The 72,089-nt window shown below is 36.5% G+C and overlaps 1 long non-coding RNA gene across 1 annotated transcript; it reads left to right on the top strand.

Moving 5' to 3' along the window:
• The first annotated feature begins 17,041 nt into the window (after positions 1-17,041).
• Positions 17,042-61,491, top strand: LOC141499924 (uncharacterized). Its single transcript, XR_012471800.1, has 3 exons — positions 17,042-18,157; positions 58,709-58,907; positions 60,978-61,491. It is a non-coding gene; the product is annotated as an uncharacterized LOC141499924 (long non-coding RNA).
• The last annotated feature ends 10,598 nt before the right edge of the window (positions 61,492-72,089 follow it).

Here is a 72,089-nt window from a genome sequence, read left to right as displayed (position 1 = left end):
TGACTGAAACAAGCTCACACAGATAGCAAATAACAGAGTCAGTATTTGCATACTCAAAACATGTTTTCACTCTTATGTAAGGAATATAGTTGTGGATTTACTAGTCAAGTCTTGAAACTTCTCTTAGCCCCAGTTTTCTTAGCTTTAAAAATGGAGAACATAATAGATATTAATAACCTCACAGTGTTACTGTGCTAGTCAAATCAGAGGAAATGAGTACTTTGCAGTGGAAAGAACTTTGCAAATATTAAAGCACTATATGTGTTGTTGTTATTGAATTCTCTAGGCTATTGTTACAGAGTAGTGGCAATTCTGGGGTTATGCTGCTTTTCCAGAGACCAACTATGCCAGGGACTTTCTTGGAGTCTTCTGAAATTTCCCAGAATGCTGATCCATGAAATAACACAGACCTCTTAGCTCTCCCTCAGCTTTCTTCTGCTACAGTGAGTCAGAAGAGGTCCACTATTTTATTTTTCTTGACTCAAGTTGAACTCTTGAGTTCTCCAAATGATCTTTCTCCCACAGTTGTCATATATGTTCCCTTCTAAGGAAATTGAAATTCAATTTTTGACAACAGCCTTGAATTCTCCCTATTCATAGGATACAAGGATATACAGGCAAATTGATTTCCTGATTTCCATAATTCTGACAGAAACATGTGAGCAATAGTGTGGAATAATAGAGAGTCACGAAATAAGAAAGAGCCAGTTTCTAATCCCACCTCTGATATATTAGTAGTGTTACCCATTGGTAATAAGTCATTTAACCTCTCTATGCCTCTTATGCATTTTAAGACTATAAATCACAGAGAATTGTTAAAGGGAGTTTTCTTACTGGGAAAGCCCTAAACTAAAAAAAAGGCAGGTCTTATAAAAGAAAAGCAAACTATACTTAATAAGAATGCAGGGATACATTGAGATTCTATTATTATAATGACAGATGCACAGGTAGGTTTTCTATGGAAGATTTATGGGGGGGAAAGAATGTGAACCATGCAGGCCATGCTCTATATAGGTAAGAGGGGGGGCCCCCACATTGACAAGAATACCATTCTTCAATGTATCCAGGTATAAATGAAGCTGCCCATGAGTGGTCACCCAGAATGGAGAAGAGAAGGTACGCTATTGCAGCATGAGCCCAGGAAAGGAAAAGTGCAGTGACATTTCTAAGATTTATCGCTATTGTCCAGTTTTATGGTACATTAGCATTTAAATAGATTTTTCAATATTTTCTCTTGAATGTCACAAAAACACAAATCCTCATGTTTGATTTACATAGCAGTTTGTTGCTTAATTTCTTCTTAATTTCTAATCTGATGTTATACTGTTTTGTGGTCAGGATTTCTTTAAAAAAAATAAGACTTGAAACTACAAGCCTTGTAATTGTTCTCTCATTTTCTTCAGTAAAAATAAACATCTCCCTCTTTTACCCTGCCCCATAACAGAGAAGTGGTGGAAAATTATATAGCAACTCAGCAGGGACACCTTGTTCTTTCTCTCACAAGTGCCCATGTTACAATGGGAAGTTTCCCAAGTAGCCCAGCCCTTGAGCAAAGAAGAAAATGAAAAGTGTAAATAAGAGGACAGCAGAAGGATGCTGTCCCACCCAAGCCTTTCACTCCCAAAGCTCTGTGAGGGGTCCAAGATTTTTCCAGTTTCCCAGATGAGAAACCTTGGAATACTCTTTGATGCCTTCTTTTACCTCATTATCTATAAATAGTCTATTACCAAAAATGATATAGTTCAAAAATAATCCTCTGATTCTGCTGCACCCATCATATGATTTCCCTTGCCTCTGCTCTGGACCTGCCCTCTCCTTTTGCCTGGTACCCCTAATCTCACACATTCCTTGAAGCTTCCAGATGCTTTGCTGGAAACATCCATTCTCCTTACTTGGGGATGTTTCCACTCTGAATAGGGAAACATGTTCAGTATTAGCACAAAATTCCCTTCTTTGGATGTGGGCAATGCCCACACAACTATAAGGTGAAATATCAAAGGCGATAGGTGGTCCCTGGGCAGTGAAGTGACACAAGTAATTAGACCACTGGATCTGGAGTCAGGAAGACATGGGTTCAAATCTGGTCTCAGACAATTGCTAGTTGTGTGATCCTGGGCAAGTCACCTAACCCTGTTTGTCTCAGTTTCTGCATCTGTAAAATAAGCTGGAAAAGGAAATGGCAAACTACTCAGGTATTTTTCCAAGAAAATTCCAAAAGGGATCATGAAGAGTCAGACATGACTTAAAACAACTGAAAAGCAATAACAAAGGCACTCATCAACAGTATGTGTCCCTGTCATATGAGATGAGCCTAGCAAGGAGAGAATCCAGTGCAAAGGAAAAAATGGAGAGGGTAAAAGACTTCTGTTCAAGGTGGAGGAGAGAAGCCAGGAGGAACTTTCATAAGTTCTCATGGTTTTTTCTCAGAAACTATACTAATGAAGCCTGTAAATTTATTTTTGTGTCAGATCTCACAAAACAATAAAGTGAGGCATCTTCCAGCAAGGTGTGTCATGGGAGAAGTGTGAGTGTACCCAAGGCAGAGAACAGAAACTCAGCACCTTGGTAGCAGGGCAAAGCAAGGAATAATGTGAGGTTCTCAATGTGGGAGAGATCTCCAGCTGTGGAAGTTCTTGGAGTTCAAATTTGGCTTCTTTGAGCCAAGTCTGATGAGAGTAAGATTCAGGCATTTCTCACCCCCTTTCATGTTTCCCTCCATTGTAAAGGGTCCTTTGTAACAAAAAGTGACAGAAGAAAACAAATCTTGTAAAAACACAATTGGGCAAATGAAAAATAAAATGGATCAAATGGAAAAGGAGATGTAAAACCTCACTGAAGAAAATAACTCCTTAAAGAATAGACTGAAGCTAGTAGAAGCTAATGACTATGAGTCACCAAGAATCAGTTAAACAAAATAAAAAATATGAAAAAGTAGAAGAAAATTCAATATACATCATTGGTAAAGCAATTGACCTAGAAAATAGATCCAGGAGAGATAATTTAAGAATTATTAGACTATCTGAAATCCATGATCAAAAAAAGAGCCTGGAAAATATTTTTTTTTTCAGGAAATTGTCAAGGAAAATTGCCCTGACATCCTGGATCCAGAGAGCAAAATAGTCATCAAAAGAATTCACTGATTACCTCCTGAAAGGAACCCAAAAATTAAAACTCCAAGAAATATTGTAACCAAATTCCAGAATTATCAGATTAAGGAGAAAATTATGCAAGTAGTCAGAAAGAAGCATTTCAAATACAAAGGAGCCATAGTCAGGATTACACAGGACCTGGCAGCCTTAACATTAAAGGATTGAAGGGCAAGGGAACTTGCATTATAACCAAAAATCAACTTCCCAGCAAAATTGATCATTCTATTTCAAGGGAAAAGATAAATATTTAAATAAATAGATGACTTTCAAACTTTCCTAATAAAAAGTACAGAGTTGAACAGAAAATTTGATTTTCAAACAGGAGACTCAAGAAATACATGAAAAGGTTAATGGGAAAAAAGAAAAAAGATTGCTGTTGAATAGGATTAAAGTGGTTATCCCTACATGGGAGGAAGATTCTCACAACTCTTGAGAATTATAATTCTATTAGAGAGAGTATCTTAGGCTGAAGGTATGGACATAAGTTGATTTTGATGGAATGATATTTTAAAAAAATTAAGACATTAAAAAGGGGGAAACAGAATGGGGTAAAGTACATCATATGAAGGAGCACAAAGGACCTATTATGGGGCAGAGCCAAGATGGCGGCATGAAGGCAGTATTTCAAAGAAACTCCTTCTCCCCTAAAACTCCAAAAGCCAACAAATTATGAGTCTAGTCAAACTTTGGAGGGGCAGAACCCACAGAAAGACTGAATGATAAATTTTTCCAGTTCAAGATAACTCAGAGGTTCTACGAGAAAGTTATGTTTCACCAGGACTGAAGGTTGGAAAAAAGTTGCAGCCACAACACAGCCCAGCCCAACCCAGCCCAGGGACCACTGGCAACAGCTTGAAGGGGCTGTGAGAGAACTCTGCTACACCAAATTGAGTGGGGAGTGAGGAGCATGGCCACAGAACCTGCAGCGAGAATGGGGGAATCCAGCCTGCACCTCCAGAGCATAGCCTACAGACAGTAAGGGAGTTAGGAGAGACTGCAGAAATCTCTCTGCTCTCCCTGAAGCAGGACTCAGATGTTTACCCACACTCAGATCCAGGTTGCAGTTTGACCTTCCAGACTAAGATAGCAGGGTTCCATGTCACAGCTCCAGGGCAGAGGGGAGTGCCTGTGGTCATCTACATATCAAAGCACAGGCAAGAGAGCATATGCCCTTGGAGGAATAAAGGTCCCAGTGGGGTGTACCAAAAAAAAGCCTGAAGTGGATGTCCCAATAATACTTAAAAGCTCAGAAAGCACCCCAAAACCAGGCACAGGCTGGAAAAATGAGTAAACAGAGAAAAAAGAGGAGCACCATTGAGAAATACATTGTCTATGATCACAAGAACCTTCCTCAATCTGAAGATGAGGAAATACAAGCTCCTGCATATAAAGACTCCATGAAAAATGGAAGTTGGCCTCAGGCTATAACAGAGCTCAAAAAAGGTTTTGAAAATCAAGTAAGGGAGATAGAAGAAAAATTGGGAAAAGAAATGAGAGAGATGCAGGAAAAACATGAAAACGAAGTCAGCAGCTTAGTCAAGGAGATCCAACAAAAAATGCTGAAGAAAATAAAATGTTAAAAACCAGCATAGTTCAAATGGATAAAACAATTCAAAAAGTTATTGAGGAGAAGAATGTTTTAAAAAGCAGAATTGGCCATATGGAAAAGGAGATAAGAAAGCTCTCTGAGGAAAATACATCCTTGAGATGTAGATTGGAGCTAAAGGAAGCTGGTGATTTTGTGAGAAGTCAAGACATAGTACTTCAACATCAAAAGAATGAAAAATTGGAAGAAAATGTGAAACATCTCACTGAAAAAATAACTCATCTGGAAAACAGATTCAGGAAAGATAATTTTTTTAAAGATTTTTCAAGGCAATGGGGTTAAGTGGCTTGCAAGGCCACATGGCTAGGTAATTATTAAGTGTCTGAGGTCGGATCTGAACCCAGGTACTCCTGACTCCAAGGCCGGTGCTCTATTCACTGCACCACCTAGCCGCCCTGGGGAAAGATAATTTTAAAATTATTGGGATACCTGAAAGTAATGATCAGGAAAAGACCCTTGACCTCATTTTTAAAGAAATCCTTCAGGAAAATTACCCTGATATCCTAGAAACAGAGGGCAAAATAGAAATTGAGAGAATCCATCAATCTCCCCCCCACCAGAAAGATTTCCACAAAAAACCATCCCCCAGGAATATTATATCCAAGTTCCAGAACTCCCAAGTCAAAGAGAAAATATTACAGGCATCCAGAAGGACACAATTCAAATATTGGGGAGCTGCAGTCAGGATCACACAGGACTTAGCGGCAACTACATTAAGGGCTCATAGGGCTTGAAATATAATATTCTGGAAGGCAAAAGAGCTTGGAATGCAACCAAGAATCAACTACCCAACAAAACTGAACATCCTCTTCCAGGGGAAAATATGGGCTTTCAATGAACCAGGGGAATTTCAAATGTTCCTGTTGAAACAACCAGAGCTGAACAGAAAGTTTGACCTTCAAATACAGGACTCAGATGAAGAATAGAGAGTGGAGGAGAAGGGCAAAATATGAGGGACTTAATGATGATGAACTACATGTATTCCTGCATAGAAAAATGATACTGATAATACTCATATGAAACTTCTTATTTAATAGAGCAGGTAGAAGGGGCTTTTATAGATGAAGCACAGGAGAGAACTGAATCTGAATATATAATATATTGTAAAAATGGAGTTAGTGGCTAAAAGGAAAGTGCACTGGGAGTAAGAGAAAGGAGAGGTAGAATAAGCTATTTCATATAAAAGATATTTTTTTCTTCTTTTTACAATAAGCTTTTGCAATGATATGGGAAGGGGAAGGTGAAGGGTAATGAGGGAACCTTCACTCTCATCAGAAATAGCTCAAAGAGGAAACAGCATATTACACTCAATAGGGTATAGATATCTAGAGTAAAAAGTAGAGAAGGGGGAAAGGGAAGGGAGGATGTAGGTGATAGAGGAGAGGGTAGATTCTTTTTTACTTCTTGCAAGGTGCTGGGATTGGGTGGCCTGTCCAGGACCACAGGGCTGGGTGGTTGCTGGGTCTCAGGGGTGGTATGTGGGCTTGAGGCCTCTTGACCCCAGGGCTGGTGATCAGTCCACTGCACTACTCAGCCACTCTACAGCACATTTTAGAAGAGGGACAGAGTGAAAGGAGAGAGAAAATATAATAGATGAAAGCGGGGAGGAATGGATGGAGGGATTTACAATCAGCAACAGCAACAGTGCAAAAATATGGAAATAACTTTTATGATGGACTTATGTTAAAGGATGTGATCCACCCAAGACGGAGCTGATGGTATCAGAACACAGACTAAAACACATTGTTTTTTCCTCTTTCCTTTACTTTATTTCTCACGAGGGTCTATATTTTTTGGGGGAGGGGGTATTATGTTTACCTTTCAGAATATCTTAGTAATGGATTAAAAAACATCACTTTTACAAAAATATTCATAGCAGCTCTGTTTGTGGTGGCAAAGAACTGGAAATTAATGTACATGTCCTTCCATTGGAGAATATACCACAAAATGCGGTATATGTTTGTGATGGAAGACTATTGTTCTATTAGAAGCCAGGAGGTATGGGAATTCAGGGAAGCCCAGAAAGATTTACATGGACTGATACTGAGTGAGATGAGAAGAACCAGAGGAACATTGTGCACTCTAGCAGCAACATGGGGATGATGACCAACCTTGATGGACTTGCTCATTCCATTAGTGCAACAATCAGACACAATATTTTATTTTTCTTCCTTAGGGATATGACTTCTCTCTCATCACATTCAATTTAGATCAATATATACCATGGAAACAAAGTAAAGACTAATAAACTGCCTTCTGTGTGGGGATGGGGGGAGGGAGTCAAGATTAGGGAAAGAATTGTAAAAAAATTCAAAATAAAATAAAAAAAACTTTTTAAAAAGAAAAGAAAAATATCCTCCAAAGAAACTTTTTTTTTAAAAAAAGACCTATTATAATTGAAGGAAACAAGGGAAGGAGTGAAAAATACTTGAATCTTAATCTCTTTGGACTTGGCTCAAAGAGGAAATAATATATATACCCTTCAGGTATTAAGAGGGGAAAGGAGGGAAAGAAAAAAATGACTATTAGAAGAGAGGGAAGGAACAAGGGGAAAAGGGAAAGGGGGAAGAAAAGGGAGTGCAACTGATAGATGGGTTGAGAGAGGCAATATTCAGAAACAAAACAGTGGTGAAGAGGGATAGGTGAAAGAAGATAGAAAAGTACAAATGGAGGAGAGAAAGGATGGAGGGTAATAAAGAGTTAGTAATTATATCTGTGAATGTGAATGGAATGAATTCTCCTGTAATCCAGAAAGCAGATTGGATTAAAAACCAGAATCCTACAAATACTTTGGTTACAAGAAACACATTTGAAGTAGAGAGATACACACAAAATAAATGTAAAAAGGCTGGAGCAGAATATATTATAATACAGCTGAAGTGAAAAAAACAGGGGTAGCAATCCTTATCTCAGACAAATCAGTGGGAAAAATTAGATCTCATTAAAAGAGATAAGGAAGGAAACTATATCCTCTTAAAAGGTACCACAGACAAAGAAGTAATTTTAATAGTAAACAAATCTGCACCAAGTGGTATATCATCCAGAATCTTAGAGCAGAAACTAAATGAGTTACAGGAAGACAAAACTATATTGATGGGGGAACCTCAACCTCCCTCTCTCATAATTAGATGAATTTAACCACAAAATAAACAAGAAAGAAGTTAAGGAGGTGAAAAGAATGTTAGAAAAGTTAGATATAATAGATCTCTGGAGAAAACTGAATGATAATAGAAAGGAATATACCTTTTTTCCTATGGTACATAGCACCTACTCAAAAACTGACCAGGTATTAGGGCATAAAAACCTTAATCAAATGCAGAAAGATAGAAATATTAAATGCACCTTTTACAGATCATGATGCAATAAAAATAATTCAATAAAGGGTCATGGAGAGACAGATCTAAAATTAATTGAAAACTAAGTAACCTAATTCTAAAGAATGAGTAGGTCAAACAACAAATCACAGAAATAATTAATAATTTCATTCAAGACAATGACAATAAAATAACATATCAAAACTTGTGGGATACAGCCAAAATAGCTATTAGGGGAAATTTTATATCTCTAAGTGCTTACATGAATAAAATTGAGAAAGAGGAGGTCAATGAATCAGGCATACAACTAAAAAAGCTAGGGAAAGAACAATTTAAAAATCCCCAATTTAATACCAAATTAGAAATATCTAAAAGGAAAAAGCAAAAAAAGTATTAAACTTACAAAAAACTGAGTTAGTTTTATGAAAAGTCAATAAAATAGTTAAATCTTTGATTAATTGAATTAAAGAAAGAAAAAAAGAAAACCAAATTACCAGTACCAAAAATAAAAATGGTGTATTCACCACCAATGAGGAAGAAATTCAAGTAATAATTTAGGACTATTTTACCCAACTGTATGACAATAAATTTGACAATCTAATTGAACTGGATGAATATTTATATGAAATTAATACTTAACTCCATTTCAGAAAAAGAAATTGAATAGCCATCAATGAACTCTCTAAGGAAAAAAATCTCTAGGCTCAGATGGATTCACAAGTGAATTCTACCAAACATGTGAAGAATAATTAATCCCAATTCTATAAACTATTTGAAAAAATAGGTGAGGAAGGAGTTCTGCAAATAGTGCTGATGATCTTTATCCTTCATTCTCAAGGAAGACCACAAAAAGAGGGAGATAATGCCATGAAAAGTACATGAATTGGATTTGAATGAGGAGGTACTGTGATGTCACTAGCCTCACTTTCCCCTTCAGAGTCATCTAAGTCCATTGGCCAAATATGAATTAGGATGACTGGAGATGGCCCTGAATTGGAGGCAAACAGGGTTAAGTGACTTGACCATGATCACACAGCTAGTAAATGTCAAGTGTCTGAAGCCAGATTCAAACTCTCATCCTCCTCACTCCAAGGCCAGTTCTCTATCCATTGCATCACTAATATTGATAACTAAATCAGGAAGAGTCAAAACTAGGAAAGAAAATTAAAGACCAATTTCCCTAATGATGTGAATGCAAAAATTTTAAATAAAATGTTAGCAAAACAACTATAGCAGGTTATCTCTAGAGTTATCACTATGATCAAGTAGGATTTATTCCAGGAATGCAGGGTTAATTCAATATTAGGAAAACTATCAGCATAACTGACCATAACAATAACAAATCTAATAGAAATCACATAATTATTTTAATAGATGTTAAAAAAAACTTTTGAAAAAATACAGCACCCTTTCCCATTAAAAACATTAGAGACCATAGGAATAAATAGAATGATCCTTAAAATGATAAGCAGTATCTATCTGAAATCATCAACAAGCAGTTTATGTAATGGTGATAAGCTAGAAGCATTACCAATAAGATCAGGGGTGAAATAAGGATGCTTGTTATCACCACAATTATTCAATATTGTATTAGAAATACAGTAAGAGAAGAAAAAGAAGTTGAAGGAATTTGAATAGGTACTGAAGAAAACTCACACTTTGCAGATGACCTGTTACTATACTTGGATAATCATAGATAATCATCTTAAAAATTACTTGAAACAATTAGCAACTTTAGCAAAGTTGCAGGATATAAAATAAACCCACATAAATCATTAGCATTTTTTTTATATTATCAACAAGACAGCAACAAGAGACAGAAAGAGAAATTCCATTTAAAGTAACTGTAGATAATTTAAAATACTTGGAAATTTACCTGCTAAGGCAAACTCAGAAACTATATGAAAATAATTATAAAACTTTTCACACAAATAAAATAAGGCCTAAATAACTGAACCAAGTCAATTGTTCACAGGTATGTCAAGTTAATATAATAAAAATGACAATTCTACCTAAATTAAATTATTTATCCAGTGCCATACAAATCAAACTACCAAAAGTTACTTTGTTGAACTAGAAAAAAAAATGGTCCTTGGCCAATTGTGGGATTCAGCCAGTTTTCACTAGTTCACTAGAACTGACATCTAGTTTTATGTTGAGTTTGGCAGACCAGTTATTAATTTATTTGAATCCTACCACCGAGAACAAGGAATAGTGTATCAGTCAGATACATAAAAGAGGAGCAATTTATGACCAAAGAAGAATTGTAGAGAATATTATAAAATGCAAAATGAATAATTTTGATTATATTAAACTGAAAAGATTTTGCACAAATAAAACCAAGACAATCAAGATTAAAAGGAAGGGGGGGGGGAGTGGCTAGGTGGTACAGTGGATACTGCACAGGTCCTGGAGTCAGGAGTACCTGAGTTCAAATCCAGCCTCAGACACTTAATAATTACTTAGCTGTGTGACCTTGGGCAAGTCACTTAAACCCATTACCTTGCAAAAATAAAAAAAAAATTAAAGGAAGGTAGTAATTTGGGAAACAATTTTTATAATTAATGTTTCTCATAAAGGACTCATTTCTAAAAATATAGAGAGAACTGGGTCAAATTTATAAGAATACAAGTCATTCTCCAGTTGATAAAGTGTCAAAAGATAGGAAAAGACAATTTTGATGAAGAAATTAAAGCTATCTATAGTCATATAAAAGTATTCGAAATAATTACTGATTAGAGAAATGCAAATTAAAACAACTCTGAGGTACCACCTCACACCTATTGAATTGGTCAATATGGCTTAAAAAAGGAATGATCAATGTGGGAAAACTGGGACATTGATGCATTGTTGGTGGAGTTGTGAACTGATTCAACCCTCTGGAGAGCAAAGAATTATACTCAAAGGGCAATAAAATTGAAAATATTAATAAAATTGAAAAGCATGTCCTGGAAAATTTCAAAGTCTCCTAAATAAGGTCCATAATCACTCAAAGGGATCTGCCCATGCAGTTAGATGGACAACCCATTGAGCTGGTCCATAGGTACATACATCTTGGAAAGTAAGTACACATAGACAATGAGTTAGACCCACAATTGAATAGGAGAAGGAATAATGATCTGAAATTTTTGAATACCAACATTCTTGTGGAAATGCTATTTGGATGCACAAAGCATGAAATTTCACACTATCTATGGAATTAAAGTTCTGGGTTACTCAAAGTGTCATGGCAAAAAACATGATGAGCAAGCTGCACCACATCACCAAGAATTATATAGGGGAAATAATATTATCATAGAAATGTATGAATGGAAAAAAGAGATTGACCAGTCATGTATTGAGAACAAGGAATGAAAGATGAAAAGCTCTTATGAGCATACTGGTGCTCCCAGATCAAGAGCTCTAGATAGGTTTTTCATTTGTAGAAAAGAATTAAAAGTAATGAAAATATCCTGATATGTTTGGACTTTATAACATTAGGAGGGGTGTCAAAATCAGTGAAGTTAAAGTATTTAAGTAATGGAGGAAATATTGAAGATTTTTATAAAAAGGAATGATATGATAGAAACAGTCTTTTAAGTCTTCCTGAAAAGTTGCATTGGAAATTGAATGTTTAAAAACTTTATTTTCATTTAAGATTGTGTGGGAGTACTATTGTGCTCTATGAAATAATAAAGGAGATGATTTCAGAAAAATCTCAGAAATTTTATATGAACTGATGCAAAGTGAAGTGAGCAGAACCAGGAGACTATTATACATGGTAAAAGCAATATTGCATGATGATTGACTGTAAAAGACTTAGCTACTCTAATCAATACAAAGATAGATGACAATTCCAAAGGACTGAAAATGAAAAATGCTCTCAAGAGAGAGAAATTTAAACATATATTAACACATATTTCTTCACTTTATTTTTCTCGCTTTTTTGTAACATGATTAATATGGAAATATGTTTTGAATGAGTTAACATGGATAATTAATATCATATTGCTTGCCTTCTCAATGGAGGTGGGGATAGGAGAAGGGAGAGGGAAAATTTGGAACTCAAATTTTTTTTAAATGTAAAAAAAATCAACTTTCAATGTGCTATGGAAAAATATTGGCCAGGTAATAGGACCTCACATGAATAAAGAATTGTTCTCTAATTTGAATAGTCAGAGGATTGAGAAACAAAAGGAGGTTAGAAAGTACTTAAAATCATCTTATTTTACAAGGAAACTGATGTCTAGAAAGTCAAGTCACTCCTAGGATTCTTAGATCACATCAAAACCCAGCTTCAGTTGCACCTCCAATGCAAGGCCTCATCTGGAACCCAAGTTGTTAATATCTTTCTTGAAATGATTCTAATATACATTAATTATATATTTTTTTTACTTCTCTGCACATGAGTTAAATCCTTCAATAAGAATGTAAACTCCTTGAAGGCAGGAACTGTTTCACTTTTTTGTTCTGTATCATCCTAGCTGCTAGCACAGTGACTTGCATTTAGCAGATGCTTAATAAAGATTTGCTGAATTAAATTACTCAAATTCTCACAAATAGTATTAGCTGTAATAAGATTAAAACCCAGGTTCCTAGCAAATCTACTGTTCCTTCCATTACTCAAAGGTTATTTTCTATAATTTATTGACTTATTATAATTTTAGAATTTTGATTTTCATACATAACTAAACTTAGGCAATAAGCATAGTTACAGCACAGAGCAGTCTGGTCATGTTAGTATTAATTTATTCATACAGTGAAACTACCCAGAGTAAGGAAGTCCTGGAGAAGGTGTACCAACCTGCCTCTGGATCTCCCACCTAGGGGTCCCATTGTACAGGCAGGTCCATCAGTGGTATATTTTTAGAAACACATTGCACCACCAGTCTTCAATCTGGTAACCAGACCATCAATCATTGTCAGTGTAGTTGAAGAAAGCCTTCAGTAAATTCAAAAGTCAAGGTTGTTTCTGAGAACTTAAACCAAATCGGAAAAAATGAAACAGAAAAGTAAACTCTTTCCTTCATATTTCATAGGGGAAGAAGGTAGAACTCGATACACTTCACGGAAAGATGATACCAAATGTGATTCTGAAAAGCAATAAGACAACTGGAGAGCCTTTGTTATAGAAATTATAACTGGTACATATGCAGCCTTCTATTCATTTGAATTATTATTATTTCTCTCTCCTCTCCTCCCAGGAAGGAGGATAATGATAATTTAAGGAGAGCTGAAAGGTAATATGACTTCTGGAACTGATCCTCCTCTCTCTCCCCAGGAATTTTCCAATGAGGAAAACAGATTTAATGGTAGAATTTGAGAATGGACCCAAAGGCTCTGAGGAGTCTCCATTTTTTCTTTCATTGCCTTTTGGAGAGATTTCCTGTCACATTTTACTTTTGCTACTGGTAGTGGAAAGAAAAGCTGTTGGACTCCCCCCCCCCCCCCCCCCCCCCCCCGCATTGGTCCTTAAAACCCAGAACTTGGTGGGGAGGGGGATGTCAAATGCTGGCAGGGCTAATCTAGTCTGCCCCGGGCGCCATGACCAAGATGTTGACTGGGACTAGAGCAACCAATCAGGAATGAACACGAGAAGAGGTTGAGTTCAGGGAAGGAGACAGGAAAAACAGCTTCTAAAATGTCAAAATCTCTTGGGAAGAGCAGGGGAACAACCCATTTCTCAGTCTTGCCCTAGATTTCTCTTGTGTTGCTGAGTCCACCTATTCAGATGTGCAAACACTTCATGGGATTTTCCCCAGCCTTAGGAATTTCCTCCAAAATCATGATAAGGAATCTAATGAGGTTTGGTGCGAGATGAGTGGGAGAAATGTTCTGAGAGGATAACAAAGAGTATTTTTCTTTGCATTTTTATATGTTAATAGAAACAGTTGGAGAAATGTGGTTGATTTTTAAATTATAAATACAGAAAATTTGACTGAATTTGAAAACTTCCCTGGTACAGGGATGGAGAGTCTAAATTGTCTCTTTTTATGCTCCTGAGAAATAATGGTGTATCACCCTTAGGTTGGAGTTCAGAGCCCAGTCGGCAAGGATTTCTTCATGGTAGGAAAATTACATATGTGCAAAGAGAGAATGTTTTGCTTATGTGTCAAAAACACCTTGATGGACCCAATGATCTGCTGACTTGAGTACAGGGTGCTACCTGCTTGAAGAATATATATCACCTCCTTTGCTTTAATTAATTAGAAAATGATACATTATCTTCGATTTAAAGAAGGATGGATAAGAACCTACGCGAACTGCTACTGTTTTTGCAACAATTCACACATCATGTGAGATATCCACCGTACTCACAGCACGCACCAATATCACAGAATCACTGTCAAAAATGGAAATCTTGAGGTATATTGGGACTCAATTTGACAAATTAAACAAGATGCAAGGGAGAATGTGGCAGGTAGGTGCCACAGTGCCTCTTCCTATCCTCAAAGTTTATATTCATTTGGCAATCTCTCCCCAACCTTCACCTTAAGATTTCTTTGTTTCTTTCCTCCTCTTTTCCCTCCTTGTTCATCCCTCAAAGCCAAGCTACCCTTTCCTGTCAATAGGACCTTCAAGTTAATTTGATAAACCCATTCAGTGTATGAATATGCTAATGGGAGAAAAAATTGCTAGGACTTCCTCAAGGCCCTCCCTCCAGTTTCCACAAATGTATTCTCTGCAAACAATAATTATCAAGGAGTCTTTATTTCATATTCTGTATATTCCAATAAATTATGTTCCCATAATTTCTTTTTTATACTAGGTGATTTTTTTCCCATGTCCTCCTGTGAAATGAGTCAATTCAATACTCTTATAGCCTTCATCTAGGACTCTTAATATTGCATGGATAATAAAAGAGCATGAATCTTGCTCATACATTAAATCTTTTCTCTAATGAATTCCATTTATGCAACCAGTTACATCTGCTTTCTAAGGACAAGTTTAACTAAGAATGAAGAGACATCACCAGTGGGGTAACTGGTGGTGATACATTCTTTGATCATGGGTACTCAGGAATCAAAGAAAATACAGTTCAAACAGAATGTATTTAGTCTACCAAATATAAGGCAGTGTGTCTGACACAGGGGGCAATGAGACAAAAACAAAAAACAAACAAACAAAAAAAACCCATTCCCTACCCTTAATGAATTTATCAAAAAATAGCCTCAGACCTGTATAGTCCAATTCTACTTTTTCAGAAACAGAGGCAAAGTGACAAAAAGGGGACAAAGGTACTAAGAATTTTGCACTATATTCAGAAAGTTAAATTCCAGGAATAGTACGAAAGAGTGTAAGGCAAAGTCCCTTCCAGACATGGTCCTCAGCAGAACCTAAACGACAAATTTATTCAAAGATTTGTAAAGGGAGTGAAAACATTCAGAAGGTCTAAAAGCCTGAACTTTGGCAAAGGCAATGAGCTTGCTCAAGATCTTTTCTCAGTCCATTCATTGATGTGGGCTCATGGGAGAGACTTGGAGATTAAAAGCTGAGGAGTAGACTCTGCTAGGAGTACAGTTAGAGAGCCTAAGAGTCAAGAGGCTCCTACAGAAATTCCTGCAATCTCGAGGGCAAGGGTTCAAGTGCTTTCCAAAAAAAGCACATAGCAGTGCCTTGGGCCAGAATGCCAGCTGAACCCAAAGCTGGAGGCAATGGTGATTATAGACAAGTAATTAAACAGCATCCATTAAAGCAGCATCTGGTAGCATCCAATGGAAGAGTGCCTCTTGGAGACCAAATCCACTCAGGGTTAAATAGTAAAGCTAGGAGTGGTCCTGAAGTCCTGCAGCATCAGAGGTAGATGAGTTGCTCTCTTGCCATGGGCCTTGGATACATGTGATTCTTATATGTCTGCCTTTTTCCCTTGTAAACTTTATGAATCTCCACTCTTCCAGCTGGCACTATCTGTGTTTGTGTTTTTGAGGAAGAGTGTGTGCCAGATATGTGGGGGAGAGGAGTTGTCACTCTTCTGTTCCAATAAAATGCCTTTGATTTGAGCTAATTGTATTCTCATGGACTAGAGACAAAATAAATACACCAGTGGGGGCTCGTAAACAATAGTTTGGGGAGTGCCAACCATTTCCCTCCACTTAATACTTGAATCAAGGGTAGTTGTCATTAAGAGAGACAATTTGTAATTATGACTTGGAGATAGGATAATCCAGAGGAGCACAATGATATAAAAACAATTGCTTTTCCTTTAAAACATTCCCAGATTCAGTATAGTTTCCCCTCTTTTATTTTCTAGGTGCTACTAAAGATGCGAATGTGGGCAAAACATAAGTTCTGCTGCCTTCCAGAAATTTATAATCTAGCAGAAAAGATAAGTATACAAGTAGCTACAGCACAAGGCAGTTAGGGGGGTGCAGTGGATGGAGTACTGGGTCTGAAGTCAGGAAGACTCATCCTCCTGAGTTCAAATCTGATCTCAGTCACTTACTAGCTGTGTGACCCTGAGCAAGTCATTTAACCCTATTTGTCTCAGTTCTTCGTGTATAAAATGAGCTGGAAAAGAAAACGGCAACTCATTTTAGGATTTATGCCAAGCAAAACCCCAAATAGGATCACGAAAATTCAGATACAACTGAAAAAAATGACTGAATAACCACAACTATAGTATAAATTGGAGGATATCACAAAGTCATAGATGACTGAAACAACTCAACAACAATAAATAGAATAAGGGATATTGTGTTAAATACCATAAGAGTTATAAACAAAATGTTATGGAGGAAGAATAAGTGATAGATTTATAGCTTGATAGAACCATAGAAAGCATTTAGGTTAATCCCATATTTTATAGACATTAAACTGAAACTCAGAGAAGGAAAGTAGTTTGCCCAGAGTCATATAGCTAGTGAGCATAAAAGCCAGTGTTTGAACATAGGTTCTCTCAGATTCAGTGTTCATTCTATCATACCAAACAATTGCCTCAGGTCCTGTTGGGAAGATCAAAGAAGACTTAATGAAGGAACTGAAATTCAAAATGAACCTTGAAATACAAATGCACTCAAAATCTTCCAAAAATAAATGTTGAAAACTACCTTTAAATGTAATTGGGGAAAAAGTAAAATACTATTAAGACAAAGAAAAAGCAAAAAGAAATACAGGCAGAATTTCAATAGGTATAAATGCAAAGAGTTGGAGAGAGGGAGAGAAGGCATGCCCTAAGGATGCTATTTGACTTGAAAGCACAGGAAGAATAGAAAATATGGTTGGAAATGTAAATTTGTGGGTAAATTACATAAGGCCTTGAATGCCAAGGTAGAGACCTTGAGCCTAATTAAGTAAATTATGTGGAGTTACCAAAAGCAGAATGAGTGTAGAGTTATTTTTTTTTTGCTTCCTGAAAAAGCAAAACTATAGTGATAAATGGTAGAAAGCTTCAGATATTCTTGGAAAATGAGAGTTATCCTGGTTAAATTAAATTTCACCCCTATGTCATAGTTCTGTTGAATTTTCTCTGTGCTTGCTAGAACTTCAGGTAGTAGGTTTCCCCTAGTTAATATTTCAAAATATCAGAAAGGTTTAACTGTCTAAAAATTTGTCCACCCTACATAGCTGTCAATTGTGTCTGAAATTCCATAATTAGAAAATTATTCCTTTGGATTCATCCACCTCTAAACTTTCTCTTTCAAAATACCAATATTCCTGAGGTGGGTGAGGTGACTGGTGAAACATTATAATGTTCTTGATTTTTTAAATGTTTTTCTTCCAAAAAATTAAGTTTGTTGGTTAAAAAGCATTTATTAAACAAGTTCTGGGGATACATGAAAGGCAAAAATTTGGTCCCTGCCCTTTGAAAAGAGCTGCAGTTGAAAGTTGGAGGGAAAAAAAAGAAAGAATTAAAGAATACTGAAAACAACCTTCTCAATTTCATCATGTCACCTAAGGCTATTCTGGTCCTCACTCTGGCTCATCTTGTTCTTTGGCTGCAATCAGACCTATAAAATCTTTCCAAGTGGCTTATAAAAGTCTTACCTCTTTTGTCCTCAGGCTTCCAGCAGCAAGTCTTGGAGGAAGAGATCTTCTAAATGTGACCTTTTTCTTTCTTGGGTCCAAAGTTTACCAAAATATCAGAGCTATCTAATGGAGGACTTATACCGGTGAGTCTACTGAGATTGTATGTGTTATCAACATACCAAAGATCATTAGATATTATGGGATAATATTCACAGCACATAAAAGTCAAAAAAGATGAATCGCAGTGTTAATATTACAGCACTTTGTAGGTAGTTACAAAGTGTTTTCCATAAATTACTTCATGATGTAGTACTATCACATAATTCATTAAAAATCAATCAGCAAGCATTTATTAAGCACCTTCTATATATCAGGCACTGCATGTAAAAAATATGATTCCACTTCACACAGTATTTTTCACTGTAAAAAAAAAAGGATTTGTTCTGACAGAGAAAAAGCTAGCTCATAGTCACCCTTCCTTCAGATGTCTCCCATGAATATGTCAAAATCATTAAGGTCTCTTGAAATACATAATAATGGAGATTACCTTGCTTGAAGACTTTAAGATTAATCTCAGTACAAGAATAACACAAGAAGAATTGTGCTCGCCAAAGGCAGTCATTACTTATATGGAAATCCAACAGTCTAAATGGAAACTTATTATTCAGTCATTTTTTTTCAGTTGTATCTGACTATCCTTCAACTCCTTTGGGGTTTTCTTGGCAAAGATACCAGTGTGGTTTGCCATTCCCTTCTCCAGCTCATTTTACAAATGAGGAAACTGAGGCCAACAGGGTTAAGTAACTGGCCCAAGGTCACACAGCTAGCAAGTATCTGAGGCTGAATTGGAACTCAATTCTATCTACTTCACTATCTAGTTAAGGGTTGCCTTATTGCTGTCAATGTCTTCCCAATGCTTCTTTTTGCAGATGACTTGCTGGTTTCATCAAACCCTAGAATAATCCTTCAACAAGCATTTTTAAAAACCTAATGTGTGTGTGGCGGGGGGGGGGGGGGGGGGGGGGGCAGGTGGGAAAGGGGGAGGGGGAAGAGAGTTTACAAGGAAAAAACAGTCATTGTTCTCAGACTAATCAAACTAATTGAACTAATAGAACTCTAAAAAAGAGTTCTATACCCTTGCAAAAGGTTTTGTACTAACCATTTCACAAAGGAAAAAGCCAAGTTGATGAAGAATATCTATTGCCTAAATTATGGCATACTATTAAATAGCTTTCAGTTTACCTGTCAACATCTATATCTTTAACAGACATTGAAAATGGACAATTTGGAACAAGATGTAGCATATTATTGTGTTATAAGAAATGTTGAGGGAGATGGTTTCAGAAAACATGGAAAGACCTAATAAGAACTGATGCAAAGGGAAATAAAGGAGAACACTGTACACAGTAACCATAATAATGTAAAGATCATCAATGGTGAAGTGTGTAGCAATACTGATAAGATTTATCAAAGACTGATCAATACAATAGTATAAGACAATTCCAACCGACTCATGATGAAAATATGTTATTCACCCCCAGAGAGAGAAGTGATGAACTCTAAGTACAAATTGAAGTATAATTTTTCACTTTATTTTTCTTGGGGTTTTTTGTGATTTGGCTAATATGGAATTATGTTTCACATGATTCACATTTCTTACCTTCTCAGTGAGTGAGGATAAGGTATTAAGGAGGGAGAGAATTTGGAGTTCAATTTTTAAGAGAAATGATAAAAATAAATAGTAAATTCATTTTTAAAAAGAAAAGAAAAAAAAGAAAGAATATGGACAAGTTGGATCCAGAATTGAACAGAAGGAGGAAAATAGACTGGATTATTATTGGACAGCCTCAAAATTTCTTTAGTCCCAAGATCCTCCATGAAATAAAAGTCTATTTTTAATACAAATATTCTATTAGTTACTTTAATTTATCATGAGGATAAACAGGAATGTGCTAGAGTAAGGTCAAAATGTTTGGAGTCTATACTTAAATCCTTAAGTATTTATACTTCAGAGATCAGCAAATTCTAAAAATTAGGACTTTATTCATTGTTTTGTTGAATGTTAAGACTTAAAATGATGAAAATAATGTTAAGAATGCTCATTAAAGGGTCAGCTAGGTGGCACAGTGGATAGAGCACCAGCCCTGGAGCCAGGAGTACCTGAGTTCAAATCCGGCCTCAGACACTTAATAATTACCTAGCTGTGTGGCCTTGGGCAAGCCACTTAGCCCCATTGCCTTGCAAAAAACCTAAAAATAAAATTAAAAAAAGAATGCCCAATAAACTTAAAGATGTATTAGTTATACTTTTTTCCAAGAGCAAATTGTCAAACATTTATAAGTACAGTCTTGAAGATGCAGTTTGCACAGTTCTATGACCCAGACTGTGGTGAATCCCTTTGTTAATACTTTCAAGAAATCAGTTCATATTAGAAAAATAAACCGATAACTACCTGTATTTTTTCCTTTCTCTCCTTCTGTATAGCTTCTCAAGGTATGTCCTGGATAGAAGGACTTTGTTTCCTTCTTTCCATATGATTGTTTCTTTTTAGTTTTTCAAAATTATTTTCTTAAAGTTTCAGGCAAGATCCCCATCCCAGCACACTGGGCAGTCTGGCATTCTGACCAGGAATTCTTGACAGGGATACATATTATGCAAAGAGCTAATGCCAGTAAGATCAGCAATGGACAAGGGACCTCATTGTGAAATGATCAGGTGCTGGGAATGCGGTCAGTTTGGAATAAATGGTCATAATGAGTCATTGGTTAGGGTTACCTCCTCTTCTTGAAGATTTTGGATCTCAGTGTCTTCATTTTAATATGAAGTGTAACATAAATTCCAATAACCTCTCCTACAAAGACTATAAATGCTGTTACCACAGGGTTAAGGAAAGGCAGTGTGCCAGAAAGACCAGGGTTCCAATCCTATCTTTAAAAGACAGGCTGTGTGATTGTGGGCAAGTCATTTCATCTTTTCTTGCTCTATACAACTAAGACTGTAAATTGCAAAGATGTATTTGCAATGCAAATTGCATCTACATTGAGACATTTTCCTCAAATCATAAGCTCTATCCCTGGTTCTGTCTTAAAACAAAACAAAACAAAAAACAACCTAGTGCCTTGAGGAATTATCAGTATAAATGTTTTCTGGAAAGCCTAGTTTTGTATTATGGAAGAAGAGATGTTGAGAGGTAAAGGGAAAAAAAGAGGCTGAAGACAATTTATTTCCTTAAAATACTGCTTTAACTTTTATTTTGCCAAAAAATATTATGAAGAGAATTCTTGAAAAACTTTGGCTAACTATCCTGAGAAAATTGAAATGATGGCATTACATTTCCAAAATTGATAAGTCAACAGGTTTTCTTTTAGGTTTGTGTGTGTGTGTGTGTCTTTTTTTTTTTTGCAAGGCAAATAGGGTTAAATGGCTTGTCGAAGGCCTCACAGTTAGGTAATTATTAAGTATCTGAGGCCAGATTTGAACTCAGGTACTCCTGACTTCAGGGCTGGTGCTCTATCTACTGGGACACCTAGCCACTCCAAGTCAACAGTTTTTAATAATGGTTAGAGGTGATTTTTGACTTTGGCCTTTCTCACAGCTGCTATAAGTACTTATTTATGCCTTTGATTTTTAATAACACTTTTAATAAATAGGATAGTGAGCAACCTTTATTAAAATCTAGAAAATTCAGAGGATTGATATATACAGAAGTTCCTCTGGCTTATAAAATAAATAAATAAGAGGGTGATAATACACAGAAATTATATAACAGAAATAACATAAAGTTTGTAGTCAGAGGACCTAAGATGAACTATAAATTCTACTATTTATTACAAAAATGACCTTGCTCATTTAATCTTTCTAGTCTTGTTTTCTTATCTGTAAAATGAGAGCAAGACTTAGCAACAGACACAAACATAAATATATATATATATATATATATATATACACATACATATGTGTAAAATATGATTCAATAACTTCTAACAACCCTCCATTCCCTAAATATATAAGCACACAAACTTAAAATATTTAATAAACTGGGGTAGGGTATCATAGTTAATTATTTAATTAATGAAAGAAATGTTGTACATATTGTAATTAATGTAGAAATATCATTGATTACCTTAGAACTGTGGATGGGAATGAAAAAGGTTGATGGACAATAGCAGGCAGAGAGAAAGATAGCTAAGTGAAGTGGTCTACTTTAAACCTTGATAATGATAGTTTTAGACTAGATCTTTCTTAAAATGATACTTCTGGGTTGAAAATTCTATGACTTGTGATGTAGTGGAAAAAGCACTGCTGTAATCAGAGAATCAGTTCTCAGTCACTTAACCTTATGAGCCTCAACTTCCTCATCTATAGAATGTGGGGACTGGACTACATGACCTCTGGGGTTTTTTCCAGCTCTGAATTTAAGATCCTATTATCTTCCTAGCAATGTGACCTAAAGCAAATCATTTACCTCTGAGCTTGTGTTTACTCCTTATATAATCAGGACAGAACAATAAAACTCCTGTTACCTACTACAATGGGCTACTGTGAAGACCAAATGAAATAAATTATATAAAAAAGTATTGCACAGATCAAAAATCAAATAAATATGAGTTACAATTACAAATATGAGCTACAATTTAGATTGTAAAGAAAAGTTGGAGCTGTGTGAAGCAAATGGGGAACTCATGGGCACAATGAGATCTTATTTATTATTTATACTTCCAATTATATGTAAAGATAGTTTTCAACATTTATTTTTGTAAAATTTTCTCTCTCTTTCCCTTCCTTTTCCCTCCCCCTAGACAGCAAGTAATCTGATTTAGGTTTCACATGCACAATCATGTCACACAAATTTCCATATGCTGTGAAAGAAGTAACAGCATAAAAGGAAAGAATCTCAAGCAAGAAAAAAACAGAAAACAAATTTTAAAAAGTAAAAATAGTCTACTTGGAGCTTCATTCATGATCCATATTCTTTCTCTGGATATGGATGGAATTTTCCCTTAATCTTTTTTTTTAAATTTTTTCAAGGCAATAGGGTTAAGTGACTTGCCCAAGGCCACACAGCTAGTGTGACTGATAGCTAAGTGATTGAAGTCAGATTTGAACTCAGGTCCTCCTGACTCCACTGAGCCACCTAGCCATCCCCCTGAATGGCATTTTCCATCACTCATCTTTTAGAATTGTCTTTGATCATTGTATTGCTAAGAGCTGTGTCTATCATAATTGATCACCAACATGTTGTTGTTGCTATATACAATGTTCTCTTTGGGTTTTGTTTTACTGTTTCTTGATTTCTCACAAAGTCATCAGCTTCCTTTAGTTCCATTCTACATTTGAAGGAATTATTTTCTTCAGAAAACTTTTTTATCTCCTTTTCCATCTGGACAATTCTGCTTTTTAAGGCATTTTTCTCCCCATTGACCTTTTGGTCAATTCCACTTGACCTAAACTGCTTTTTAACATGTTACCTGCTTTGGTATTTTTTTGTATCTCCTTCACCAAGCTACTGATTTGGTTTCATGATATTCCTGCATTGCTCTCATTTCTCTTTCCAATTTTTCCTCTACCTCCCTCACCTGATTTTCAAAATCTTTTTTGAGCTCTTCCATAGCCTGAGACCAATTTCTATTTTTCTTGGAGGTTTTAGATTCATTCAGAAGCTTTAACTCTGTTGTCTTCTGAGTGTGTATTTTGATCCTTCATGGGACTAAAGTAATCTTTTTCTTCTGTTGTTTACTCATTTTCCCAGCCTATGATCTGATTTTAATGAGCTTCCCAAGCTTTTTAGTATTTTTGGGACCCCCCCCCCCCAGGGAACTTAATTCCCTGGGGTTTTACGAGAAGCTTTGAAAACTCTCCTGGCCTGTGCTCTAGTCTGTGGATGACCACAACCACTCTCCTCTGCCATGGAGCTGTGAGGAGGGTCCCTGTTCTGTTATGGCAATATGGGGCTCCAGACTTCGACCTTGATCTGAGTTTGGGCAGAGTAACAGAGTCCTGTCCCAGGGATAGCTGAGAAACCTCAACGATATCCCCCAACCCCCTTATCATCTGTGGGCTAAGAGCTCTGGAAACAGCTGCTAGGTGGCTACCCAGGTCTGCTTCTGGTTCCTGGGGCAGGATTGTACTGAGGATTCTGCTGTACTGGGCTCTGCGCCCACTCTGGTATGGCAAAGTTTTTCCACTGACCTTCCAAGTTGTCCTTGGTGATCCCTGGGCTGAGAGTCTGGAAACCATTCCTTGCTGCCATGCCCCCCCAGGGACCCAGGCACCCACAGGCTGTTCCTTAGAAGGCTGGAACTGGTTCCTATATAAATGTTCTATTGGTTCTACACACTTCACTCAGTATCAATTTAATGTAAGTTTTTCCCAGGTATTTCTGAAATCCTCCTGCTCAACATTTCTTATCTAGATATACTATTCCATCACATTCACATTCCACAATTTATTCAACCACTCCCCAATTGATGGGTATTCCTTCAATTTTTAGTTCTTTGCACCAGAAGAGGAGTTACGTTTAATATTTTTGTAAATGTGGGACTTTCCCCCTTTTGTATAATCTCTTTGAGATACAGACCTAACAACAGTTTTTCTTATCAAAGGATATGCAGTTTGTTAGACCTTTTGGCATAGTTCCAAATTGCTCTCCAGAAAAGTTGGATCAGTTCACAAGCCCACCAGCAATGCATTGTCCCAGTTTTCTCACATCCCCTCCAACTTTTATCATTTCCTTTTTTTGTCATATTAGTCAATCAGATGGGTGTGAAGTGGTATCTCAGAGCATATTGAGATTTTTTGTTTGTTTTGCAAAGCAATGGGTTAAGTGGCTTGCCCAAGGCCACATGGCTAGGTAATTATTAAGTGTATGAGGTCATATTTGAACTCAGGTCCTCCTGACTCCAGAGTCAGTGCTCTATCTACTTTGCACCTAGCTGCCCAAGATTTTTTTTAAAAAAGACACATACTAAGAATTCAAAACAACATTGGTCTTCATCTTTTGAGGACTGGCTAAACAACTTGTGGTATGTAACCATGAAAAATTATTTTGAGATAAGAAATAACAAATATGAGGAATATACAGAGAAGCACTGACAGATTTTTATGAATCAATACAAACAAAGTCAGCAGAACTAATAAAAAAAAGATATGTACCTGCTTTGGCCAGATATTTGGGGATATAAAAAAGAGCAAAAAAACAGTCCCTGACCTCCAGGACTTACAGTCTAATCAGGAAGAAAACATACAAAAAAATATAAACAAAGCAAGTTATATACAGAATGAGTAGAAAATAATTAAGAAGGAAAAACACTGGAATTAAAATGAATTGAAGAAAGCTTCCTGTAGAAAATGCAATATTAACTGATACTTCAAGGAAGCCAGGGAGGTCAGTAGTCTGAATGTAGGAAGGAAGTTATTCTAGGCAAGAGGGATAGACTGAGATATGGGGCATCTTATTCATGGAATAGACAGGAGGCTAAAGTCACTAGAGCCAAGATTACCTGTTGGAGAATAAGGTGTAAAAAGACTGGAAATGTAGGAGATGGTTAGGTTATGAGAGTCTTTGAATGTCAAACAAAGCATTTTGTGTTTGTTCCTGGAAGCAATAGGCAGCCTCTGGAGTTTACTTGGGGAGGGGTGGCAAAAGGGAAGAGTGACATGATCTGACTTGTGCTTCAGGAAAATCACAGTTAGTGATTGAATGGAGGGTAGATTGGAGTGGTGAGAGGCTTGAGGTCTACGAGGCTATTGCAGTAATCCAGGAGATGCTGCAAAAATGAACTTGACAGTACTTAGCAACAGCTTGGATATGGTGAGTGATAGTGGGAAATTCAGGATGACTCTTGGGTTGTGAGTCCCAGCATAGGAGAATGGTGCTGCCCTCATTCAGTAATGGAGAAGGTAAGAGGTGGGGAGGATTTAGAAAGAAGGATAATGAGGCCTGTTTTAGAAATGTTGATTTTAAAATGCTTACTGAACATGTTATCTCATTTTAGATTACTCCCTTTCTTCATGATGTTCCTTCCACTCAATAATCCATCCTCCTTGCTTTTCTTTGGGCAGCCCCATCTACTTCACTACCACCTCCCACCCCCACAAGAACTGGAATGTATATATTTCTCATCTCCACAATCATAAAATCTAGTTGACTTCAAGTCCAATTCAAATACAACCTTTTCCAAGCAGTCTCCCTTAAAACCCCCAGTTTTTATGTCCCTAAATTACTAAGTATTTAGCATACTCTATATACATATGTACTTTCTCATATCCCTCCCACCACTCCCAATAGATAGTAAGCTCCCTGAAGTCAGGAACTATTTAATTTTATCTTTGTCTTCACAAAGCCCAGGGCTTGATATATTTAATAGTAGCAACTTAAAAGATGCTTGACTGGATAAATAAAAGAAGATTAAAACAAAGCCAAAGGCTATGTAATTATTACTATTAATCTTGCCCCAGAAGAATAAGGAAATGTAACTTTTTTTATTGGAGAGGTGGGAGAAACAATGAGTGTGTATAATGTTCCATGTGATATTAGATTCTGTGGCTATGTCTCTTGATTTTGCTCGCTTGTTTTACTTTGTTACAAGAGAAGGCTCATGGGGTTATGGAAAGAGGAAAATGTAGAAATGACCTTGATATAAAAACAAAAGGCATCAATAAAACAATAAAAAGAAATGAGTTGCTTTAGGGCAGATGCATGAAGACCCTGAAAGCAAGGTCAGAATTTGGGGACCCTGAGTCAGTGACCAAAATAGTTTTTAAAAACCTTGTACTAAATACAAATATTCATCAAGAATATAAGTTAATAGATGCAGTTCTCCAGATCCCCAACTACCAGAATGTACACAGATCAATAACAAAAATCCACAGAGAATAAAGAGTCCATCAGGTTGAAAGAGCTTCCTCTCCTCCCTCCTCAGTTTATAATGTATTGTATTCGCTATAACAGAATGGACCTGAGTACATTTTACCTATGGTGCTTTAAGAAATCAACTTGTAATGGAAAGAACTCTGGATTTAGAACCAGTGGACATATATATATATATATATATATATATATATATATATATATATATATATATATACACACACACATACATATATATATATATATATATATATATATACATATATGTATATTCAAAGTCCAGGCAGTTACCACTTATGTAACCTTGAGCAAATCACTTGACTACTCTGAGACTCAGTTTCCTCATCTGAAAAATGGATAGGGTTAGATTGGACAATTTCCAGGAGTTCTATTAGCTTCATGTCAGAATAAGGTCAGAAATACCAAACTCAGGATGAACTAAATCTCCTAATGAATGCCAAGAACAACAACAAGCCTTCTTAGCTATAGAAACAAGAATAAAAAATAGTATCACCTTTCAGAAAGAAAGATGATCACTTACATATGACAGGTTCTCCATAAATGTTGGATGGAATTGTTGGATGAGTCAGGAGATGGTAACAGAGCATTTCATGATCATTCTTGTAATAAGTGCTTAGGTTTCATTTCTACATTAGTTATAGGAAACTGAGAAAAGTTGTTTATATCTTACAGAGAAATAGTTAGGGAAGATGAGGAAAGAAGCCAGAGTGGTGGAATCTGAGGAATGTTGATTTAAGTTAATTTACATCTCACTAGGAACTAGGGGACTTTCTCTCTTCATAGAGAGGAAAGAGATGGATTGGCACAAAAAAAAAAGGGACCACAGAATTAACAGGTCAGATGAATTAGTGAAAGGACTGATTCCTGCAGTCAGATTCACACATTTGTATTATTCCTTTTATTTTTTAGGTTTTTGCAAGGCAAATAGGGTTAAGTGGCTTGCCCAAGGCCACACAGCTAGGTAATTATTAAACATCTGAGGCCAGATTTGAACTCAGGTACTCCTGACCCCAGGGCCTTTGCTCTATCCACTGTGTCACCTAGCCGCACCTGTGTTATTATTCCTTTTAAAAGGCCTGAATACCAGGTTGTGGGGAAGGGGAAGGTTGATAAGGAATTTGAGCCCACATGGTGAGAGAATGAGGTACATCAGATAAGTCTTTGACCTTGGCAATAAACAGTTAATTGGGGACAAGGAAGGGACTTGTGTTTTTGGACAGGAGATAAAAGGCTCTGATTTCATGTGACATGTGCTCATTTCTATTAGGGACACCCATTCTTAAAATGTCCACTAACGGTGGTTCTGAGTTCTTGGTAAGTTGCTTGTTTCTTAAATGTTCTTCCTGCTCATAGTCAATTCTTGTCATGATGAACAGACATATCAGGACAATGGTCTTATGGACTGACTTCAAGGGGTATGTGATCATCCAGTCAAAGGCCAGGAAGATGGGACATATCCTACCCTACCTGAAATAGTCATTCTTGAAGTTTGTCTCCAAATAAGACCATCTATCCTGATCTCCCACTCTGCCTTCCCTTTGCATGCAAGCCTTCTAGAGGCAATAACCTAACATGGCACCCACAGCAGCAGTCAATGAAGAAACCACTCCCTGCAACTAAGCATACCCATTCTCCATGACCTCACAACTCTACCCACAGAGGTTCCCAACCCTCAGAGACCAGGATCTGTCCTCCATAGCAGTGAAGTGTAGGAGGCCCAACCCATCTTCTTGTTTTTAGTGAGTCAGAGTGAGTTGCACAGGATGAAAAGGCATGGAATTTTTGCAGTATTTATTGTTAATTTCATTTTCCCAACTTCCTTTCCACAAACTCAACCTTTTTCAAAATTCTCTTCTTACTATTAAGTGCACCTGTATTCTATTTACGAGGTTTGCAACCTTAATAACATCCTCAAACCCTCACTCTACCTTATTCATTATGTTCCATTACTCCCTGTACAACATCTCTTGCATTTATCTCCTCCCTATTCACACAGTGAATATTCCAGTACATCTACATCACCACTCTTTTGGACTAAAGCAATTGTCTCCTAATTGGTCTCTCTGTCTTAAATCACTCCCTTCTCTTATCCACCATTTGCACAGCTCAAAAGTTTTTCTTTTTTTAATTTATTTTTATTAAAGATATTATTTGAGTTTTACGATTTTCCCCCCAATCTTACTTCCCTCCCCCAAGCCCCCCATGGAAAGCAATCTGTCAGTCTTTACTTTGTTTCCATGTTGTACATTGATCCAAACTGAGTGTTATGAGAGAGAAATCATATCCTTAAGGAAGAAACAAGAAGTCTAAGAGGTAACAAGATCAGACAATAAGATATCTGTTTTTTCTTCCTAAATTAAAGGGAATAGTCCTTGAACTTTGTTCAAACTTCACGGCTCTTTATCTGGATACAGATGGCACTCTCTTTTGCAGACAGCCCAAAATTGTTCCCAATTGTTGCACTGATGGAATGAGTGAGTCCTTCCAGGTTGAACATCACTCCCATGTTGCTGTTAGGGTATACAGTTTCTGGTTCTGCTCATCTCACTCAGCATCAGTTCATGCAAATCCCTCCAGGCTTCCCTGAAATCACATCCCTTCTGGTTTCTAATAGAACAATAGTGTTCCATGACATATATACAAACATATATATATATATATATATATATATATATATATATATATATATATATATGTATATATATATCACAGTTTGCTAAACCATTCCCCAATTGAAGGACATTTACTTGATTTCCAATTCTTTGCCATCACAAACAGGGCTGCTATAAATATTTTTGTACAAGTGATGTTTTTACCCTTTTTCATCATCTCTTCAGGGTATAGACCCAGTAGTGGTATTACTGGGTCAAAGGGTATGCACATTTTTGTTGCCCTTTGGGCATAGTTCCAAATAGTTCTCCAGAAAGGTTGGATGAGTTCACAGCTCCACCAACAGTGTAATAGTGTCCCAGATTTCCCACAACCTTTCCAACAATGATCATCATCCTTTCTGGTCATACTGGTCAATCTGAGAGGTGTGAGGTGGTACCTCAGAGAATCTTTAGTTTGCATTTCTCTAATAATTAATGATTTAGAGCAATTTTTTCATATGGCTATGGATTGCTTTGATCTCGTCATCTGTAAATTGCTTTTGCATATCCTTTGACCATTTGTCAATTGGGGAATGGCTTTTTGTTTTAAAAATATGACTCAGTTCTCTGTATATTTTAGAAATGAGTCCTTTGTCAGAATCATTAGTTGTAAAGATTGTTTCCCAGTTTACTACATTTCTTTTAATCTTGGTTACAATGGTTTTATCTGTGCAAAAGCTTTTTAATTTAATGTAATCAAAATCATCTAGTTGGATTTTGGTGATGTTCTCCAACTTTTCCTTAGTCATAAACTGCTCCCATTTCCATAGATCTGACAGGTAAACTAGTCCTTGAGCTTCTAATTTGCTTATAATATTGTTTTTTATGTCTAAGTCCTGTAACCATTTGGATCTTATCTTGGTAAAGAGTGTTAGGTGTTGGTCTAATCTAAGTTTCTTCCATACTAACTTCCAATTATCCCAGCAATTTTTATCAAAGAGGGAGTTTTTATACCAATAGCTGAACATTTTGGGTTTATTAAACAGCAGATTACTATAAATGTCTCCTGCTTTTGCACCTAGTCTATTCCACTGGTCCACCACTCTATTTCTTAGCCAATACCAAACAGTTTTGATGACTGATGCTTTATGATATAATTTTAGATCAGGTAAGGCTAAGCCACCTTCTTTTGCACTTTTTTTTTCATTAAGCTCCTGGAAATTCTTGACTTTTTATTTTTCCATATGAATTTACTTACAATTTTTTCTAACTCATTAAAGTAGTATTTTGGAATTTTGATTGATAGGGCACTAAACAGGTAGTTTAGTTTTGGTAGAATTGTCATTTTTATTATATTAGCTCCACCTATCCATGAGCAGTTGATATTTGCCCAGTTATTTAAATTTGATTTAATTTGTGTGAGAAGTGTTTTATAATTGTTTTCAAAAAGTTTCTGAGTCTGTCTTGGCAAATAGATTCCCAGGTATTTTATATTGTCTGAGGTTACTTTGAATGGGATTTCTCTTTCTAGCTCTTCCTGTTGTATCTTGCTAGACATATATAGAAATGTTGAGAATTTATGAGAGTTTATTTTATAATCTGCAATTTTGCTAAAATTGCTAATTGTTTCAAGTAGTTTTTTGGATGATTTCTTGGCATTTTTAGGTAGACCATCCTGTCATCTTCAAAGAGTGAGAGTTTTGTCTCTTCCTTCCCAATTCTAATTCCTTCAATTTCTTTTTCTTCTCTAATTGCTGAAGCTAACATTTCTCAAACAATATTGAATAGTAGCGGTGATAATGGACACCCTTGTTTCACCCCTGATCTTATTGGGAATGCCTCTAGCCTCTCCCCATTGCATATAATGATTGTTGATGGTTTCAGATAGATACTGCTCATTATTCTAAGGAACAGTCCATTTATTCCTACACTCTCTAGTGTTTTTAGTAGGAATGGGTGTTGTATTTTGTCAATAGCTTTTTCAGCATCTATTGATATGATCATATAATTTTTGATATGTTTGTTGTTGATATAATTGAGTATACTAACAGTTTTCCTAATATTGAACCAACCCTGCATTCCTGGGATAAATCCTACTTGATCATAATGTATTATCCTAGTGATAACTTATTGTAATCGTTTTGCTAAGATTTTATTTAAGATTTTTGCATCTATATTCATCAGGGAGATAGGTCTATAATTTTCTTTCTCTGTTTTAACTCTTCCTGATTTAGGTAACAGCACCATATTGGTTTCATAGAAAGAGGCAGAGTTCCATCTTTCCCTATTTTTCCAAAGAGTTTATATAGAATTGGAACCAATTGTTCCTTAAATGTTTGGTAGAATTCACTTGTGAATCCATCAGGCCCTGGAGATTTTTTTTTAGGGGGTTCAATGATGGCTTTTTGAATTTCTTTTTCTGAGATAGGGTTGTTTAGGTATTTAATGTCTTCTCCATTTAACCTGGGCAACTTATATTTTTGTAAATATTCATCTATTTCACTTAGATTATCAAATTTTTTGGCATAGAGTTGGGCAAAATAATTTCAAATTATTACTTTAATTTCCTCCTCATTGATGGTGAGTTCACCTTTTTCATTTATGATACAAGCAGTTTGGTTTTCTTCTTTCTTTTTTTAATCAAATTGACCAGAGGTTTATCAATTGTATTGGTTTTTTTCATAATACCAACTTTTGGTTTTATTTGTTAATTCAATAGTTTTTTTTTGCTTTTGATTTTATTAATTTCTCCTTTAATTTTTAGAATTTCTAATTTGGTATTTAATTGGGGATTTTTGATTTGTTCTTTCTCTAATTTTTTTAGTTGCATATTTAGTTCATTGATTTCTTCTTTCTCCAATTTATTCATGTAAGCATTTAAAGCTATAATATATCTCCTGAGAGTCTATTTGAATGAATCCCATAGGTTTTGGTACATTGTTTCATTATTGTCATTATCTAGGATAAAATGGTTAATTCTTTCTATAATTTGTTTTTTAGTCCACTCATTTTTTAAAATGAGGTTATTCAGTTTCCAATTTGTCCTGGGTCTATATCTCCTTGGCCCAATATTACATCTGACTTTCATTGCATTGTGATGTGAGAAAGATGTATTCACTATTTCTGCCTTTCTGCAGCTGATCATTAGGTGTTTATGTCCTAGTACATGGTCAATTTTTGTATAAGTTCCATGTACTGCAGAGAAAAGGGTATATTCTTTTCTATCTCCATTAAATTTCCTCCCTAAGTCTACCATATCTAGTTTTTGTAACAATCTATTTACCTCCTTAACTTCTTTCTTGTTTATTTTATGATTCAATTTATCTAGATCTGAGAGCAGGAGGCTGAGGTCTCCCACTAGTAGAGTTTTGGGGTCTATGTCTTCCTGTAGTTCTTTCAGCTTCTCCTCTAAGAATTTGGATGCTATCCTACTGGGTGCATATATGTATTCAGTATTGAAATAACTTTATTGTCTGTGGTACCTTTTAGGAGGATAAAGTTTCCTTCCTTATCTCTTTGAACACTTATCTATTTTTGCTTCTGCTTTGTCTGAGATAAGGATTGCTACCCCTGATTTTTTTACTTTGGCTGAAGCAAAATATATTTTGCTCCAACCTTTTACCTTTATTCTATATGTATCTCTCTGCTTCAAATGAGTTTCTTGTAAGCAGCATATTGTAGGATTCTGGTTTTTAATCCACTCTGCTATTTGCTTACATTTTAAGGGAGAGTTCATCCCATTCACTTTCAAAGTTATGATTACTAATTCTCTATTGCCCTCCATGCTCTCTTCCCTCTGTTTGTATTTTCCCCCTTTCCCCCATCCATATTCCCCAGTATTATGTTTCTGAATACCACCCCCTTCACTGTGTTTGCCCTCCTATATCACCCCTCCCCTTTCTTTCACCTTTCCCTTTTCCCCCTTATCTCTTCCCTTCCTTTTGGTAGTTCCCCCTTTTCCCCCACTCCCCTTCCTTTTCTCTGTTCCCCCCTCCCCTTTTCCCCTTTTAATACTTGTAAGGTTAGATGTTTTATAAATTACCTAAGTATGTGTAGGTTGACTTTAAGCCAAGTCTGATGAGAAGAAGATTCAGGTGTTTCTTACCTCCTCCCTTCTTCTCCTCTATCACCATAGGTATTTTGTACCTATTAATGTAATGAGATTTACCCCATTCAATCCCCTCCCTGTTCCCATCTCTTTCCTATCCCCCTTTTTAAGGAGGTAGTGTTTTTTAGATCATTCTGTCTGAGTCATAGAAAATTCTGAGTATCTGTCACTTCTGGTTAAATACATTCTATCTAATAGAGTTAAAATCTTGAGAGTTATTAGAGTCTGTGTGGTTAAAGCCAATTACATCCCATTAGATAGCAGTCTCATGGATAGATCATGAATGTCCATCATTTCTGTCTAGGTATATTCTCTCTGCTGGAGTTACAATTCTCAAGATTTATGAGAATCTTTTCCCCCATGCTGGGATATAGCCAGTTTCAACTTATTGGATAGCAGTTTTTTTTCTTTTACCACCCCCTTTTTTTAAAATTTCTTTTTTTACTTTTTCATGTGTCTCTTGGACCTCCTGTTTGATGTCTATTTAGCTCTGGGATTTTCATCAGGAATTTTTGGAATTCTTCCATTTTGTTAAATGTCCATCTTTTTCCCTGAAAGAGAAGGCTCAGCTTTGTGGGATAGTGGATTCTTGGCTGCATTCCAGGCTCCCTTGCTCTTTGAAATATCTTGTTCCAGGCCCTTCAATCCCTTAATGTTGATGCAGCCAGGTCCTGTCTAATCCTTATCGTGGCTCCCTGATATTTAAATTGTTTCTTTCTGGCTGCTTGCAGGATTTTCTCTTTTATCTGATAGTTCTGGAATTTGGCCACAACATTCCTTGGTGTTTTCATTTTAGGATCTTTTTCTGGAGGGGATCTATGTATTCTTTCAATAACTACTTTGCCCTCTGGTTCCATGATATCAGGGCAGTTTTCCATCACAAGATCGTGTAATATTAAGTCCAGGCTTTTTTCCCCCGCTTCAATGTTTTCAGAAAGTCCAATAATTCTCAGGTTGCCCCTCCTTGATCTATTCTTGAGGTCAGTGGTTTTGTTGATGAGGTATTTTACATTTTCTTCTATTTTTTCTATTTTTTTAAATTTTGTTTAACTGGCTCTTGCTGTCTCATGGAATCATTAGTTTCTGCAGACTCCATTATTTTTTTTAGGGAGGAGTTTTCTTCATTAACCTTTTGCAACTCCTTTTCCAATTGGTCAATTCTACTTTTGAAAGAGCTTTCCATTTGACCTAGTGAGGTTTTGAAAGAATTATTTTCTTTTTGCATTTGTCCAATTGAAGAACTGAGAGAATTATTCTCATTTTGTATTTGTCCAATTCATGATGTGACAGATTTATTCTCACTTTGTATTTGTCCAATTGATGATGTGAGAGTTTTATTCTCATTTTGTATTTGTCCAATTGAGGATCTGAGAGATTTATTCTCCTTTTGTATTTGTCCAATTGTATTTTCTAAGGATTTGTTTTCTTGTTGCAAGGTATTAATTGTCTCTCCCAAATTTTCCAGTTGATTTTTAAACTCCTTTCTTATTTCTTCAAAGAAGTCTTTCTGTGCTGAAGACCAGATTGTATTCTCCCCAGAGGTTCTAGGTTTCTCTGAGTTAGGGTCTTTTCCTTCCAAGAATTTTTCTATGTATCCATCTTTCCACTGACCCTTCTTCATTTTGCTAAGACCTTGAGTTGGGGAGGGGCTGTTCACAGGGGCTTGGGATCACTGAAGGCTTTACTCACTGAATGCAACTTCTCTGACTGGCCAGTAGGAGGTGCTGGTTGCTTTCTCTGGAGTGTCTATGACCTTGATTGAGGCCTTCTCCCTTTGCTTGAAGGGAGGAGTTGCAGCTATTGAATTCTTTTACCTTCAATCAATGATGCTCTTTACCCTGGCCTGTTGGTTGGGCTGGGTCTTCTGCTCACACACCTGGGCCTGAGGCAGAAGTAGTCTGCAATTGTTTGTTCTGGGAACAGGCCTCAGCTGTAATGGAGGCATGAACTCAGAGTTCCTCAGACCAGAGGAGCCCAGGAATGGTGTCCATAGCTTTCCTGCACCAGAACTCTCCACCCCAGCCCTGTCGGCAAGCTCCAGAGGGTCAGCACCAACACCAGTGCCTCTGCTCCCTAGTTGATTCAAGCCCCCACTGAAAAGCCCCCTGCTGATCCAGCAGGTCCGGCTCTAGGCCCCTCAGACTCCCTGGCTCCAATTCAGCTGCTAATCTGGTTGATCCGGGGCTGATCTGCCCTCTGAGCCCAGACTCACCCACCCAAATTGGTCCAATGCTGCTGTGGGAGACAAATCCTGAGGTTGATGTTCTTTCTCCTGGCTTTTCTTTCTGGGTTTTGTGGGTTGGATTTCTGTTAAGATGTTTGTTTCATGGGATAGATGGGAAAAGATCAGGAGACTTTAGAACTGTGCCTGTCTTCTCTCCCTGCCATCTTGGCTGGGAGTCTCTCAAAAGTTTTTCTAAAGAAAAGGTCTGACCATGTCCCCTCACAATAATAGACTCCCCACCTATTTATCCAATAAACTCAACTGCTTCCCTATTACTTCTAGGGTCAAATTCATTTAGTTACTATCTCATCTTTTTTTTAGATTTATGTTTTAATGCATTTTATAATGTATACAATTGTTAGCAAACTAGTCTTTAAATATATTCATATACAAAAATGTATAAATTAGAAAAAATTTACATTTTCCATGCACTTATGTATACTCAAATATTTTTTACTGAATAGGGTATGCAGTCAAGGTTTTCTTCTCGTCTTCATTTATTTTTTAATATTTTATTTGTTTTTCCAACTATATATACAACAGTTTTTACCAATAATTTTTGCAAGGTTTTGAGTTTTAAATTTTTTTTCTCCCTCTCTCCCTTCCCTCCCCCCTCCCTCTGACAGAAGGCAATCTGATATAGGCTCTAAATTTATCACCATGCTAAATACAGATCAAATCGCACATGTTGTGAGAAAAGAATCAGATCAAAACAGAATAAAGAAAACATTAGAGAGAGAAAAAAAGACATAATACATAAGACAACTTTTAAAAATTGAAGATAATAAGCTTTGGTCTTCATTTAAACTCCATAGTTCCTTCTCTGGACATGGATATTTTCCATCACAAGTCTTTTAAAATTATCTTTGATTAATGGTCAAAGGATATGCAAAGGCAATTTACAGATGAGGAGATCGAAGCAATCCATAGCCATATGAAAAATTGCTCTAAATCATTAATTATTAAAGAAATGCAAATTAAAGCTTCTCTGAGGTACCACCTCACACCTCTCAGATTGACCAGTATGACCAGAAAGGATAATGATTATTGTTGGAAGGGTTGTGGGAAATCTGGGACACTATTACACTGTTGGTGGAGCTGTGAACTCATCCAACCCTTCTGGAGAACTATTTGGAACTATGCCCAAAGGGCAACAAAAATGAGCATACCTTTTGACCCAGCAATACCACTACTGGATCTATACTCTGAAGAGATGATGAAAAAGGGTAAAAATTCACTTGTACAAAAATATTTATAGCAGCCCTGTTTGTGGTGGCAAAGAATTGGAAATCAAATAAATGTTCTTCAACTGGGGAATGGCTTAGCAAACTGTGCTATATGTATGTCATAGAACACTATTGTTCTATGAGAAACCAGAAAGGATGGGATTTCAGGGAAACCTGGAGGGATCTGCATGAACTGATGCTAAGTGAGATGAGCAGAACCAGAAAAACATCCTAACAGCAACATGGGGGTGACATTCAACCTTAAGGACTTTGCTCATTCCATCAGTGCAACAATCAGGAACAATTTGGGGCTGTCTGCATAGGAGAGTGCCATCTGTATCCAGATAAAGAGCCATGAAGTTTGAAAAAAGTTCAAGGACTATTCCTTTTAATTTAGAAAAAAATCCAAATATCTTATTGTCTTATCTTGTTATCTCTTTGACTTTTTGTCTCTTCCTTAAGGATATGATTTCTCTCACCTCACACTTAATTTGGATCAATGTACAACATGGAAACAAAGTAAAGCCTGACAGATTGCTTTCCATGGGGAGGTGGAGAAAATTGTAAAACTCAAATGATGTCTGTAATAAAAAAAATTATCTTTGATTATTGTACTGCTGAAATGAATAAGTCCATCAAGGTTCATCATCACCCCATGTTGTTGTTAATGTGTATAATGTTCTTCTGGTTCTGCTCATCTCACTCAGTATCAATTCATGTAAGCCTTTCCAGGCTTTTTTCTGAAATCCTGTCCCTCATGATTTCTTATAGAACAATAGTGTTCTATCATATTCATATACCACAATTTGCTCAGTCATTCCTCAGTTGATGAGCATCCCCTCAATTTCCAATTCTTTGAAACTATTAAAAAAGATCTGCTATGAATATTTTTGTACATGTGGAATTTTTACCTTTTTAAATGATCTCTTCAGGATATATTCCCAATAGTCCTAGTGCTGCAGAGGGTATGCACATTTCTATTGCCCTTTGGGCATAATTTCAAACTGCTTTCCAGAAAAGTTGAATGAGTTCACAACTCCACCAACAGTGCATTAGAGTCCAGTTTTCCCATATGCCTTCCAACATTGATCATTTTCCTTTCTAGTCATATTGGTCAATCTGATAGTTGTGAGTTGTACCTCAAAGAGGCATTTTTCTAATCAATAATGATTTAGAGGAATTTTTCATATGACTATGAATAACTTTTATTTCTTCATCTGCAAATTGCCTTTCCATATCTTTGACCATTTATCAATTGGGGAATGACTTGGTTTTTTTTTATAAATTTGTCTCAGTTCTCCATATATTTTAGAAATGAGTCCTTTGTCAGAAACCCTGGTTGTAAAAAATGTTTCCCAATTTACTACATTTCTTTTAGTCTTGGTTACAGTTTGCAATCTAAGTTTGAAAGCAAATGTCCCTATTGTAATAATTTGGTCATTTCAGTAATGTCCAACTCTTCATGATCCATTTGAGTTTTTCTTGGCAAAGATACTGGAGTGGATTAGCATTTCCTTCTCCAGCTTATTTTACAGATGAGGAAACTGAGACAAGGAAGGTTCAGTGAGTTGCCCAGGATGACACAGCTGCTAAATGTCTCTGGTCAAATTTGAACTCAGATCTTTGTGACTAGCCTTGGCACTCTATCCACTATATCTTCTACCTGACTCCAGAAATGAAAAGGGTCTTAGAGTTCAACCTCTTCATCTTAAAAATGAGGAAATTGAGTCACAGAGATGTTAAGTGACAGCTGTCAGGATCTTCCTGACTCCAAATCTAGCACTCTGCCCACTCTGCTAGGCTACTTTTGATAAAGAAATGTAGATGGATTGTATGACAGTATCATTAGGTAGTTGAATTTGGGATTGGTTAATGTTCAAACTAAAGGGTGAGATTAATGAACAGGATCAATTTTGGCCTGGAACAATGTCTCTGAAGGAGTTCCCTAGAGATCAGACATGTTCTGTTCAACATTTTTAGTACTGACTTGGATGAAAACAAAATTGGCAAAGTTACCATATTTGCAAATGATACCAAGCTAACAGCTGAAATGATGGTTAATGTAATTAGAACCCTAACTGATCTTGTCTAGTTCCAAGAGCGAGTTAAATATAATATGAAATTTAATAGAGATACTTCATTGCAGAAGAAGGGGCACTATGGGGGTGGAATATTGCATATACTGAGTCATTGTTGATATATTGGTTAATTTTAAACTCAGCTAAATCACTACTTTTTTTAAAACTCAACTAAATCACTACATGAAGCCTTTCTCAATCCCCAATTCCAATTTCTCTCTCTCTCTCTCTCTCTCTCTCTCTCTCCCTCCCTCCCTCCCTTCCTCTCTCTCTTTTTCTGGATATATTTTGAAATGTAGGTAATATAAAATCAGAAGGCATCAATAAAAATAAAATATTTTCAAATAAATGTGATAGGAACAAAATTAAAATTCTAATTCTATGAGTGAGTTCGAAAAAACCTACAAAGGTACAAATCTAGAAGATGTGAATGGGAAAAATTGTGTTTTAAAAACTCTAAGGATTTCAGGAGTTGGAAGTTCACCAATAGTGTGACATGGCAGCCAAAAATGCTCTCATTGCATAGTGATCTGAATTTGGGAAGAGATAGTTCTTATCTTCTGCACAATGATTAGACCCCATCTAGAATATTATGTTCAATTAGAACCCATCTAGAATTTTATGCTCAACTCTGAATGCCTCATTTGAACTTGATAAGATCAAATACAACCTCAGACACTTACAAGTTGTATGACCTTGAGCAAGCCATTCAACCCTGTTTGCTTCAGTTTCCTCAATTGTAAATAACCGGAGAAGAAAAGGACAAATGATTGTAGTATCTTTGCCAAAAAGGCAAATAAATACTCATACATGACTGAAACAATGCAACAAAAACAAGTGGATGTCTCAGTTTGTGATCAAAACTGACAAGTTGGAACATGGCCAGAGAAGGTGTACCAAAATGGCAAAAGGACTAGAAACCATATTGTATGAAATTAAAGAAACTAGGGATTTTTAACCTGAAGAAAAGAATACTTGATAATTGTCTACAAATATTTGAAGGGCTGAAGTGTATAGCAGGAATAGATATGTTTCACTTGTCTTCTGAGAGCAATGGGTAGAAGTGACAAAGATGCAGATTTCAATTCAATAGAAGGAAAAACTTACAGCCCAGGCTGAGGGGGAATGGGTTGCTTGGGGCTTCAGGAGGGAAATGAAGGGAGACAGGAGGGAAAGCAATGAATTCTCTACCTTGTCTCTACACCCAAGAATCTTCCCATAAAGGCCAGATGACCACTTATCAAGATGTTGGAGAGGGAATTCTTACTTCAGGCACAGATTGAGTTAGATCATTAAGGTCCCTTCCATCTCTGGGATTTTTATTATTATTTTTATTTTTATTATTATTATTATTATTATTACATATCATGCTTTCCTTTAAAGTAATCTCTGTATCTCACTGATGTGGAAGCTGGTACAAGCCTTTGAAAAATAACTTACTTGATAAACCTTTCAGAGGGGGCTCCCATTGAAAACTTAATGTGGTAACTTGGCAGTGACCTCTCCTGATGAAGGCCACATTGTCTCTACTTTTATTTTACTTCATTAGCTAATGCTGTAATGTGGACTATATAATCATCTGGAGTTTTATGGATTCATTTGTTTTCTGAAGTGGAATTTCCATGGATGAGTACACTTCTTGCATCTGGGGCAGGATAGAAATAGTTGCTTCTTAGAAGCTGACAAGGTAACAAATAGATAGACACTCTAATACTGTACTGCACTGCTCATCAGCTTGATTTTTTATTTTTAATTATCTGGAGAGTGATTAGTAAGATGATTTTTTTCCTTGAGGTAAAAATTTCTAAAGGACAGAAGGGGAAGAAAAATCTAGGCGATGCAAAGATATGCTTCCATCATTAGTCTCAGTAGGTTGACTTTACTTGATCTTGCTTTGTCAACAAGTAACAGTTCACTCTGGAAGTGTCAACACGGCAAACCTGTTCTCTGAAGCCTCCATTGTAGAATCCTTTCAGGCTGCTAGAAGGTTCCACTGGGGTGACAATGACACAGTTCCAATAAGAGATTCAAAATGGTGGTGAACATCCTTTGCTGAAAACTGCTCAAGGAGAAAAATCACTATTTGGGATAACAAAATCTGAGCCAATCTCCACACTCCCAAAATACTTATTTAATAAGGGCTGAGATAAGGTGCCCCAGAATAAAGAGCAACTGAATGAATGTAGCTAAGCAACCATATGGAATAATCTATGTTGAAATTATTTTATAAACTATATCAACTAAAGGTCACTTACCTAAGAAAATAGTGGTTATACAAAAAATTCTTTTATGCCAGAAGGGGAAAAGAAAATTTCCCAGTGGATGGAGATTGAAACTAACTCAAAGAACTACATATAATATGCTTTTTGATAGTTCTTTCTTATTTCTAGTCCTTTGAGTTAAAAGTTTCTAAGGATTCCATATGGGTGAGATGAGTTGGAATGACTTTCCCTCCTAATCAAAATCTGAAATAAAATAAAATAAATCAGTGGACAAAAACATAGAGGAAATAAGCAGAAATAAATCACCTTCTAACAATCATGGGGGAATTATTCAGATGTGCACTATGTGGCTGCTGAAGCAGATGTAAACTCTATGACTGTAATTTTACTTTTGTCTTTAAGCAGTCATAGAGCTTATTGGAGGCATTAGAAAAGCAAACTAAGGTCTTCCTTAACACTCCATGAGACTAAGTAGACTGTACAGCTAGCTAAGGCAAGAAAAAATATCATGAGTAGCTGAAAAATCAAAGACAAACTAAAAAAGGGACTTTTGATGCCAAGGTAGACTACAACCCAGTGCTGCAACTATGTTCTAGTTAAGAGTCCTGGGTATGTTAGAGGAAAAAAAGTCTTCAAACTCAGGGAGAAATCAGAATTGCATTGAACAATGATCATAATAGTCAAGGATTCTTAGAAAGAGTATTGAAATATATTTAAATGCAATGTTTTCTTGAGTAGTTGTAGCTCATAAAATGTAATGGATAGCCATGACTAATATAGTAACTTAAAAGGGCAGCTCATACAGCCAAGAAGTGTAATGCATAGAACCTAGGATTGATGAATTAATTATTTCCTATTTTTTGGCCCTAAAGATCTTTCTGTTTATGACCTGTTGCTTCAAACAGAACCCAGACAACTCATCTAAAATGATGTTTACTGTCCATTGGACACCTTCCCCTATGATTATCATTGTTCTTTGACAGTTTTTGAACGGCCCAATGTCACAACAAATTTTCCCTCTGTTAACTGTTAACAGACTTCCCCTCCTACTTCTTCTCCTCAGAACTCATCTTCAAGTCAAATTTACCAAGAGGAACAAATTGGAAGCCCCCCAGAACTGTACCCCAATTCTGGGCAGAGACAAAATAATATGAAACAAGATATTTAGACATTTTCCCAATAAATACATTTCTAAGTGCAAAGTACTAATCTTGATGCTGGAGAGCTGATATGAAAAATAACATAAGATGCTGAAACAATATGAAAGATGAAAAACAACATAATCCCTGATTTCAGGGAGCTTAGAATCCATTAGAATAAATATGAAATAGACACAGATAAGTATGGTGTAAAACAAAAGATCCAGACAAAGGAAACTTGGGAATGTGGTTGTAGAAATCACTTTCATCAGCCATCCAGGGAAGGTTTTATAAAGAAGGTAGTACCTGAGTTGACCCTAGATGGCTAATGAGGGTTTCAACTTGGGAAGGAGTATATTTCAGGAACGAGGGTCAGCCTTTGAAATTAGTGGTGGTAAAAAAGATTGTGGAAATTGAATTGTCCCATTTAGCAAGAACTTGGAGTATATGAGAGAGATAACATGCAAATTAAGAGCAGTCACAAATTTCTTAAGAAATTTATAATTTAGCCTAGATAGAATAAGTGGTCCTTATACAAGAGAGTGGTTTATGTTCAGAATAGTATGAAGACTGGATTGAAGAGACAGGATAAAGGGAAATCAATTAGGAGTATGGTAAGAGCAATATCCTAACCCCTCCCCCATATTGAAACTATAGTCAAGTCTGGATTTGCTCAGTGTATTAAAGGCTCAGGCTGTTGACATCACTTCCTTGTCACATAACTGTGAAAAACGCATCATGAGCTCCAGGTGTTCTGATGCTTGACTGGTGGATCTTGATGGTTAAACCAGATATAGAAGTATCATTCACCTGAATCAACTCAAAAGGCTATTCTTGTTGAATAGCCCTCTGCTCCTAGGGTCTAAGAAAACTTTTCATGTTAATAGTTGAATGATCTATGAATGTCTTATTTTATTCCAATATAAATTGGAACTTCCAGGGGATTGGTCTAAATGAGGCCCAGACTGGAACTGAAAGCTATTAGAATTGTCCATGTAAATGGGGAGTGAAGGTCTGAACTAGTCATTGTGGCATCCATGTGAACAGAGAAGAGTGATCTTTAAAAAAACAATTGTTTAATGATTAAAATTAGGACTAGAAAGGAGTGGTCAAATATGAGTTCACAGAGAACTGTCCTAGCAATCTATCAGAAATACTTATAGCATATGCCAAATTCATCTGTGCCTAAATATTAGATCAACTTTTCTTTAGGCTTTTTTGTAAGGCAAACGGGGTTAATTGGCTTGCCTAAGGCCACACAGCTGGGTAATTATTAAGTGTCTGAGATTGGATTTGAACCCAGGTACTCCTGACTCCAGGGCTGGTGCTTTATCCACTCCACTACCTAGCAGCCCCTAGATCAACTTTTTTTTTAATTAATTTTTATTAAAGATATTATTTGAGTTTTACAATTTTCCCCCCAATCTTGCTTCCCTCCCCCCACCCCCCCACGGAAAGCACTCTGTCAGTCTTTACTTTGTTTCCATGTTGTACCTTGATCCAAATTAGGTGTGATGAGAGAGAAATCATATTCTTCAAGAAGAGAAGAAAAGTCTAAGAGGTGACAAGATCAGACAATAAGATATCTGTTTTTTTCTAAATTAAAGGGAATAGTCCTTGTACTTTGTTCAAACTCCACAGCTCCTTATCTGGATACAGATGGCACTCTCCATTGCAGACAGCCCAAAATTGTTCCTGATTGTTGCACTGATGGAATGAGCAAGTCCTTCAAGGTTGAACATCACTCCCATGTTGCTGTTAGGGTATACAGTGTTTTTCTGGTTCTGCTCATCTCACTTAGCATCAGTTCATGCAAATCCCTTCAGGTTTCCCTGAAATCCCATCCCTCCTGGTTTCTAATAGAACAATAGTGTTCCATGACATACATATACCACAGTTTGCTAAGCCATTCCCCAATTGAAGGACATTTACTTGATTTCCAATTCTTTGCCACCACAAACAGGGCTGCTATAAATATTTTTGTACAAGTAATGTTTTTGCCCTTTTTCATCATCTCTTCAGGGTATAGACCCAGTAGTGGTATTGCTGGGTCAAAGGGTATGCACATTTTTGTTGCCCTTTGGGCATAGTTCCAAATAGCTCTCCAGAAGGGTTGGATGAGCTCACAGCTCCACCAACAGTGTAATAGTGTCCCAGATTTCCCACAACCCTTCCAACAATGATCATTATCCTTCCTGGTCATACTGGCCAATCTGAGAGGTGTGAGGTGGTACCTCAGGGAAGCTTTAATTTGCATTTCTCTAATAATTAATGATTTAGGGCATTTTTTTCACATGGCTATGGATTGCTTTGACCTAGATCAACTTTTTAAAGAGACAATTACTTGGAGTTTAAAGCTCAGAAAGGTTGGTATTGTTTAAAGAGTGTTGTTGTTGTTTTTGTTATTATTAGTCCTTCATTCCCAAAGAGATCAATGGCATCAGGAGGGTGATGTCTTGACTAGCAAGTGAATTGTATTTAAGTGAGACAGAGCTGAGCAGTCCTCTGCAGTCTCCTGAAGAGTCATCTGAATCCAGTCACAAGACTTAGTTCAGGATGACTGGAGGAGATGGCTCCAGATTAAGTGGGAGAGTTTGACCCTTTTAAGCTAAGGTCTCTCCCAAGTTTCAGTTTGTCTGAGGCAAAACTCATTCAAACAAGGTAAAAAAAGAGGCCAAAAATGGCCTACTTTGCCTACTCAAAAAAGAAAAAAAATCAATCTGGGAGGGGAAGACTCTCAGGGTTTCTGGCCAGAGCAGAAACAATCATTATTTACATTTACTCTGAGTCATCAAAACCCAGTTTGGAAGTTCTTTCTTAAGTAATTTCTATTTTTTCTCACTTTTCAAACAATAGGTTATTGGGTTCCATTGTTTTTTATTTTCCTTTATCTAGATATGCTTCTCTATTTTTTAACCTGTAACAGATGATTTTTATGATTCATGTTATTTTTTTCAATGCCATTTCATGTAGTTGGCACAGAATATAATTTGGTGAAGGAATATGACAATTTCCAATAAGCCAACTATATGGTCACTGGGTTCAATTGTCTTTTATTAGCTTTTTGGTAACTGTTTAGTACTTTGGGTTTATTTCATCCAGACTTATATTTTCATTTGTGCAAGAAACTCCAAATGTAGAACCTTCCCTCCCACAATGTAGATGTGCAGCTCATCTATCATCTTTGGTCTTAGAGAATAGCCAAAGACACAGAGAGGTTCTTGACCAGAGTGCTACAATTTATCTGTGGTGGAACTTGAACCCAGTCTTCCTGACTCTGAGACCAGTCTGTTATTCAATCTACAGTACAATTCTCTGAGTCACTGTGTTGCAGATTTCTGAAAGGCATACCTTATTTTCTGCTAATGACAGTGATGTTTCGGTTAGATTACTTGTATATTATCTAATACAGTTCCAAAGAACTCATGATGAAAAAAGTTCTTCACCACCAGAGGAAAAAATTGATGGGAACCAAAACATACTTTTTTACTTTTTTATTTTTATTTGTGTGTGTTTTTAGTCTGCTCTCTTTCACAACATGACTAATATGGAAAATGTTTTGCATCACTACATATGTATAACCTATATCAGATCACTTGTCTTCTTAATGAGGGGGAAGAAGAAGAAGAATTGAGAGAGAGAGAGAGAATTTTGAACTCAAATTTTTATAAAAACACATGTCAAAAATTGTTTTTTCATGTCATTAGAAAAAGAAAATAAAAAAAGCAAAACAAAACTAAAATCTTACTCATATCTTAGCCACAAAATTTCATTCATCATTGTCAGTCAGCCAGCCAGCAAAAACTCATTATCATTGTTGTTATTATTAATAGCTAGGATTTATATAGCTCTTTAAGGTTTGCAAAGTGTTTTATATATGTTATATCATTTGTCCTACACATGATACTTTGAGAGATACCAGAAGAAAGCAATATATAGTCCCTATGGCTATATTTTAAGTATTTTAAGATAACAGTTGGTGGTTCAGAACTATTTCCAACATCTGATTCAAAAATGTGTTTTTTCTTTGGAAGTAGCCAAGGATAGGACACTGTCAGACTTACTTGCCACTCCAAGCTTCACTAGCAGCAGCAGTAACAACAATGGTCAAATAATTGATATGGTGAGCGAGATCGAGAATCAGGGGTCAGGGAGGCTCCCAGACATATAACAATCCAAGCAGATCCCCATAACATTATCAGTGGCTGAAACAAAATTCTGGATTAGCGACCACCTGGCACCCGAATTTTTGCCCTTGTGGTGATGGGGTTCTACTTTTCCTTGCCTTCCTTCATCTTTCCTGTGTCTCTGGGTCCATTCCTGTTCTTGCGTTGGCTGATCTGACAGAATACAATATGGTCCCTTTAATTTATAGCAAATTACTAATACCATCTGTTAGGGAGGAATATAACCAGCACACATTTAGGATTACAGTCCCTAAAGACTTGATATAGTTGATATTTTATTTTGAAATAGCTTTGGAAAACCATTTCATAAAAGGTTCAATTTTAAAATTTTTAGGAAAAAAATAGCAATTAAATACAATGTGTCATTTATTAAAGTCCTATTCTGGTGTTACACTGTGATCCAGAGGTTCTAAGGCTACGACTGCAAAGAGAAAGTGAAGGCAACTGAACTGAAGAAGGTGGCCAAAATAGACCTGAAGATATACCATATATCCACTGTCCAAGGACCAGTAAATAGGAGTCTCATCACCAGTACTTTGTCCACTCAGTGATGTTTTGGTCAGGGTGGCTGATGAAACATTTTAGTCATTACATACACACACACACACACACACACACACACACACACACACACATATATATATACATATATATATAATAGATGTATATATATAGATATAAGTAAATTTAGTCATAAATACATAACATTATATATATATATATACATAAAACTAAAATATAATCCTAGTAACAGAATGAGCAGTGAACAATAATATGAAAAAGTGAAATTGACCATCTTAAAAGAAAGCAAATCACTGATTAGCTTCTGGACCCGTGCTTTCATTGAAATAGGAAAGTCCCAGAGTCAAAGCAGATTAGCAGCTTGACTGTAATCTTTAGTTTTGGAGAACAAGGGACTGAAAGTTTAAGTAACTTTCCTGCTGTCATATACATAATGGGAACCACTTCTGAATGGCTGTCTAGCAAAGTTCAAAATTAGTGTACAGTTAGAAGAAAGGAAAAAAAGATGAAGCTATGGTTTGCTTGAACATCAACAACAACAACAAAAAAAAACACTTGAACCTCACCAATAGGAAAAAAAATTATTGACATCAAAAGGCAGGGGTAGAAATGCATAAACAATCAATCTATCACTATTTCCTATGGAAGTTTAACCAATCACCACAATTTTTAACCAAAAAATGACTAGGAACTCCCTCAAGTAGGCAAACACTTGATCTCCCCTCTAAGCATTGTAACATAGCAATCAAGTACTATTTTTAACTACTATTTTTATTTATTTAAGGCAATGGGGTTAAGTTCCATCTCATCAAATGTTAGAAAACAAAAAGAATATAAAAGGAAGTCTGAAATGAATGGGAGAGTTTTTAACACTATAGAAGCTTTCTAGAGGACCCAATGGAAACAAAGAGAAGAATCAGGACAGAATCTTCATAAACTCTGAGTTTATTGTTGGGATATAGGATGAAGACACAAAGTATCTTCATTTATGACCCCACACATAATTCCCCTACCTGTCCCAGAAATTAGGTATGATGCAGATCTCTGGGATAGGTAGGATATTGGAGACAGTCTGCATTGGTGGGAAGTGGATTGTGTTGATTTTGGAACCCTTGAATGCATGCCCAAATGTGAGTTTGTGTGTGTTGGGGGGAGGGGGGAGTGAGTCACTAAGCAGCCAGAATTTTGTTATGGAGATGGAGAAGAAAGAATCTCATTCTGCTGGCAGCTGGGGAAAGACCCACCTTACCTCATGCTAGTTCCATACACTTCTGGAATAAACTATTAAGGTCATCAATGTCAGCAGAACCACCAGAGCTGGCATCTCCCTCTCTAACATGCTATAGAAGGAAGGAAGAATGTCACAAAAGAAAATGCAATGGAAAGAGCAAGTAGAATAGAACAGGTATACATAGATGAGATCTGTCCTGAAGGGGACACAATTCTGAGGATATTGAGGTAGCAAATCATAATCTATCTGAAGGGAAGGGAAGATATCACATGACTGATAAAAAGCTGTTACTGCTGGAAAAAAGGTAATCAAGAAAAATATCAATAACTGCCAACCCATATGTCGACTTTCTCATTTCTATAAAATCTTTATGAAACTGTTATGTATATGCATCAAGGGCATTACCAAAAAATATGAGAGGCAGGCAGGCTTTTAAAATATATTCAACAGCAGATCACGTCTTTACACTTGTTCAATCAACTAAAAGGCCCAGAGAACACAAGATTTCACCATGCTCATTATTTGTTGGCTATTAGAAAAGCATTTGATTTGGCGGAACAAAATGCTTTCTTAAAGGGACTCAAATAGGGTATTTGTCATGCATATGTTAATGACATGGAAGATTCTATGATACATGTAACAACTGAGATAACTTTGATCCTCAAATTATTAATATTCAAGAAATACCTAGAACTAGGAGATGGATACTTGCCAAAAGCATTTACCAGTATCAACAAAAAATATCTTGCACATTCACTATACCATAATGAGGTCTTCCAGATGCTCATTTTCTCATGTCATTATGCTTAATACCTTAAACCCCAGAACACTACAAAATCTCCTAAATGGGATTAACAAACACTCAGAAGACAATCCATATAGGAAAAATGAGTTGGATCAAGAATGCCCATTGCCCAGATGTGTTGATCAAGCCCACTAAACATTATGTTACCTAATCTCTAGACCATTCTTCTGCTCCTCTCATTAATTCTCTATCCCACTCACTCACTCACCACTGGAGCTACTTCAGAACTTCTTGTTTTTGCTCATACCTCCCATCGTATCCCCTCCCTTCAACCACTCAGTTGCTGCTATTTGTCTCATCATTCACACACCAAAAACAATTTACACCATCCATCTCTTCTTCACATTTCATATTCCTCTGTCATCATTTCCAACTCTGCCTCTTTACTCTGCTTTCTGCCCTTTACTTTTTTTGTTGTTGTTTTTGCAAACCAGTGGGATTAAGTAACTTGCCCAAGGTCACACAGCTAGGTAATTATTAAGTGTCTGAGTCTGGATTTGAACTCAGGTCCTCCTCACTCCAGGATTGGTGCTCTAACCACTGCCCCACCTGGATGCCCCTTGCCTTTTGCTTTTAATTGCAGCATTTGCCACTTGCTAAAGGCTAACCCCTCTACATGCATTCTTTTTAAAAATAATATTTTATTCCCCCCCAATTGCATGTAAAACTATTTTTAATATTCAGGGATTTTTGTTGTTCAAAATTCTATCCTCCCCTCCCCTCTTCCTGTGACTGTAGGCAATCTGCTATAGATTATACATCTACATGTATTTCTTATACTATTTCCCTCAATCTTCACTGGCAGATTGGTCCCACCTTCACCCTCACTCCCTCTGATCTTCAATCCTTATCTGTCTACTAATTTCTTTCCTATCATCTATGTTTTCACATGTCTCCCACCTGCAAAAAGCAAATACAATAATCAACTCTCATTTCAAATGACCATTCTCACTAGTTATTGTCATATACTTTTCTCCTTCCCCTTTTGAAAAAGTTGTCTATACTCAGTGTCTACTTTTTTTTTAGATTTTTGCAAGGCAATGGGGTTAAGTGGCTTGCCCAAGGCCACACAGCTAGGTAATCATTAAGTGTCTGAGGTCACATTTGAACTCAGGTACTCCTGACTCCAGGACCAGTGCTCTATCCACTGCACCACCTAGCCACCCCAGTGTCTACTTTTTTTATTCTAAACCTATTGCAATCTTATTTCTCACTTGATCATTTGACTAAAAGATGTTAATGATCTTTTTCCCTTTGTTAAGTTATTTCAGTCATGTCAGACTTTTTCTAACCCTATTTTGGGTTTTATTGACAAAAATTGGTTTGCCATTTCCTTCTACAGCTCATCTTACAGAAGAGAAAATTGAGACAAATAGGGTTTAGGGACTTGCTCAGGATCACAGAACAATAAAGTTCCTGGGTCCATATTTGAACTCACAAAGATGAGTCTTCCTGACTCCAGACCCAGTGCCTTATTCAATGTGTCACCTAGCTGCCTATATAATTTCTCTTAAGTGGAAAATCTAATGTCTTTTTCTTAATCCTCATCTTTCAAAATTTCTCTGTAGTCACCACTGCTCATCCTCTCCTCCTGAATACTCTCAGCTCTCTTGATTTTTGTGACACTGGTCTTTATTGGTCTTTCTCCTACTTGATAAATGACTCCTGCTCCTCAATTTCCTTTATCAGCTCTTCAATCTTTTTGCTTCCCCTGTGTGTGTGTGTGTCCTTCAGGATCTGTTCAAGCCTGTCTTCTCCAGCCTATTTCATTTGGTGATCTTATCAGCATCATGGATTCAGCTATCAACTATATGCAAATAATTCTCAGATCAGATTTCTGAGCTCCAATCCTGCATGCCCCTCAGTCTATTGAAAATTTCAAAGTAGATGTCCCTTGACATCTTAAACTCAGCATGTCCAGAATTTAATTTATTACCTTTACCCAAAAACCTTCTTCTCTTTCCATCTTCCTATCATTGTTGTGGCCACCAATTTCTCAAACTTGTTATCTCAATGTCATCTTTGACTACTCACCCTTACTCACTCCATGTATCCAATGTATTGTTGAATCATGTTGTTTCTACCCTCACAACATTTCTTGGATGCTTCCCCTTCTCTCTACTCATAAAGACATCTCTCCTCATTTCTCACCTGAGCTACTGTAATAGCTTTTCTAATTGGTCTTCTTGCCTAGTTTCTCCCCACTCCAATCTAACATTCACACTGTTGCCAGAGGGATTGTGTTACTCCTCTGCTGAACAAGTTACAATGGCTCCCTAAATATATCTAGGTTCAAATATGAAATCCTCTACCTTTCATTAAAGATTCTTCACAACACATCTTCACTCCATTACAGTTTTCTCAGACTCTTTACAGCTCACATCTTCACTCCATTACTTCACTCCATATAAAATTACTGTCCTCCATTCACTCTAGAATAATATCAACTTCTTTGATAGTTCTCCTACATGATTCCCTGTTACTTGCTTCTATGCCTCGTACTGGCTGTCCTCATACTTGGGATGTTTTTCTTTCACATATCTACATCTTGATATCCCTTACTTCTTTCAAGACTTTGTTCAATAAAATTTAGTCACCAATCCATTGTAGGTGGAGTTATGAACTGATACACCCTGTTATATAGAGCAATTTGGAACTATGCCATACCTTTTGAACAGCAATACCACTACCAGGTCTGTATCCCAAAGGGAAAACAAAAATAAAAAAGAAAATGGTCTAGATATACAAAAATATTAATAGCAGTTTTCTGGTGGTAAATTATTGGAAACTGAGGGAAAGTTCATCAATTGGGGAATGGCTGAATAAATTGTGGTATGTGCTTATGATGTAATAATGTTGTGCTATAAGAAATGATGAACAGAATGCTCTCAGAAAAGCCTAGAAAGATTTTACATGAACTGATGCAAAATGAAATGAGTAGAACTGTAGAGTCCCATTTCTGGACTCCCTTATCTTTCTCAGGCTAGCATTGGAGGGGTGGGAGACAAGGAAGACAAAGGAGATAGGTTTCTCCCTCAAGATGTCCAAGTGCTCCATTTATTCACCAAAACACCACTGCCTAAATACCTTTCCAGTCTCTAATCCACTCCCACTCAGTGGCATTTAGGAGAACAAGGCTCTGATGTTCAAAGGCACCAGGTGAAGATAATTTGCAATGTTCCCATACACAAAGGTTCCCAACATAGAACCAGGAGAACATTATAAGTAGTAATTTTATTGTGAGATTATCATAATGAATGACTTAGTTATCCTTGGCAATACAATGACCCAAGACAAAGGACTTAAGATGAAAAATGCTGTCAGTCCCCAGAGGGAAAAAACTGATGGAATCTGAATATACAACAAAGAACATTTTTTAAACTTTATTTTTCTTGGGGGTTTTTTGTCTATATTTTCTTTTATAACATAACTATTATGGAAATATATTTTGCATGACTATACATGAAAAATCCATATCAAATTACTTGCCTTTTCAATGAAGGAGGTGAGAAGGGAGGGACAGAATTTGCAACTTAAATTTTTAAAAACAAATATTTAAAATTATCATTACATATAATTGGGAAAAGTAAAAATACTAAATAATTTTTAAAAGACTTCATTTAATAAGTCATATATCTCACCAACACCCTCTGGATGAGTTGAAAGGTTGATTTTTCAGAGTTTGTTGCACAACTCGCATCCATAAAACATCACTAGACAAGTACTACTAGTCATTTAGTATGGAAGAGAACATACCAACCATTCAAATGGTTGGTGGCATGAGTTGCACAATTATGTTTATTATACTTATGGGTTGCTGTGTAAAGCATCCTTCTCCCTAGTTTTTATCAGAACTGTTCCACCCCATAGCCTGATTGATAGGAAACAGAACTATTAGAGATAATCTGGCTGCTACAGAAGTCTCTTGGTCTTTGGTTTCCTCTGTCAATGCTGGGCAAGCACCAGCATGTGATATCTGGCAACAGAATGCAAATCCAAACTTGACTCTCAATGGGCTATTCCTCAGTAGGGTCTTTCCTCTCAAATCTTCCATTTTTTTTGAATTGTGAGCTACTCATCAGTAAGACAATTGTCAATAGCTTTAAGACTATTATCTTGGGGTGGCTAGGTGGTGCACTGGATAGAGAGCTGGCTCTGGAGTCAGGAGTACCTGAGTTCAAATCCGGCCTCAGACACCTAGCTGTGTGACCTTGGGCAAGTCACTTAACCCCATTGCCTTGCAAAAAAAAACCCCTAAAAAAATTGTGCAATTCATAGGATTATAGTGATCAGGAAGAAGAAAGTGGGATGGTTCATACTTGGGAAACTGAATAGCATTTCAACAACTCCAAGGTGTGGGTCCACTCTTAGGTCAAACCCATTCCAGGGAGGACCTGCCCTTCACAAAGAAAAGAGAACTCTCCCTAGGGCTCCTGCTGGCTTCTTCAGGATGGGTTATATAACCCCTCTGGATGCCTCAAGGTGCCCTTCTCTGCCACTCTGGATACAGGAATATGAACCCAACTCCCTTTGGATTAGCTGAGGGCAATGTTGGTCATCACCTATTCCCTTGGGACAGTGCTCACCTATCTCCCAGATCCAACTGACCTGTGTTCAACTGTGGTTCACATGAAATCCTTCTCCACTTTGCCATTCTAGTGCCATTAAAGGATTGGTTTTTCATTCAAGGAGAAGCTTAAGGTTGTTGAAAAGCTTCCCAAGTATGAATAAATACACTTTTTTCTTCCTATTCAGTTCTGGGTCCAGATCATTGTCCATTTGCAGTGTCTGCCTAAGACAAAAGTACTGATAGACCTGCTCAATTAGCTGTCCATCTAAAAGCTTATCATCAATCAATGAACATTTTTATTATTTCAAAAATAAACAATTACAACAAATCATCACAGCTAGGTGGTGCCATGGTGCCTAGAGTGATGAGCCTGAAATCAGAAAGACATCTTGAATTCAAATTTGACTTCAGATACCTACTAAATGTTGAACCCTAGGCAAGTCACTTCACCCTGTTTATCTCAGTTTCCTCCTCTGAAAAAGGAACCAGAGAAGAAAGTAGAAAGTGGCAAACCTCCCCAGAATCCCTGCTAAGAAAAATCCAAATGAGGTCACAAAAAAGTCCAACATGGTTGAAAAAAAAAGACAACACAAATTAGAACTTGATTTATTTTTATTGATAGCCTAAGTTTTAAGAGTGTCAATAATGTAGATTAACCCAACTAGTGTTTAGCAAGTTGTAATTGAAGACTCAGGAAAAGATGACATTTCCAGGTCTGGTCACTGAAGACTAATAATAATAATAATATTAATAATAGCAAACAGCATTGTTGTAATGCTTTATGTTTTTACAAAGTATTTATTTACATATTATCTCCTTTAAGTCTCACATCATCCCTGCTTGATACCTACCTCTTGATGGAGAGATGATCTCAAAATAAAGAATGAGAAATATATTTTTTGTGACATGGCCCCATGTGGGATTTTATTTTGTTAGATTATGCATATTTGTTGAAAGAATTTGGATGGGTTTTTTTCTTTTTCCAATTTGAGGAGAGCTGAGAAAGTGAAGGGCAATAGGGTTAAGATAGGGGGGAAAGGAAAAATAAAAATAATCAAAAAGACATCCTTTTTAAAAATTAGAAAAATTCAGAAGATCAGAAAGAAGTAAAAACAAAAAAAGGGAAGATTTGAAAGTTCAAAAAGGATATTTAACAAGAAAAAATAAGCTATAACCAATAAAGAGCTACAGTTTCATGCACAATCCTCTTGTTCCGCTTTTTTTTTGGGGGGAAATGCTCATTTTTGTTTGGGGTTTGCTAAATTCAGAATAAAATAAATAAGAATTTTCAAAAGAAAGTTCAAATGCAGGAAACATTATTCAGGAGACCTTCCCAGTTACTTAAATTTGGCCCTCTAAGGTTACATTCCTTCTACCATATCTATCATCCATTTATTCATCTATTTACATATTGTCTTTCCCCATTAGTTAGTAAGCTCCTTGAGGGAAGAAATTGTCTTCTTGCTTTTCTGTGTATTCACAGCACAGTTTGGTTACATGTTAACCATTTTCAACATGTTTATTGAATGACCATATACCACCGGATAGACAGCTCATCAAGTTGATATACATATATATATATATATATATATATAAATATATATATATATATATATATAATATGTATGTCTTGGCTATATATATTACAGATGAACAATGATCAATCTGGTTCATATTTAGGAAATATGTTTCAATATTTTAGCATTTCAACAGTCTCAGATTTCTCTCTGAAATAAAAAACAATTTTTTACTGCCAGTATTTTTCTGGTGATGCTTCAAGGATGCAGATAGGACATCACAATCTCTGACAAATCAAAGGTCTACCAGAAGGACCATGGTGGGGGCACATATAGCAGGTACAAATAGGCTACAATCCTTTTACGACTGATGACATGCAAGGAGAGGAAAAGATATCGTGGAAGATAGATATAATTCTAAAAGAAGGTGAGTCAATCAAAGCTAGAGGGAGGCATAATAGATAGACAATTTGAGTGGAACCCGAGTGCCCCCATAATGTTAAAAAACCTAGAGAAATGTACTCTAGCATATTGAATATACTCAATTATGGAGGATTTGTGGACAAATATGGACAAAAGCTCATAAAAGAGGCAGGGTGAATAGTGAATAGAGAGCTAGCTCCCTCTAAGAAAAAAACCAAAACCACTGGGTGGGGGTGGAGAGTTCAATATAAAACAACAGTGTAATAGAGTTGCCAAATACATTCTGAGTTGCATATATGGAATTATAGAATCGAATCACTAAGAGCATCAGTCCCTTCTAGCATATTTCTGACTGGTCAGACCACATCTGGACAGCTGTACTCATTTGAATATGCTTTGCATTTGGAGAAAGGAAATGACAAGTTTGAACAAGTCTGGAGGGGAGAGAGAGGTCCTCAAATCATTATATGAGGTGCAACTGAAAGAACTGAGAATATTTCATTGAGACAAAAAGATACTTGGGGGACATATGATATCAGTCTTCAAATGTACAAAGAACTGAATTACAAAAGGAAATAAACTTGTTCTTTTTGACTCTAGGGGACAAAATTCATGAGTGAAAGTTAACATACACTATAATTATATATATAATGTTCAAATATAAATCTAATATATATTACTATACTTATATATTATATTCAATATAGGTATTTACTAAATTTTGGTTTAAGATATGAACCTTTTCAATTTGATTCAATTCAAAAAGCATTTATTGTCTATTCCAAGCAAGGTAGTGTGCTAGATGTGAAGAATTCAAAGAAAACAACAAAAGAACCCCTGACTTCAAGGGACAGTCTACTTTTAGCAATCTTTTTTAAAAATTGGTTGGTATGGATATCACAAACTACTATAGTGGACCTTACTGCCTGAAAGACAAGAAAAATGTCACTCTTCCTTCGAAGGGTTCTCTGGTACCCTTATTGAAGAGATGCTTAGGTTCTTTAAAAATGATTCCAGCAGCCTTCCCTATTGATCCTGTATGTATATATATATATATATATATATATATATATATGTGTGTGTGTGTGTGTGTGTGTGTGTGTGTGTGTGTGTGTGTATACATATATATATATATTGCTTTGTATATATTTTTGTTTATATGTTTTGTATATATACTAAACATTGCTATACACACACACACACACATATATATATATATATATACATATATATATATAGAGAGAGAGAGAGAGCAGTGTGTTCATTCTATTCCCTCTCTTAAGTAGATTGCAAGTTCCTTGAGGGCAGGGATAGTCTTTCATCTCTTTTTGTATCCCCAGGCAATAGGGAGCTATTTAATAAATGTTTATTGTAGGACTGGGTTCCTGCATTCCAGCTCCATTTAGCTGATAACAGATTAATTTTTAACAGAAACATTTACATAAAACAATATCGTCACTATCAAATAGAAGCTGAATATTATAGAATGAATTCATATCAAGAGGAAGATGGATAAGATGATGCCCTGTAAGGTCCCTACCAATTCTAAGTTTCTTTGAATACTTCTAGGTGGCATAGTACTCAGAGTGCTACACTTGGAGTCAGAAAGACCTGAGTTCAAATTTAGATTCAGATATTTATTAGCTGTAGGACCCTGGGCAAGTCACTTAATTCTGACTGTCTCAGTTGCCTCATGGGTAAAATGAATTAGAGAAGGAAATGGCAAATCCAGAAACCCTAAATAGGGTCACAAAGAGTCAGAAAAAAACTGAAAAGCAACAGCATGAATACTTTCTATATGCAGCTAATTTCTTGTCCTTTAGGAAAAATTATTTGGCCACAGAATCAAGGGATCATTAGAACAAGAGCTAGAAGAGGCTTCAGATGCCAATCTAGTCCAATCTCATCTTACAGATGAAAAAGCTGAGGTCAAGGTGTTAAATCACTTATCCAAGTTACTGGGGTGGGGGTGGGGGGGTAAGTAGGAAAGCTACAATTTGAACCTTTTGACTCCAGAGCCTACTGTCCCCTATTTCTCAAAGCAACAACAACAAAATTTAAATCTTTTTTAAACATCCATGTAATGAAGGCTTGTGTGGGTATGTCTAGATAACATGTCATAGAGACACACTCTGCCGAGGTCTTTGGAGATGTCCAGATTGCTTAAGCAAAGGCTTCTTCTCCCCCTACCACACAGGCAAAGTTAACCTCCTTTGATTTGCTAAATAAGGAACAGGTGTGGTCTTTGAAACTGGTGCGACTGAGCCAGTAGTCCACGTCTTTCTGCTGCTCCTACATCCAGAGGAGGAAGATTCCCCACTGCCTGGCCCCTCATAAACTGAGCAGCAAGAGGAGAAAGGCTTCCTTGCTCTGCTCTTTCTCTTTTACCATAGCTCTCTAAGAAATGGGTCTAGGGGTGTTTGTTTCTATTCTGCTTTGTTTGTTCTGTTTGGTTTCAAGTTATAAAGGAGATCCCCAAAGGACCATGGTGCAGAAACCCTAAGAAACTAGTGTTTGAGACTCAAGCTGGAGGGGGATTTCGTACTTGGAACTGGATCAATGTTCTATAGGATCCAAACTAAATAATTAACCTGATCCCCTTCCCCTCCCCAGAGAATGAGTTGGGGGCGTGGTTGGGGAATGAGTAGAGGATTGTATCTCTCAACATTTAGGGAGCAAATTTGTATATTGGTGATTATATTGTTTTATGTAAATATTTATGAATAAAAACGACTGTTAACTGAGACCGACTCCTAACATTCAATTTAATAAACATTTGTTAAACACCTATTATTTGCCAGGAAATGTGCAAGGGGTACACAAAAGGCAAAAGACAACTTTACTCTCAATGAGTTTCCTATGGGGGATGGGAGAGGAGAGGATAAGACGCCTACAAATATATACAAAGCAAGCTATGTTCAGTATAAATAGGGAATAATGTTTGTCCTTCATTTTTTTTAGGTTTTTGCAAGGCAAATGGGGATAAGTAGCTTGCCCAAGGCCACACAGCTAGGTAATCATTAAATGTCTGAGACCGGAATTGAACCCAGGTACTCCTGACTCCAAGGCCAGTGCTTTATCCACTACACCACCTAGCCGCCCCTGTCCTTCATTTTCAAAGAAGATCACAACATCAGAGAAGTGATGCCAGGACAAGCATGTGAGTTGGATTAGAGTGTGCGGGGATGCTGTGCTAAGTCACCAACCTCACTTTCTCCTCCAGAGTCATATGGGTCTAGTAGCCAGATATGAATCTGGAAGACTGGAGGTGGTCCTATATATAAGGCAATCAGGGTTAAGTGACTTGTCCAAGTCAAGTGTCTGAGGCCAGATTCAAACTACCATCCTCCTGACTCCAAGGCCAGTGCTCTATCTACTGTACCTTCTAGCTGCCCAAATAGGGAATAATTAACAAAAGAAAAGCCTACAACATCAGTAGGGGCTGGAGCCATTTGTAGAGAACCCTCAGTCCCCTTAAAAGTATCAGAGAACCCTGGGAGGGAAGAGTAAAATCTAATCTAACTGGCCTTCCAGGCAATGAGGGCCACCAACATAGTGTGCCTTCTATAAAATATCCAATTTTTTTTAAAATATTGCTTTTTCTCCGCCTTGTGGGAAATGTAACTCAAAGTTATTGCATGACCTATGTATCTAATTTTGTTGCATCATTATTAGGGCCTTAGTGCCAAACGCTGCAACCATTTGTCCCTGGGAATCTTTTAGTCTTGTGGTATTTGATGTGGAAATCCTTTATGCACAAGTCAAAATAAATGACATGATTACAATGACAATTCTACTCCTTCCAAAAGTTCAAGGTTATCAATAACTTTGAAGTTAGTTACCAGTGTCATTTATATAGACCCAGCTAGCATTTGACAGAAAATTGTTGCATCATATATGCAAACGTGGACTTCAACTAAAGGTCACATTTTATTCAAATTATCTTTTTATCTAATAAATGATTTGGTGCAAGATTAACGATAGCAGAGGGAAAATTATACGCTGTCACATGGGCACGAATAAAAACTGCCATCAGAAATTCATGAAAATGCAAGTTATTTATATTTTTACTTTGGGGTGAATGCAATTTTAATTAGTGTGATTAACTTGTGACTCTAGTCATCTTAATTATAGAGAAAATAGCTATACTTTTTATCATATTATTTTAGAGTGATTAAAATTTACTGGAGAAAAATTGCATAGGAAAGCAATTTACCTTTGTTTGGATTCTGCTCTGGTGACATTTGTTGCAGTTAAATGTACCATATTTTGCATCTTCAGTTGGTGGTAGTACTTTATCCTGAGCCGAGCAAGATTTAATCGAATTCTGACTGTGCTGTATGTCAGCCATTGCTGCATCGATTCATCAGAATACATCAAAGTTACTGTAAAAAATACTATAGTTGATGAACTAGAGTTGCTTCTTGGTTGCTCACTAGCCATTATTTCACAAGCTCATTTCTTTCAACTGCTTTCTTTGTCATGGAAAAATAGTGTCATTTTTTTCTAGCATTTCATCAGCACTGGTCAAACACTAGCTTATGCCAGTTTGACATTATGAAGAAATTGAGGTTGGCTTTTTTTTTTTACATTTAATAGTGTTTTTTCTGATTACACATAAAGATAGTTTTCAACATTCATTTTTATAAGATTTTAAGTTCCACATTTTCTCCTTCCCTTCCTCCCTCCCCTCTCCCCTTTCTAAGACAGACCAAGCAGTATGATATAGGTTATACAAATACAATCATACTAAAATATTTCCACATTAGTCAGGTTATAAAAGCAGGATCAGATGAAAAAAAGAAACCCCACAAGAAAGAAAAGACAAAAAACAAAAAAAAAAGTGAAAATAGTATGCTTTAATCTGCATTCAGATTCCACAATTCTTTCTTTGGATGTTGATAGCATTATTCATTGCAAGTCTTTTGGAATTGTCTTGGATCACTGAAATCACTGAGATTGTTGAGAAGAGCGGTCTATCAGCTGATCATCACATAATGTTGCTGTTACTGAACATTGTTCTCCTGCTCACTTCACTCAGCATCAGTTCATTTAATTCTTTTCAATGTTTTCTGAAATTTATTTGAGCAATGTTTCTAATAGAACAATAGTATTCCATTATATTCACATACCAAAATTTCTTCAATCTTTCCCCAACTGATGGGCATCACCTCAAAAAAAATTAAAGTTTTATAGCAGTTCAAAAACTGACTTTGCTATGTTTAATTAGGTGGAGACATGTAATGGCATGATGAAAAGAGTCTTGGTTATAGCATTGGATGATCTGGATTAATATCACTGCTCTATTCTGGGTAAATCTCTTTATTTCCTTGGGCCTCATTTTCCCTATTCGTAAAATCATAATCCTTTGACTAATGGATCCCTAGCCTCCTTTTCCTGCTCTAAATCCTTTGATTTTGTGAGCTTATTTTCAAGAAAAAGTTATCACCATTTCAAGACATCTCCTTTAAGAAACAAAGTAGGGCAAAAATGTAATCCTCAAAATGGACATACTGTATTTGAAAAATTGCTGTTGTTCAGTCATCTCTGACTCTTCATAACCCCATGAGTCATGGGTTTTTCTTGGTAAAGATACTGAGGTGGTTTTTGCTGTTTCCTTCTCCAGTTTTATTCAGTTTAGCGAGGTTAAGTGGCTTGTGTAAAGTCACATAGCTAGTAAGTGTCTGAGGTTATATTTGAACTCTGGTCTTTCTGGCTCCAGGCCTGTTTGTAAAATACATATTATACAAATATATTATATATATATATATATATATATACATATATGTATATATATGAGAGAGATACAGATATATTATTATAGATATAGATGTATGGTTTATATATGAAACAAAATAGTTCATACATAAACAATTATTATCATTTAAAAAGCAAACCTTAACTGAGAGCTATTATTGCCTTTCCCTTTATGTAAACTTTTAACAATTTAGAAGGTCATCTTTTATCTTAGTGTCTAGTTCTCTTTCCACTCTACCAATGCTAATTCAGAACCAATAGCCAGCAGATAATGACTTCCTTAAAATCATCGGCATATTGAATTTCATCGTAAGTTTGATTTTCACATACTTGTCGTTTGACCTAGTTCAGCTTTGTCCTTGCAAGTAAAAAAGTCTCTTCTCAATCTAATTAATGATCTTTTTTTTCAGAATGGAAGAATAAATCCTGGGCCATAAATTTTCTTTTTATAGACTTCAGCTGTTGAATCCTTTTGTTAGACACCTTTAAAATTAAAATGTTTTTGTTCTCCTAAGGAATAGAGTTTCTCTGGGTATTCTGTCACAAGCTCTATCATTTGTTCCCTCTACTTTCCCCCATTTCCTGATTTGGAAGATGGAAAAGAACATGAGGAGATATGAAGAAACAAGAAAAAAAGTAAGAAAAAGTTATGAGAGACATCAAACTGAACTCCAGATTGGAGGAGTCTGCACCTAAAGTTGTAGGTTCATCAAAATCCCAGCTTGAAATTCACTTCTTTTTCATTTATATAGGTTGTTTTTTATATCATTTCCCAAGAGCATTCAAGATATCCCTCCCTTCTCCCCTAAACTAACCTTTATATTGAAATTTGAAAGAAAGAAAAATTAGAAAATAAAGAAAAAAGCAGTTCAACAAAATAATACCTCTATCAAGGATGACAATGCACTAACTGGTTTCATATTTCTATCTCCCTAACCCCTGTTCAGACAAGAGAGGGAAGGGTCAAGTTAAGACTTTTTAACTTCATAGCATTCAATGTCAGTTTTGTTGTTGTTCTTCTTTCCATGAACATTATGTATATTGTTTTCCTGGTTCTGCTTTCTTCACATTTCCTCAGTTCAATTAAGTTTTCCTTTGTTTCCCCATATTCCTTATATACATACACACACACACACACACACACATATATTGTTTCTTATGGTAAAGTAACATTCCATCATGTCCACATACCACAAGTTGTTTAGGTATTCTTCAAGTTATCTGTATTAACTGTGTTTCTAGTTCTTTAAAATTTTTAAAATTATTGTTATATATTATGTTTTTTTCAGTCATGTCCAACTCTTCAGGACACAAATTGAAATCTTCCTAGCAAAGATACTAGAGTGGTTTGCCATTTCCTTCTCCAGCTCATTTTACAGTTGAGGAAACTGAGGCAAATAGCATTAAGTGATTTGCCCAGGGTCACACGCTAGCAAGTGTCTGAGGCCAGATTTGGACTCAGTAAGAGGATTTGTCCGCACTCCAAGCCTGGTGCTTTTTTGTACTATGGTGGCACCTAGATACCCTATTGCTATGTATATGTTGATATATGTCTAATAGGCCCAAGGGATCTGAAGCTTCCTACGGCCAGATCCCAGAGAAGGCCCTGAAAAGTCAGCAATGGGAGTTTCCAAGATCCAAGGCAGCCTAACCAAAAAGGATGTAGCCTGGCTCTGCTACAAAACTCCAGTCTAGGAACTAAAACAGGACTGACAAATAATAATAAAAAAAAAATCCAAGTCTAGAAAATCATCCCTCCCCCCTGAAAAGAAGAGAATAATTCTGTAAAAATAGCAATCAGAGATTAAAAGGGTGGGAAAATAGATTTTTTCACAAGTACCACAAGAATTACTAGATGAAAGGAAGAGATTGTTTCTTGTAGCCATTTTTCTTTAGAGGAGTGAGGGAAAGATCCTAGCCTAAACTCAACCTGTTATAAGTGATTATTGCCCTTCTGGATCCCTCCACTTTCTTTCCTAGGTGTAACCTTGGTGCCTTTTTGCCCTAACTTGGTCTCCAAGCTCTAACTATATCAGAAGCCACTCGAATTACCCCTATGTCTGCCCTGGATAGTCACCTGAAGTAGATTCTCTAGTTCAAATCTTTGGGTCAACTCTGGCATTAATGAATTATATGTCCTTACTATTATTACAAACAATCCAAGGACATACCAAAATATCAAGGTAGCCTTAGTAGCACCATCTCTACCACCCCTTCCCCCTTATTGGACAATACCATTTCAATATAAAGTATTAACAAGTATTACAGCTGTGACTCAGAGCAAACGGAATCCAATGCCTGACTTCCAAACACCCGGGCTAGAACCTTCCCTTCACTCCTTCATAGAAAAATGGCAACAAGTAACATTCCTGGAATGGATTTATCAAGTGTATTTCCCTCTCACCAAAAAGAACTTTCTATTTATGTAATAGAAAACTTTAAAATCCATTTATACTTTTGGTCAATGTGGGGACTTGTTTTTTTACTTAAATATACCTATTTATTGCAAAGGCTTGAATTTAATTTTTTTTAATAAAATGAGAAGTAGAGGGATAGGAGGTTAAGCAGAGACAAGGAGAGGGTGGCAAAAAAAAGGAAGGAATTTCACCAAGAACTCTTTTCTTAAAATTTCAGAGAAAAGAGCAGAAGTAAATGTAGAAAGATACATAGACAAACAGGACAGCTTTGAAAGCTACAGCTTGAATTTATTGAATTCCTGGAAAGAAAATTAAACTATAGAAAACAGAGATCTGCATTTCATAATCTTCTGCTCTACTCTGTCTTTGGAAATACCCATTTTATTTGTTCAAAATGAAAAATTTAAAACATCTAAGTCCTTCTCTTTTAACTATTTAAGCTCTACAGTTTCATTGTTGAAAATAATTTTGGGGAATGTCCTGAGTATAGTCATCTCTTCTTTTTAATTGTAGTTATTCTTACTACCACAAAAAAATGATGTCCAGGGGTCATCAGGAGTAGGGAAGGGGGGACAAGTGATGGGAAAAGAAGGATAGTAATAAATGAAAACATATTTTCAGTCCCTTCTGTCCCATAGAATTAAGTAGCTGGAATCTCTTGACCTCTTACTTTCTTATTAAAGGTCTCAGGACACAGTGTCAAGAAAGTGAGTCAAAACTATTTGGGAAAAAAGTGATAGGTAGAAACTACTATTGTATATAATTGGAAAACAATTAAAATGTTTTTAAAAACTATATGGAAAAAGAGCAGGGTAAAATATGAGAAAGATAGGTCTGTTGTTATGACTTTGGGGAGGACTCGGCTTTGAAATCCTTCACTGAATTTAATTAAGTTAAAAGCAGCATAATGGACTTAGATAAATTTCTAAAAAGAAATAAGGAGTCTAATATTCTAAATGTAGTCAACCATCACTCTCCAGGACAAATAGAGTATTTCTACAGACCTAGACAGCTTATTAACCCATTTTTAAAAAGAGGCATTAACAACACATTGTGCTAATTTTAAAACAATTCTTCTGAACAGGCTCCATTGACCTCTCTGTTAACTGACATGGTCCATGAGTAGCATGTTCTGCTTAATTTAATTTTCTAACCATATGAAGGTTAAGCCATTTTCATTTCCCAATGATTTTTAAGGCTTTCTGCTTTCTATCTTTGGGCTTTCTACATAAAAAGTCTACCATTTTGATCTGAGAAAGCAGAAATGATTCTCTCTCTCTAAACTAGCCATCTCCATCTGGCATCCAACAGGTACTTGATACATGTTTGTCAAATTGTACTAAATTTAGATCCAGAGGCAGCTTCAGATTTTCATTTTCATCACTATCTTTTTAAACTGATTACTTCAAAAAATATTTTCTACTCGCCCTGCTGTTTTTCAGAACTACCTTCCACCCTCTTACATTTTCTGTAGGGCTTTATTTCTGAAAAAGCTGTTATTTTTCATGGACTTCTAAAACTTCCTGCCTTTGTGAAGTTTCAGGGAAAGATTTTTGTTATTGCTGCCTGGTTTATTCTACATAACTAAAGTCATCAGAAAGAAACAACTGTAACTGTATTTTTACGAGGTCCTTTTTCAAAGGGCATTGACACCATAGTTGATGGTCTGGTTACTAGACTGAAGATTTGTGGTCAGCAACACGTTGTATTTCTAAAAATTCATAATGAGCTGTTGAAGTATCTGACTCTGCACACCTGAAAGCCAGTTTGGAAGGAAGAAAAAGATCCTTTCAGCCTAAATAGGAGGCCCATTACCTCAAACTATTTTCCATATAAATTGTGTTATTAAAAGTTCTAGATTTTCATAACTCATTCCCCCACTCCCTCCCTGACTATCTAACCTTGACTCTACTGTCTCGTCTTTTACCCCACCTCAGCCATTATCCTGTTCCACCATGGACAACTGATCTAGGATGACTTCATCAGAGAATATACCATGAAAGTTAACCTTTGTTAGAATCAAATCAACTTGCATTTATTTATTATGTACACTTCATAAAGGAAAGTTCTGGTTTTATTTTCATCTTTCTATATCCAGTCCCTAATATAGTACCTTGAACATGTTTAATAATTAATAAATATTAGTGAATTGTATTAAATCCAATTAGACAATCATCATTTTCATCACCCAACTCTCCCAGGTCTTTCTCCTTATACATTTAATAATAATAGGCATTTATATAATGCACTAAAGTTTGTAATATTTATATATACATATATATATATATATATTATTATCCTATTAGAGTCTTATAACAATACTGTGAGGTAGGTAGTACAGGGACAATTTCCCCAAATTGAAAAATGAAGAAATTAAAGATCATAGAGGTTAAGAACTTTTTCCTACGGTCACACAGCTAGCACCTGTCTGAGGTGAATCCTTGGAGCCTCTCTTTTGATTACGTCAGGCTGCCTGTCTTTGGTCACTGGACTGAAGAACAGCCTAAAGGTTTTGTCATGAGCCTGAAACATATCCTATAAGTCAGACCAGTTGGGTTTTAAAAGCTCTATCCAAGTTCCAGGACATATATATATATATATATATATATATATATATATATATATATATATATATATATGCCTCTGCCAACACAAATGTGGATACTGTCAGCTAGAGCTGGCCAGATTCAGGAAGAGAATACCTAATGGGTTGCCATTAGCCACAGCTCAACTTAGGAAGAGAGGTCTCTGGTGGACAATGCCCAGAGCTTTCTGGAGAGCAGTTAAAACCAGCTTGCCTTTAAGATATCTGTTGTGCTCCAGCTACCTACTAAGCCGAGCAAAGAATTTGTCCTGCCCTGAGCACATGTATTCTGAATTAGCTTAGCAGACCTACATAGCCAACTCCAGGAAGGTAAAGATTTCAAGCTGTTTATAAGAAGCACACTGCAGGTTTCCTGGGCCTTGTTCCAAGCCTAAAATGCATCCCCTTTTCAGTAAAAAGAATAGAACTAGGCACAAGTCTTCACCAAAATTGGGGGACCAGAGGGAGGAGAAAGATTTAAAAAAAATTTATTGCTGTCTTTTGTTAAATCACTTTTACTATTCAACGTGTCTCCTTCAACTCCATCTCCCTCCTTTTGAGAACCATCCCTCATAACAAAGAATTTTTTAAAAGAAGAAAAAGAAATGACAAAACTAACCAAGTTCAAGTTTTTAGACTGTCTTCCATATTCAGTCTCCCCTTCACCAATCATTCCATCACATACATATACACAGATACACAGACACAGAGACACACACTCACATAGATACACACACACACACACACATCCATCAACAACAAAGGGAGTTATATGCTCCTATTTCTTCTTTAGGGTCAAAATTGATCATCATCCCTCCCCCACATTCAGTTTTATATGTGTTGTGTGTGTGTGTGTGTGTGTGTGTGTGTGTGTGTTCTTTCCATTCCATTCCCATTGTTCTAACCTTTGAATATACTATTTTCCTGGTATAAACTTCAAGAAAGAAAACATTTATTGGGTGTTGACCAGGATATCTGGTTCTGGTCTGAGCTGCTGATTTGTACATATCTCTATTGTCTTCTACACCTCACATTTAAAAAGTACTTTAAGACTTCTGAAGCATTTTCCTCACAACAGTCCAATGAAATAGGAAATACAGGCAATATTATGCCTTCTTTACAGGAAATTAAGTCCCAGAGAAGCTAAGCAAAATGCCAATGGGAACCTACTTCAAGTCCCAGTTGATGACCCAGATATCCATCGCTCTGGTTATCTGGTTTCAAGAAACTCAATTAAACAAAATACCAGACTCATTTGGAGCAGACTCATTCATTATCAAGTTTTTGTCAGCCATGAAATAATTCTAACAAAAAAACTGATGCTTTGGTTCTGCAAGTATATTTTCCACTGTAACTATATTGATAAGCCAAAATTTCTGTGAGTTGCTCAAATTTGTCCTTTGTTTTTAAAGAGGATTAGGACATCAAGGAAGTAATACCATAATATGTAAGTGAATTTGGATTGAAGTGAGGCTGGACTGTGCAAAGTCACCAACCTCACTCTCTCCTATGGGGCTGTGGATCCAATGGTCAGATATGGATCAGGATGACTAAAGATGTCCCTGGATGTAATGGAGTCCTTGACCTTTAAGCTAAGACAGGACAAGTAATGGGTTGCAGTGGAAAGACCAGGGGAGTTTAGAGATCTGGGTTTGAATCCTACCTCTGCTACTAGTAGCATGAATATGGACAAGTCATTTTACTTCCCATTACACTATAAAATATGGATAAAAATGGACAATAATGAATGTTGTTAGTCTGATATGAAATAATATATGAAGTGTTTGGTGAATGAATCTTAGAAGGCAATATAAATGTCTTTGTTAATATGAAAGGGGGTTGACAAAAGTTTGTCAAAGGCAAAGAAATATAGAGGGGGGAAGAGACCCCCCTTGCACAAATTTGGAAGTTAATATTCTTTGCTTTATCTTCCCCTAGTTCTTTGGTTGACTTCTGTGCTCCTCCTCCTTATCTTTTGATGCTCTTATTTCTGGGGTACCTGCCCTGGGCTTTCCATAGCCTGGAAATTATCCCCTATCCAATTACCATTAAGTTTTACCCCTCTCCTGACCAGCTTCTCCAGGTCTAGTGCTTATCAAGCTCCTTCCTCAGTGAAAATTTTTCTACATAGCATTTTATCCTCCTAGATTTTAGTTTTATGCCCTCCAGTATGGCAATTAGCTAATAGGATCAATTAATCCTGGCTAATGCATGAAAAAAATAAAAGGATTATATGAGACCCCCCTCTCACTTTGCAAACATGCATTTAAATGCAAACATTTAAACAGTTGCTCTTTGAAGATTATGCCACATTTTTTATTTAAATCATTAGTCATGGTAGCAGTTTTAGTCTATATAAGGGAGATATTTGGTCTTTTTGAATACAAATATATTTAGGTTTGACCTTGGAAAGAATGATGGTTTAATTTTATCTTAATTCCTAATGTAGAATTATAAGGTCAGAGGGTTTAGAATGAGAGTGGTTTTTAAAAATCATCCACTACAATCCTATTATTTTAACAGATGAAGAAACTGAGGCCCAGAGATAGGAAGCAAATTTCTCAGGGTCACATAGTTATGCCCTCTTGGCACAACCTTTATTATAAAAAAAAAAATCTTCATTTACACATCCTAAAAAAAATACCCACCACATATACAAATAGAGTCCAAGGTCTCCTGCATCTCTTACATACTCTGAGCCCTATGAGGAGCTGCTATGATGAGCCAGGTGCAAGCTTCTCTAGTGATTACATGCTTGAATTGATTGCTTCAAGTTTTCCCCTGCAGTGCTGTGGATAATCCACACTAGGGAGATGCCTAACCCCCTTCCATTTTCTCTGAAGTGATTTAAAGCAGATATGATGTTTGCTGTCCCTTACCACTTTATTTAGATTTGTAGACATAGTTTTTATGGGGTTTTGTATCAAAAGATCTGAACTTGAAATGCCGCAGTAGTGCCAGCAGTACTGTTTTATTTGTAAACTCTAAAGATTAAGCCATATCTATGTTTTTATTGAAGGAGAAATTAATACATTTTCCTTTTTATCAAATAGCTTTTCAAATATTTGAAAACTTCTAAAAGTTTTATTTTTAAATGCAGGGTTTAGTCTGGACCCAGCTCCTAAAACTATTCGTTGATCTATCCTTTCAGTCATATCTAAAATATTGGAGTTGACCATTTTCTTCTCCAGCTCATTTAATGGACTGAAGATGATGATGATAATGATGATGTTGTCCTTCATTCTCAAAGAAGTCCATGACATCAGGGAGGTAATGCCATGACAAGTACATGAATTTGATTGTGTGTGGGGGGGGTGTTGCTCTGCTAAGTCACCAGTCTCACTTTCTCCTCCAGAGTGAAGATGGCCCTGGATGGGAGCAATCAGGGTCAAGTGACTTGCCCAATGTCAGTGAGGTACTCTTGACTCCAGGGCAGATGCCCTATGCACTATGTCATCTAACTGCCTCTATCATTTTCCTCCTCCTCCTCCTCCTCCTCCTCCTCCTTTTCCTTCAAAATCTGGCTGGGGGCTGCCCCTGCATGAAACCTTTCCTGATCCCTCCATAGATAAGGAAACTGAGTCAAACAGGATTAAGTGACTTACCCAGGGTCACACAGCTAATATGTGCCTGAGACCAAAGATGAATTCAGATAGAATTATATACCTTCAATGGATGGCCAACAGGAACAATTAGCTCACAGTAAAAACATTGAATAAGATGGCATAATAACTACAAAATCGCTACACAGTAGCTACAAAATATTTCCTCTCATAAACCTGGGGCACATTCTGGATTTACACAGTAGGTAGAATAAGAAGCTATATAGACTGATGAGACCAAAAACAGAGAATACATATGACCTGGCACCTGAGGGCTCCAAGGGCATTTATCTTCTTTTTCATCTTAATAGTATTTTTTTCAGTTACATGTAGAGACAGTTTCAACATTCATTTCTGTAAAATTTTCTCCCTCCCTCCCTCCCTCCTTTCCTCTCCCTCTTCCTTGTCAGCAAGCAATCTGATATGCTTTTTATCTTCTTTCTGTACTCTCATGCTGCTCCACCTGGGTGCAGCATCTCTCCTCCTGGGTGCTTCCCTCCACAGCTAGACTCCGGATGACCAGGTGGAGCTGTTCCTTTCTTCTCCCCTGCCAGGTGATTCTTCTTCTCAGCTTTGCCTCCACTCATTTACTGTCAGTGACAGGAAGCTATGCTTCCTGCTATATGCGAAGTCTCCTACTAGATGACTTAACTGCATGGGACTTCTCTGGGGAGAAGGATGAGAAAGAAATTCCCTTCCCCTCTGCTGCTACTGGTTGAATAACAAGGGGAATGGCAAAGAGAAATCCCATCTCAAAAAGTGAGTTCTTCCTCAATAGTCATTCTATTCTAGACACTCCTGTCTTGGCTGTCTTTAGGAAGTGTGTTTGGTTTTTTTAAGGTCACCAGAGGTACAGCTGGTCTTAAACCAGTCAATAGTTAGCAGTTCTTATTACAACAACAAAAAAAAAATCTTCACACCTCATAAATGAGTGACAAAGTGAAAATCATTTCTTGTACTTTGATAAAGATATTAACATTTTGTTGTCTCCATTACCTGTTTCTTTGTGATTTCATTAGTTGGGAGAGGGTATGCATGATCAGAGATGCCCTGACCTCTTCCTTTTACTCCATGTAAAGATGATAAAGAATAAAATTTTGAGAAATAAACATCTAGGTACTTTGGCACCTTTCTTTCTCAAACTGAATTATTACTAATTACACCTCCATCTAACATAGTTTTTTGATCTTCTTTCCAACTCACCCTCAATCCATTGGATAATAGCCTTCCTGAAATTATCTGGAAGATTCTAGACTTTAGGCCATCAGAAACCCTTGTAATTTCTCCAAGTGTTTGTGGTCTATAAACCACCTCAATGCCAGGCATTCTAGTTTCTTGCTAAAGCTATTAGAGCTAAGGGGAAGCCCTTCATTGGTTCTCCTGGTCCTTTTTCCTAGCTAACAAGTTCTGCTACTCTCTCGTGGTCTATCTATCCACATAATCAAATGAGAAAGAGAAACTGCAGTCACAATTTCATGTCTACATGCAAACAGCACAAACGAAACCCATACTTTTTTTTTCCTCAGTCAGAAGCAATTTTCCAATCTCTCTTAAAGAAGAGAGAAAACATCACCCTCTTGACAGGAATCTCCAGTAGTAGATGCCCTACTTCCTGCAGCCTGAAATTTCTATCTGATAGCACTTCTTTTCACAGTTCAAATTGTTCCCTGCAAATTGTGACTTTCCAACCGGCTTCCTGAGACAGGCTGCCTTCTTGTAAAGGAGCCTAACTCAGAGAGAAGATTTTTAAACTGAAGACTTAGCTAAGATTTTTGCTATTTTTGCTATTTTTTTGAAGACTAAAATGGCTTCCTCACTATTTGCCCCGCACCAATGACAGAGCCCAAATACAAGTTCAAAGGATTCACTAAGCTAATAGATGTTCAATGTTTAGGTTTTAACAGTCCTCTTTTGAAAGCATGTCTACTGTATAGGGGCACTTGGCCAGTAACAGGTTAATGTTCTTCAGGAAGCCCCTGAAG

The sequence above is a fragment of the Macrotis lagotis genome, chromosome X (genome assembly GCF_037893015.1).
Source record: "Macrotis lagotis isolate mMagLag1 chromosome X, bilby.v1.9.chrom.fasta, whole genome shotgun sequence".
In the NCBI taxonomy this organism is placed as follows: domain Eukaryota; kingdom Metazoa; phylum Chordata; class Mammalia; order Peramelemorphia; family Peramelidae; genus Macrotis; species Macrotis lagotis.
Note: the sequence above shows the minus strand (reverse complement) of the source record. Positions and strands in the feature narration are given on the sequence as shown.